At 38.4% G+C, this 72,089-nt stretch overlaps 2 protein-coding genes across 2 annotated transcripts; one reads left to right on the forward strand and one right to left on the reverse strand.

Annotated features, from left to right (window-relative positions):
• Positions 1–27,874: 27,874 nt before the first annotated feature.
• Positions 27,875–29,679, forward strand: LOC107767075 (alkane hydroxylase MAH1-like). The gene has a single exon (XM_016585988.2). The coding sequence runs from the start codon at positions 27,909–27,911 to the stop codon at positions 29,433–29,435; it is 1,527 nt and encodes a 508-aa protein (XP_016441474.2). The 5' UTR covers positions 27,875–27,908; the 3' UTR covers positions 29,436–29,679.
• A 26,801-nt stretch (positions 29,680–56,480) lies between these two features.
• LOC107825312 (putative 20S rRNA accumulation protein 4) lies at positions 56,481–62,960 on the reverse strand. The gene is made up of 9 exons (XM_016652165.2): positions 62,842–62,960; positions 62,406–62,508; positions 61,328–61,428; positions 61,151–61,234; positions 60,950–61,047; positions 60,538–60,845; positions 59,784–60,012; positions 57,620–57,824; positions 56,481–56,804 (listed from the first exon to the last, which is right to left on the reverse strand). The coding sequence occupies exons 2-9, from the start codon at positions 62,410–62,412 to the stop codon at positions 56,721–56,723; spliced, it is 1,116 nt and encodes a 371-aa protein (XP_016507651.1). The 5' UTR covers positions 62,413–62,508; positions 62,842–62,960; the 3' UTR covers positions 56,481–56,720.
• Positions 62,961–72,089: the final 9,129 nt, after the last annotated feature.

Raw genomic sequence — 72,089 nt, forward strand, 5'->3', positions numbered from 1 at the left:
CAGAGTGGAAGTGGGAGTGGATCAACATGAATTTTGTAATTGGACTCCCACGGACTTTGAAGAAGTTCGATGCTATTTGGGTGATTGTGGATCAACTGACCAAGTTCGCACACTTCATCCCTGTGTGTACTACCTATTCTTTAGAGCGGTTGGCAAAGATTTATATCCGAGAGATTGTCTGCTTGCATGATGTGTGGTTTCTATCATTTTGGATAGAGGTACTCAATTTACTTCGCAGTTTTAGAGGGCCGTGTAGAGAGAGTTGGGTACTCAGATTGAGTTGAGCATAACTTTTCACCCTCAGACGGACGGGCAGTCCGAGCGCACTATTCAGATATTGGAGGACATGTTGCGCGCTTGTGTCATTGATTTTGCTGGTTCATGGGATCAGTTTCTACCACTCGCGGAGTTTGCATATAACAACAGTTATCAGTCGAGTATTCAGATGGCTCCATATGAGGCTTTATATGGGAGACGGTGTAGATCCCTAGTTGGTTGGTTTGAGCCGGGCGAAGCTAGGCTTTTGGGTACAGACTTGGTACAAAATGCTTTAGACAAGGTGAAAGTGATTCAGGAGCGGCTTCGTACAGCGCAGTCAAGACAAAAGAGTTATGCTGACGGGAAAGTTCGTGATGTGTCCTACATGGTTGGGGAGAAGGTTCTATTGAAGGTTTTACCCATGAAGGACGTTATGATGTTTAGGAAGAAGGGTAAATTGAGTCCTCGGTTCATTGGGCCTTTTGAGGTGCTTCGGAGGATTGGGGAGGTGGCTTATGAGATGGCCTTGCCACCTAGCTTGTCGAGTGATCATCTGGTATTTCATGTTTCTATGATCCGGAAGTATATTGGCGATTCGTCTCATGTTTTGGATTTCACCATGGTTCAGTTAGATAGTGATTTGACTTATGATGTGGAGCCAGTGGCTATTTTGGAGCGGTAGGTCCGAAAGTTGAGGTCAAAGATATAGCTTCAGTGAAGGTGTAGTGGAGAGGTCGGCCCATGGAGGAGGCTACCTAGGATACCGAGCCGGAGATGCAAAGCAGATATCCTCACCTATTTGAGGTTCCAGATATGTTTCTTGACTCGTTCGAGGACGAACGTTTATTTACGAGGGGGAGGATGTAACGACCCAGCCGGTCGTTTCATGAGTTACCACTCCGTTTCCCCCATTTCTGCTTCTTTATGTGTTGTTCAGTTGTATTATGTGGTATTGGGTTAGTTGGTTCGGGTTCGGAATGGTATTGGAGAGGAATGAGACACTTAGTCTCTTTTGAGTAAGCTTAAATTGGAAAAGTCAACCGGATGTTGACTTATGTGTAGAAGGTCTCAAATGTGAATTCTGATGGTTCGGATAGCTTCGTTAGGTGATTTGAGACTTAGGAGCATGATCTGAATGTATTTTGGAGGTCTGGTAGATTTAGGCTTTAATTGGCGAAATTGGAAATTTGACATTTTTCGGTCGATAGTGAAAATCTTGATATAGAGGTCGGAATGGAATTACGGAAATTGGAGTAGGTCCGTTGTGTCATTTGGGACATGTGTGCAAAATTTCAGGTCATTCGGAGGTGATTTGATAGGTTTCGAAGTCGTTTGTGGAATTTGAAAGTTTATAAGTTCTTATGCTTGAATCCGAGGTTGATTCGGTATTTTGGTGTTGTTTTGAGTGATTCGAAGGCTCTACTAAGTTTGAATGATGTTATGGGAAGTGTTGGCATGTTTGGTTGAGGTCCCAAGGGCTTCGGCTGTGTTTCGGATGCCCAACGGGACATTTTTGGACTTGAGGAGTTAGCAGTTTTTCTGGTATTCTGTTGCAGACGTTGTGTTCTTCACGATCGGGTAGAAGAATCAGCGATCATGTAGGCTTAGTTGGGCAGAGGTGAAATTTGTTCTATGCGATCGCAAAGGTTAGGACGCGATCACGATTGGCTGTGATGTTGTGTTTCACGAACGCGTGGCCAGGGTCGCATTCGCGTAGAAGAGAGTGAGCTGGCGAGAAGTGGAAAGGATTGTTCTATGCGATCGCGTGGGAGAGGTCGCGATCACGTGAGTTGGCAAAGCAGTGCTTCACGATCGCGTGGAGGTTTACATGATCACGTAAGGTTGATATGAGGGCAGTTAATTTTGTGATTTGCGATCGCGAGGCAGTTTCCGCGATCGCAATGAAAGGGAGCACCTGGGCAGAATGTATAAAAAGCCATCTTCGCGATTTTTAGCTCATTTCTCACCATTTTTGAACGGCTTTGAAGCTTTTTGAGAGGGATTCGAGGGGTAACACTTGGAGGTAAGGTTTTTGAATTCAATACTCATTTCTATGGTAATTTCTAACTAATTAGACATGAAATTAGTGGGATTTAAGGGCTAAAATTGGAGAATTAGGACTTGTAATTGGAGAGCTTTGATTGGGGATTTGAGGGGCCATTTGAGGTCCGATTTTGATGTCCTTGGTATGTATAGACTCGTGGGAGAATAAGGATTCTTGTGATATGATTTTGATCAAATTCCGAGACGTGAGCCTGGGGTCGGGTTTGGCCAATTTCGGGATTTTTGAGTTAGTTTGATTATTTTCGCTTAGGCTTTGTTCCTTTAGCATGTATTAATGATATGAAATTGATTTTGGTTAGATTCGGACCATTTGGAGCCCGATTCAAGAGGCAAAGGCATCGTGGGTTAGAGTTTGGATCGGTTTGAGGTAAGTAATGATTGTAAATGTTGTCCTGAGGGTATGAAACCCCGGATTTCACATCGTGATGCTACTTTGAGGTGACGCACACGCTAGATGACGAGCGTGGGGTCATGAACCCTTGGGGATTGTGACTTGGTCCGTCCCGTATGACTATTAAGTCACGTATTTGATTGAAAACTATTTGATACTATTGTGTTTTGGAAAGTATTATTATTTTTTGGCCTAAATGCCATATTTGGGGCCTCATGCCAACTGTTTGGACCCTTAGGGGCTTTTTACTACTGTTCCTCACTGTTTTGACTTAACATCTGTACTCAGTCATGCTATGTTTTACTGAATTCATAACTCAGTCGTATTTACTCCATTTTGACACTTTAAATGATATTTTGAGCTGAGCATCATATTTACTGTTGCTCGAGTGGCTTGAGAGGTTTCTGACTAAGTGAGGCCGAGGGCCTGTGTTGTGAGGATATCATGGGATCGGGCTGTGCACCACAGCATGTTATACTGATTTTTGATATATAAGAGCCGGGAGACCTGATTTATTATGCCACGAGATGGCTTGTGATAGCGCTTGGGTTGTAGGATCCCATCCGGAGTCTGAACACCCCCAGTGAGCGTGGGTACCCAGTGTGAGTGATGTGATGTAGCCCGAGGGGCTATTGTTGATTCATATTGTTGCTCGAGGGGCTGATTACGAGTGATTGTGAGGTAGTCCGAGCGGCTGATTCTGTCGATATTTTGCCTGATGGGCGGTTTATGGTACATGTTTTTGCCCGAGTGGTTGTTTACCTTTCTATCATTTTTACTCATTGTTCTCATCACTCGTTTGAAACTATTGAAAGAGGTTTTAAAATGAAAGGTTTTACTGAAACTGAGTTTGTTTTACGAGACAAATGATTTCTGTACTGTTTTGGGTAATGTACTGTATTTGTTGTAGTGTTATGACGTGAAATTATGTGTTTTCTTACTGCTCAACTTTCATTTACTTTTATTACTTACTGAGTATGCGTACTCACATTACTCCATGCACATTGTGTGCAGATCCAGGAGTTTCGGGTCGCGATAGTGAGCATTGATTTTCCATTCAGCAGGATTTCGGAGTCGACAAGGTACCTGGCATTCGCAGCCCTGTTCTTCTCCCTCATATCTTCCTTAGATTTATTTAGTATTGCCTTCCAGACTTTGTTAGACTTTATTGTATTGAGACAGAGTTGTAGCTTCTCGTGACTTATGACACTCCGATGTCGGGCTTGTGTATTTATTCCTCAATGTTTATTTAGACTTATATTATGAGATTTCCTGTTAATTAATGGCTTAAAAATGATTTTATAGAATAATGGTTTGATTGGAATTGTGTCGGCTAGCCTAGTTTCACGATAGGCGCCATCACGACCGGATCGGTTTTAGGATCTTGACAGCCTTCATCCTAAGAACCTCCGTGGTAGTGTAATACTCTTTAACACTTTTGTAGGCTTGCACTAAGCTGTGCAACTTCTTAATGATCTCTCAATGGCAATGTGAAGGTAAAAATCTACCCCTCGTTGCTCTCTTCAAGTCTTCCCGAGTCTTAATTGGTATATCACCAAGCCTTCTATGATCAAGCTCAGTTCTTTCAAGCCAAGCAGAGGCATTTCCCTCAAATTCAGTCACCACAATTTAAACTTTTTTCTCTTTAGAGTAGTTATGAACTCTGTAAATCCTTTCCACTTTTTCTTCCCACTCCAAGTATGCATTTGCATCAATTGTTCCAGGAAGGAATCTTCATCTTAATGCTACCCAAGTTTCTATTAACTCCTTCATCTCGGTTGTGTTGATTCCAGTGTCGCATCCCAAATCTTTTGCCATGCCTAGCTCCTCTCATACCCCCTCTCAATTCTTGATGACCATAATCAACATAGTCATCAAATTCTTCATAAGGGACATATTATGGAGGTACCCTAACTTGTGGTGGATCCCTCCTTACATTTTGAGGTGGACCTTAACGTACTGCGGGAGCAGGAGCTACTGGTACTGTGTGATTAGCCCTCTGCAAGTTTTCTACCTATAAAGTCAGATGTTGTATCTTTGCAACATAGTTTGCAGCATCTCATTAGTTCCTTTAGCCTAAGCTGGTGCTTCAGTGCCATTTGTATTATCCTCAACGCCAGACATTCTCTCACAATTATGAATTCTCACGTTTCACTCTTATATATTCGCTACCTCACTCCTTGGAAATCCTCAAAGTTCGAGCTCAACTCACAAATCACCTATCCAAGAATGAGTTTTCTTGAAAGTAATTTAAGAGTGGAGTTTATGTAATCAAAAACGGACTTTTAAAAACTAAGGATGGGAGCCAAGAAATTTCTACGAAAATAATGAGAAAAGCACGAACAAATTGGCACAAAAGAAATAGTCAGTTTCAAATATTAAGAATGATTTAATTCAAACTAGCACTAGTTTATTCTTAACAAGAATCCCCAATGAATATTTCTTACCCAAAAGTAATCTTTCCCCAACAATCAAGAACAATTCAATAATAAGTATTTTTCTATTTTTTTTGAAACTCAAGAACAATTTTGTTTTTTGGTTTTTATTTTTTTTTGTTTTGTTTGTGTAAGCAATTCGACTAGGGTTTAGTCAGAAATAAGAACTATACTTTTTTTACTAATTCAGATCTTGATTTCAAGAATGGGGAACGTGGGTTTATTAGGACAACACCTGTGTCTTCGCTCTGATACCAACTGATACGATCCAAGATAAACAAAATAGGAGGAATATGAAAATAACAATAATTAAAGCAAAACTAATGATAGGTTTGATTAAGATAATAAAAAATAATACGAATAATAAATATAAAAGAAAATCTAGAACCCTAAGCGAACGTCTCAAGCAACAATTGAAAAACTATTTGATCGCCTCCCAAGAACAACAAATTAGAACCTTAGATATAAAGAAAGGAGAAGAACATTACTCTCAAGAACCCAAGTCTTGAAAACAGGTAATCCAAAGTCGAACTCGAACCAAGAGGTTCCAAATCTCTGTCAAGAGTTTTCTTATGTCAAAATATGCTAAGTTCCTAATGAAATAACCTAGGCTGTTATAAATATCCAACGGGTAAACTAGGAAAAGTTTCAAAGTTAATGATCCAAAAAAGCTCGTCAGGCCAAACCATAGCCTCAATTGTAACCCCAACCGTGACGCACAGCTGAACCATGATGATTCCAGAAACTTATTTTCTTCAGCTCTTCGGGCCCTTCTTGAACCGTGGCCAACAGTTGGTGAAACTGTGTCACATGGCTTGACTTGGGGTCTTGATTGTTCAATTCTCAAGACTCCAACCATAGTATCATTTGCATGAATCATCCAAGTGACTTTTCAAATATCTTCTAGTCAATTGTTGAAGACCACGCATCTTCTCAGCGTGCATCCCTCGGGCGTTCTTGGACTTGGAGCAAGTCAAAGGTCCAATAGAAAATTCGAGGTCATCTTCAATATTCTCCGCTTTGCCCGGGCTATCTAGAATCATATCAAATGATATCAAAGGAACAAAAAGAGGAGAAAATAAAACTAGCTTAAAAATAAATAATAATACTGTATACGGCTAAAATCGGAGAGTCCGATTTTATGGTCATTATGACATTCTATAGCCATCTTCAGAGGGCCTGAGGTTCAACCCCGAGGGTTCCCTATGCACAACCTCAGGGCAGTGCAGATCGGTAGCTATTATGGATAAGCGAGAAGTTCCCAAGGCGCGTGATTAGGATTGACCAGGTCTGCAAGAATAGTACAAGTCCGTACCGTGACATTAAATAGTTGTACCAGCTATAAATCTTTGTAATAAATGTATATGTACTATATTGAGATTCCCCCTCCTATATAAAGGGGACCCTTGTTATTTTTTGCACACATGATATTCAATACAAGAACAAGAACATTCTCTGCTCTCTAACTTAAACAATCTCCATTGTCTCTCCTTTGATTTATTGCTTACATTTATTGTGTTTTATTGATTGTTCTTCATTTATACTCACCATTGATCATAAAGAGCCATCATCAAGGCCCTTAAAACTGTTAGTTCTTCATTGACCAGCCCCAGCCCAATGTTTTTAGCTTGACCTCGAGGCCCCGCTTAGGCCAATCTGAGGCCCCGATTCACAGTTGTTTGGTTTGGATAATAACGCTGCTCCTTACTCTTACTTTATTTTCTTAGCTCACACTTAGAATCTATTGCCTAACAACTAGAATTAAAATAAATCACGTATTTTTAGAACTACAAAATCAAATCTAATTGTAATTACCATTTTCAAGGTAAACAGTTTGGCGCCCACCGTGGGGCTAAAAATAATAGTGATTGTTTTCGTGCTGGTTCATTGAAAATGCAACTTATTCTTCACGCTTTTTCTTGTCCAAGAATCTTTGATACATGTCAAAATGTACAACTCAGTGAATATACATGAAAACAACGGTCTTGAGGACCATGGAGAGAATGGCGTAGCTATTCCAAGCGTCGGTGTACCACCGCAAAACCCTGAGGATGCACCAGAGCCAATCCCCGTAGATGTGGTCTCACGCAATGCCTAGCACGTCGATATAAGATCCCACACTAACAAGAGTATATGCCAAGAAGACCAACAAGAAGCTCAGAGAACCCCAGCTCGGGAGGAGCGAGAGGTTAGCCTTCACGTCATTTTTGAAATGTTGCAGGCACAACAGCTGGCGATTTCTCAACTACAAAGCTACCAAAAAACTCCAAGCACAGCAGCACCGGAAACGGTTCCTTGAGCCGAACAGGTACCAGAAAGATCGAGCAACAACGGGTCAGCAGCCGACCCCGCTGTTATGAAGCTGCTCGAGGACCTCACGAAGAGGATTAAATCAGGCAAAAAGAATATAGAATCTAATGACAAAAAGGCGGAGACCTACAATTCAAGGGTCGATCAGATCGCGCACCCCCAATTCTGAAGGGTGTAGATTCAAAGAAATTCGTACAAAAGCCATTCCCATCGAGTGCTACTCCAAAGCCCATCCCGAAGAAATTCAGAATGTCCGATCTCCCGAAGTACAATGGAACCTCAGACCCCAACGAGCACATTACTGCTTACACCTGTGCTGTAAAGGGAAATGACTTGAAGGATGACAAGATTGAATCCGTCCTGTTGAAAAAATTCGGAGAAACACTTTCAAAAGGGGCCATGATGTGGTATCACAACCTATCCATGAATTCGATAGACTCATTTGCCATGCTGGCAGATTCTTTTATAAAGGCACATGTCGGTGCCATCAAGGTTGCTACAAGGAAATCATACATCTTCAAAATCAAATAGAGGGAAAATGATATGCTGCAGGAGTTTGTATCTCGCTTTCAAATAGAGCGAATGGAATTACCGCCAGTCTCTGATGACTGGGCAGTGCAGGCCTTCACCCAAGGTTTGAACGAACGAAGTTCGATAGCTTCGAAGCAGCTGAAGCAGAACTTGGTTGAAAATCTTGTCGTGACTTGGGCGGATGTCCACAATCGATATCAATCAAATATTAGGGTCGAGGATGACCAACTAGGAGCCCCCTCGAGCTCAGTATATCCTAGCAGGCTCCTGGAAAAGGAGCCTAAGCCAAATAAGGAAAGGTACCAACCATACACTGAAAATCGAAGAAATGCCCCAAGGCGTAACATACCCCGAAGTGACTAAAGGGCAAATCGAAGTCAGAATCCTCGGGACTCGTAAGCAGAGCTAGATTTGACAGACACACAAGACCAACAGAGTACCCTGATTATCTGAGTACAACTTCAACATTGATGTCTCAGACATCGTATCAGTCATAGGTAAAATCAAAGACACCAGGTGGCCAAGACCCTTACTCTCAGATCCGTCGCAAAGGAACCCTAACCTGGTGTGCGAATTTCATGGCACACATGGTCATAGGACAGAAGATTGTAGATAGCTCCGAGAAGAAGTAGCCCGACTAATCAACAAAGGGCACCTCCGAGAGTTCCTCAGTGACCGAGACAAAAAACAATTTCTGGAAAGAGAGGAGAACAGGAAAAATGAAATAGAAAAGCCACAACATGTCATCCACATGATCGTTGGAGGAATCGACATCCCACAGGAACCCATTGTCCAAAGAACAAAAATATCCATTACTAGGGAAAAATGAACTCGAAGTAATGTACCCGAGGACGCCCTCACATTCAGGAAAGAGGACATCGAGGCCCTGTCTTAGCCTCATAACGATGCATTGGTAATATCTTTTCTTGTAAATACATTTCAAATTAAACGTGTGCATGTGGATCCAGGTAGCTCGGCCAATATCAGGTCGAGGGTGGTGGAGCAGCTCGGACTGCTCGACTAGATCGTGCCCGCCTCTCGAGTCCTCAACGGATTCAATATGGCGAGAGAGACAACGAAAGGGGAAATTACCCTCCCGGTCAACGTGGCTGGTACGACCCAAAATGTCAAGTTCCATGTCATCGAAGGAGACATGAGATACAATGCCTTGCTCGGAAGGCCATAGATACACTGCACGAGAGAAGTACCATAAGCCCTTCATTAAATGATGAAGTTCCCAATGAAGGACAGAATAAAAATGGTATACGGGGAGCAACACGCAGGAGAGAGATGTTCGCGGTGCATGATGTAGCACCATCATCGACACCTTCAACATCGAAGGAGCCAAAGGATAAGCAAACAACAAAGTAGCAATCACAACCTACATCCTCAGATACACCCGAGTCAATGAGCAAAGGACCGTACTGTGTCCCCGGAGCAAGCAGTTGAAGAATATCAAGGCTCAAAACGCCATCACTACTAAGCTATAACCGTCTCCTTTTTATTTACATCTTACACTAACTTATGTGCAGTTGTCTAGTTAGAAAAATCGAAGCACCTTCCAGCTTGAAGACCTTAGGTTTTAAAGCAAGCGTTGCACTCTTTTCCTTCGATCGGATTTTATCCCAAGAAGGGTTTTACCGGCAAGGTTTTTAACGAGGCAACATCGATATGCTACCTAAGGAGAACTTAACAAGTATTCAACGCTTCTCTTCAAACAACCTCGAATACTGAGGGGCATCCCCCGGGAGACCACCTCCCCGGAGAAATCAAGATGAGCCAAAGAGGGTCTCGATAGGAAGATAATGTATCGGGCCAAACAGTCAAATAAACCGTGTCCGCGTAGAATATTCGAACCCTCGACGGCGAAAACTATATATAAGTACCAAGTAATCAAGGAATATTTTTCCGTCAAAATACTTTGCGTTTCAAAGAAGTTTGCTATTTTCACAAGAAACGGCCCCAAGGCTAGAAATTTCCCGAACACTCGGAAATGAAATCTAAAACTCTAAGTCGTAAGACCTCCAGGACAAAAACTTCGTGCTCGTAAGCCCTCAATGAGTAAACATCAAGCTTACAAATAACGGATCCAGAGCCAAAAACTTTCGATGTCTCAGGGACTGTCGTCGGCTGTCACCCCATCAAGCTATTAAAAACCCGAGGCCATAAGACATCGCGCGGGCAACCTCGAGCCCGAAAAGCCCTCCATGTGGCAATACTAATGTAAGACCTCTATGAGGCATTATCAACAGTGTAACACCTCCATAAGGCAACACCAAATCTGTAAGACCTCAAGCAAGGCATGAATTATACTTGTGCCAACTAACCTATCTGTAAGCCCTCAAGAAAGGCGTGTTCAAATTTATAACACCTTACAAAAGGCATAATCCCGATCTTAAAGTCAAGGCTATATATTCGAAATTGTAAGACCCCTAAAAAGGTATACCCTCGATATAGACGTCGAGGCTACCTCACTCGGGGACTAAAAAGTTGTAGCCAAACACAATGACCACAGTCATAAGGCTTCAGCCAAACTAACGTGACTCGGGGATGCCCAACCATCGCCATAAAATCACAGGCCTTCAATTACTTCGAAAATACTTCAAAAAGAACCGGTTAATCAGGCTATCCTCGACATAAGCAAAAGAGCTTCGATCATATCAGCTCCAAACAATAAAAAGGCTTCGAAACAATTTAGCCATCGAGCACTCCTGAGGTGCTCATCTATTATCATATAACGGCTCACAATCGAGGTTCTTATCGAACCGTCAAAGAGTCGGACGAACACAAAACTTCAATGAGGGAAAAATAAAGCCTATATTAGAGGTCGTACCGACCCAACGCGTAAGAGCCATTATCGCTAGCTTAAATTAAAGGTCGTACTGACCCAATACGTAAGAGCCAACTTAAAGTTCAAAAACTTAAGGGTCGATGAGCTCGAGTCGAAACCTGACTCGAAGAGTGAGGCCAAAACGGTTAACTAAAAAGCGCCTAAGGGCAAATGCATAAGAGCCTACGGGCCAGCCCAACAAGCCTCATGGCCGATTTGTAAACCTAAGGGTTTTTACTCGAAGGCCAATTCATCTGGCTAATCATTGACAAACATCAAAATTCAAGACAAAGAAAGACATACACAAGCAAAGAGAAATTCATGAAAGGAAAAATCGAAAGGCTTCATCTACAATGTTCTCTAAAAGCATTACACATAGAATCAAAAGCCTAGTCTACTTTCCCCTCGGGGACTACGGCCCCATCGGCCTCCCCCTCATTATCTTCGACATCAGATACGAGGAACTTGGTATCGTATTCATCCGCCTTAGCCTGCTCTATCTCTTCTGAGAGATCGAAGCCCCTAGCGTGGATTTCCTTGAGAGTTTCCCTCCGGGATTTGCACCGGGCATATTCATTGCTTCTGCTCTCCCGATCGGAAGCCCCTCTCAACACTGCTCGAGCGTCAGCAGCATCTTTTAAATAGACGACCACTTTTTTATTAGCCTTAGCTCGAATCTCTTCAGCTTCAGCCCGGGCGTCCACGACCTCGGCCTTCATCTTCAAAAGGTCAGACTTGAGCCTTGCAGTCCTGCTCGTCTGGACCGAGCTATTTTCACAAGCATTCCAGAGTTGCACCTCGAGGGCAGAAGCCTTGGCCAAAGCATTCTTCTTGGCCACAATTTGGGCATCTATCTGAGCCCTTAGCTCATTACACTCATACTTGGCCTGACCAACTTCTCCCCAAAGGCATTCCAGGTCCTCCGTCTTGCTCTACAACTGAAGTATCAAAATATTAATCTCCGAGGGTAGAAGAAGAAACATGCATCCTCTCGAAACAAAGGTTATTTGTCTCTCGAGGCGGCCTTCATAATTCAGGCATCGATTCATCTCATACCGAAGGTGTATCAATTCCTTTGCCCTTTTATCACAAAGAAGCCTAAAGGATTTCTCCCCGTCCAAGGACTTCCACAACCTAGCTTCACAGCGGAGCAGCTCGGACTTGAGCTTGTCAAAATCCTATGAAAAGAAACTCAGTAAGAAAATGAAAATGCAAAACCGAAAGACAAACAAAGTCAACCAAAACTCACCATAGAACAGAGCCGCTGAGCCTCCTCAAAGGTTGAACATACGTCTACTGTCCTGGTCCCATCGGCCCCGGTTGAACCGCTCTTGATAGGGATATGATTGCTTGAGATCCCACTTAATTTAGGCGGCCCCTGGCCTCGAACATCCCTCGAAGTACCTTCGACGGGAGAAGAAGACGACGGCAAAAAATCTGTATCCCTTGAAGTACCTTCGATGGGCGAAGAAGATGGCGGCAAAAAATCTTTATCCCTCGAAGTACCTTCGATGGGAAAAGAAGACGGCGGCAAAGGAGGAACCATTTTTCTGAGGCTAGAAGCCTCGGGTGCTGCAGGCTCAGCTAATAGATCTTCTTTGAGCCTCCAAGCAAGGGTTGCCTCACTATGAGCACATTCGCCCTTCAAGGATTCCTTCCATTTTGTTATTATTCCTCGACCCCGAAGCCGACGATCCTTCCTCCTCTCCGAGGGGGCACGATCTCATCTCAGGAAATTCTCCAATGTCTGCGATGATGGAGTTAATACACATAAAAGAAAGTACCTTTCAAAGAAAATAAACCACACAGCACATACCGTGGTGTTTTGCCTCCCATCTATCCTTTGACAGGTCTTGCCACTTACGCTCATCGTAGGTCGAGCAAGCCAGCTTCCAAGTCCAATCCACCAGGTTAGGGACCTCATATGGCATCCACGGTACTGCTATAAAAAAGAAAAGCAAAACATCTATACGGAGTACGCCTCCACCATGAACAAAAATGATAAAAACACAAGTGTGCCACTTACGCGTGAAATTCCATTGCTTAGGAAATGGCAGGAACTCCACGAGGATAATATCAACAGTCCGCACTCGGACAAATTGACTCATCCACCCTCGGTCCCCATCTTATTCATCATCGGCAACAAAGGGCCTGGTGGATCGACATTGTAAAGTTATCAGGCCTCGATAATAAAAGGGCTGATACAATCTGATGAGATGGCTAAGGGTGAACTCGAGCCCGGCTTCCTCCGCAAAGAACCTTATCGTCAATACTATCCTCCAGAACGACGGGTGAACCTGTGCCAGAGTAACTCGATATCTTCGACAGAAGTCGAGCACGACTCTATCGATTGGGCCCAACATAAGAGGGGTACGTGTATACGTTCAAAAACCCCTCTACATGAGCCATGATGTTCTCTTCCAAGGAAGGTGCCTGCAGTACCACCTTTTTTCCCCATTTGCAGTCTCTCCTCACTGCCTCGATGTGTTCCCCTCCTATTGATGAAACGAACCTCGATGCGTGCTCCCAATGGCCCTAAACATTGGGAGGTCTCTCTAATGTAAAGTCCCTCCTCGAAGCGAAGCATCTCGAGGTTAGCTCATCGAATACCGGCGGTGTACCACTGATCGAGCAGGTAGAAGAGGCGGAACTATCCTTTTCTTGGTGAACAAATTTTGGCATAGCAGCCATAACTATGGTGAAACAAGAAGAAGGAGGTGAAATTTAAACGAAAGATTTGAATTAAAATGATGGAAGCGCTAATGCAAGGAAGAAAAGCTCCACAAGAAGGATAGTTGATCAAAATAGAAAAGTCCTCAAATGAGAGGAAAGTAGACTTATATATAGAGCAAGCGGCGATTGTCCGCCTACTCTAAAGGCCAGTTAATTCTGACTAGGCCATTATCACTTTTAGGGAAGTGTACCGGCGGGACCACCTCGGTCACTTCATGGTCGTGTCATACGAATGACATTGTTATACAACGTTCGAGGGGTCGAAGATTCCCATATCAACTTGGCCTTGAGATGGTGCCCGATCTCGAGGATCTCTGCTATTACAAGTATGGGTCATTCACCCGATTCTCTGGCCCCCGGGCTACCCGAGTCCGAGTCAGTTCTCACTCAAGGGTTATTAATAAAGCCTCAGGGCTATCTTCGCCTTCAATTCAATTTAAATGCTCCCTCGATTACTTTAGCCCAAGGGCCACCCGAGTTCGAGTGTATCCTCGCTCGGGTACTATCTATAACGCCTTAGGGCTATCTTCATTTTAAGTTCAAGCAAGTTTTCGAGGCTGCCCGAGTTCAAGCAAACTCTCACTCAGGGACTATTTGTAAAGGTCTAAGGGCTATCTCTATTTTCTGTTGATCGAGCAAACTCTCACTCGAGGACTAGAAACAAGGCCTAAAAGGGCTAAGCTTTATTTCGAAGAAAATTGGGACATTAAAATCACTCAATTCGAACACAGAAGTCCCGATGACCTAAGTTTGTACCAGATCGATCCAGACTTAGTCCGAGGGATGACAAAGAATCTTAAGAAATATCATATTAATCAATCGAGAACCGAAGAGATTACGATGGCCGGGTCCAGTATTCGGACCAATCAAAAAGTAAAATGGAAGTTCAGCACAAGCCAAAGGCAAATCAAAGAAACTTTTATATTGATAAAATACGATTACAAAAGCACACAAGGGGTCCTTACACAGAAACAAAGAAGCAAAAAACAACAGCCAAAAATCCTAATCTACTTTTGGAGGTACATCCTCGGGAGCGACATATGCGAGAACCATTTCCTCGGGGATCCCATTTCGATCTTCAGAACGACGTCTTCGAGAATCTCCTCCAAATCAGCAATAGATGAGGAAGAGGCTATAGCCTATCGAAGAGCAAAAACTTTTAACATGCAGGGAAAATTGTGGCTTGGTGAAAAATTTAATCAATCGAGAACCGAAGAGATTACGATGGCCGGGTCCAGTATTCGGACCAATCAAAAAGTAAAATGGAAGTTCAGCACAAGCCAAAGGCAAATCAAAGAAACTTTTATATTGATAAAATACGATTACAAAAGCCCACAAGGGGTCCTTACACAGAAACAAAGAAGCAAAAAACAACAGCCAAAAATCCTAATCTACTTTTGGAGGTACATCCTCGGGAGCGACATCTGCGAGAACCATTTCCTCGGGGATCCCATTTCGATCTTCAGAACGACGTCTTCGAGAATCTCCTCCAAATCAGCAATAGATGAGGAAGAGGCTATAGCCTATCGAAGAGCAAAAACTTTTAACATGCAGGGAAAATTGTGGCTTGGTGAAAAATTTGGCGATTATGGGTCTCGCCAACACTACTATTGAGAAGCCACTTCTTGAGACATTACACTGGTGTGGGATGCAAAAGTTAGTAGATGACGCCACCTCACTCCATGGAAAGCAAAAGGAGTGAAGCGCCACACCAGGTTGAAGTTAAGAGAGATGAACAACAGTTCATGGTCCACATATCCTCTGATACGAAAATTATTTGAAGCCCCTCTCTCATTATTTTGGGCCAACAACAACAACAACAAAAAACCAGTATGATCCCACTCGGTGGGGAGAAGCTCTGAAAAAGAGTCATGGAATAACTAGCAAAATTGTTGTCGTGTGACCTTACGGTCATGGGCTTGAACCATGAAAATTAGAGTTTGGATGAGGATGAAGAGAAGAAAAGGGTTAAAGGCAATAGAAAAATGACTGGGTGAAATTTTGGTTCAAGTAACCTCCCATTTATAGAAAGGCGGTAACGTAACTGACGCCGCAATAAATGCCACTGGGAAATGTATCAACCGGCGCAATCAATGTTCAAGTAAACTACCATTACTAAACCTGAGTTTGTTTTACGAGACAAATAATTTCTGTACTATTTTGGGCAATGTACTATATTTGTTGTAGTGTTATGACGTGAAATTATGTATTTTCTTACTGCTCAGCTTTCATTTACTTTTGTTACTTACTGAGTTGGGGTACTCACATTACTCCCTGTACCTTGTGTGCAGATCCAGGAGTTGCGGGTCGCGATAGTGAGCATTGATTGTCCATTCAGCAGGATTTCGGAATCGACAAGGTAGTTGCATGGCGTTCGTAGCCTGTTCTTCTCCCTCATATCTTCCTTAGATTTATTTAGTATTGCCTTCCAGACTTTGTTAGACTTTATTATATTGAGACAGAGTTATAGTTACTCGTCCCATTTATAGAAAGGCGGTAACGTAACTGACGCCGCAATAAATGCCACTGGGAAATGTATCAACCGGCGCAATCAATGTTCAAGTAAACTACCATTACTAAACCTGAGTTTGTTTTACGAGACAAATAATTTCTGTACTATTTTGGGCAATGTACTATATTTGTTGTAGTGTTATGACGTGAAATTATGTATTTTCTTACTGCTCAGCTTTCATTTACTTTTGTTACTTACTGAAGTTGGGGTACTCACATTACTCCCTGTACCTTGTGTGCAGATCCAGGAGTTGCGGGTCGCGATAGTGAGCATTGATTGTCCATTCAGCAGGATTTCGGAATCGACAAGGTAGTTGCATGGCATTCGTAGCCTGTTCTTCTCCCTCATATCTTCCTTAGATTTATTTAGTATTGCCTTCCAGACTTTTTTAGACTTTATTATATTGAGACAGAGTTATAGTTACTCGTAACTTGTGACACCCCAATATCGGGCTTGTGTATTTATTCCGCACTGTTTATTTAGACTTATATTATGAGATTTCCTGTTAATTAATGGCTTAAAATGACTTTTATAGAACAATGGTTTGATTTGGGAATTGGGTTGGCTGGCCTAGTTTCACGATAGGCGTCATCACGATCAGGTCAATTTTAGGGTCGTGACAGCCTTCATCCTAAGAACCTCCATGGTAGTGTAATACTCTTTAATACTTTTGTGGGCTTGCACCAAGCTGTGCAACTTCTTAATGATCTCTCAATGGCAATGTGAAGGTAAAAATCTACCTCTCGTTGCTCTCTTCAAGTCTTCGCGAGTCTCAATTGGTCTATCACCAAGCTTTCTACGTCCCGTACGACTATTAAATTGCGTATTTAATTGAAAACTATTTGGTACTATTGTGTTTTGGAAAGTATTATTATTTTTTGGGCTGAATGCCATATTTGGGGCCTCATGCCAACTGTTTGGACCCTTAGGGGCTTTTTACTACTGTTCCTCACAGTTATGACTTAACATTTGTACTCAATCATGCTATGTTTTACTGAATTCATAACTCAGCCGTATTTACTCCATTTTGACACTTTAAATGATATTTTGAGATGAGCATCATGTTTTACTGTTGCCCGAGTGGCTTGAAAGGTTTCTAACTAAGTGAGGCTGAGAGTCTGTGTTGTGAGGATATCATGGGATCGGGCTGCGCACTGCAGCATGTTATACTGATTTGTGATATATGAGAGCCCGAAGACCTGATTTATTATGCCACGATATGGCTTGTGATAGCGCTTGGGTTGTAGGAGCCCATCCGGAGTCTGAACACCCCCAGTGAGCGTGGGTACCCAGTGTGAGTGATACAATGTAGCCCGAGGGGCTATTGTTGATTCATATTGTTGCTCGAGGGGCTGATTACGAGTGATTGTAAGGTAGCCCGAGGGGCTGGTTCTGTTGATATTTTTTCCGATGGGCGGTTTATGGTACATGCTTTTGCCCCAGTGGCTATTTACATTTCTATCATTTTTACTCATTGTTTTCATCACTCATTTGAAACTATTGAAAGATGTTTTAAAATGAAAGGTTTTACTGAAACTGAGTTTGTTTTACGAGACAAATGATTTTTGTACTGTTTTGGGCAATGTACTGTATTTGTTGTAGTGTTATGACGTGAAATTATGTGTTTTCTTACTGCTCAGCTTTCATTTACTTTTATTACTTACTGATTATGCGTACTCACATTAGTCCATGCACCTTGTGTGCTGATACAGGAGTTGCGGGTCGCGATAGTGAGCATTGATTGTCCATTCAGCAGGATTTCGGAGTCGACAAGGTAGCTGCATGGCGTTCACAGCGCTGTTCTTCTCCTCATATCTTCCTTAGATTTATTTAGTATTGCCTTCCAAACTTTGTTAGACTTTATTGTATTGAGATAGAGTTTTAGTTGCTTGTGACTTGTGACACTCCGATGTTGGGCTTGTGTATTTATTCCACACTGTTTATTTAGACTTATATTATGAGATTTCCTGTTAATTAATGTATTAAAAATGATTTTATAGAATAATGGTTTGATTTGGAAATTGTGTCGGCTGGCCTAGTTTCACGATAGGCGTCATCACGATCGGGTCAGTTTTAGGGTCGTGACAGCCTTCATCCTAAGAACCTCCGTGGTAGTGTAATACTCTTTAACACTTTTGTGGAATTGCACCAAGCTGTGCAACTTCTTAATGATCTCTCAATGGCAATGTGAAGGTAAAAATCTACTCCTCGTTGCTCTCTTCAAGTCTTCCCGAGTCTCAATTGGTATATCACCAAGCTTTCTACGATCAAGCTCAGTTCTTTCAAGCCAAGCAGGGGCATATCCCTCAAATTCAGTCACCAAAATTTAAACTTTTTTCTCCTTAGAGTAGTTATGAACTCTATAAATCCTTTCCACTCCAAGTATGCACCTGCATCAGTTGTTCCCTCAAAGGAAGGAATCTTCATCTTAATGCTACCCAAGTTTCTATCAACTCTTTCATCTCGGTTGTGTTGATTCCATTGTCACAACCCAAATCTTCTGCCATACCTAGCTCCTCTCCTACCCCTCTCAATCCTTTATGACCATAATCGATATAGTCATTAAACTTCATCTTCAAATTCTTCATATGGGACATATTGTGGAGGTACCCTAACTTGTGGTGGATCCCTCCTTACATATTGAGGTGGACCTTGACGTATTGCGGGTGCAGGAGCTACTGGTAGTGTCTGATTAGACCTCTACAAGTTTTCTACCTATAAAGTCAGATGTTGTGTCTGTTGCAACATAGTTTGCAACATCTCATTAGTTCCTTTAGCCTAAGCTGGTGCTTCAGTGCCATTTGTACTATCCTCAACACCAGACATTCTCTCACAATTATGAATTCTCACGTTTCACTCTTACATATTCGCTGCCTCGCTCCTTGGAAATCCTTAAAGTTCGAGCTCAACTCACAAATCACCTATCCAAGAATGAGTTTTCCTTAAAGTAATTTAAGAGTGGAGTTTATGTAATCAAGAACGAACTTTTAAAAACTAAGGACGGGATCCAAGAAATTTCTACGAAAATAATGAGAAAAGCACGAACAAATTGGCACAAAAGAAATAGTCAGTTTCAAATATTGAGAATGATTTACTAGTTCGTTCTTAACAAGAATTCCCAATGAATTTTTCTTACCCAAAAGTAATCTTTCCCCAATAATCAACAAGATCACTTCAATAATAGTTTTTTTTTCTATTTTATTTTTTTGAAACTCAAGAGCAATTTTTTTTTTTGATTTTTATTTTTTGTTTTGTTTTTGTGAGCAATTCGACTAGGGTTTAGTCAGAAATAAGAACTATACTTTTTTTACTAATTCAGATCTTGATTTCAAGATTGGGGAACGTGGGTTTATTAGAACAATACCCGAGCCTTCACTCCGATACCAACTGATATGGTCCGAGATAAACAAAATAGCAGAATATGAAAATAAAAATAATTAAAGCAAAACTAATGATATGTTTGATTAAGATAATAAAAAATAATACGAATAATAAAATATAAAAGAAATCTAGAACCCTAAGTGAACGTATCAAGCAACAATCGAAAACTATCTGATCGCCTCCCAAGAACGACAAATTAGAACCTTAGATATAAAGAAAGGAGAAGAAGATTACCCTCAAGAACCCAAGTCTTGAAAATAGGTAATCCAAAGTCGAACTCGAACCAAGAGGTTCCAAATCTCTCTCAAGAGTTTTCTTATGTCAAAATATGCTAAGTTCCTAATGAAATAACCTAGGTTGTTATAAATATCCAATGGGTAAACTAGGAAAAGTTTCAAAGTTAATATCCCAAAAAAGCTCGTCAGGCCAAACCATAGCCTCAATTGTAACCCCAACCGTGACGCACAGCTGAACCGTGTTGAATTCCAAAAGCTTATTTTCTTCAGCTCTTCAGGCCCCTCTTGAACCGTAGTCAACGATTGGTGAAACTATGTCACACGATTTGACTTGGGGTCTTAATTCTTCAATTCTCAAAACTCAAAATATGGTATTCATTTGCATGAATCCTCCAAGTGACTTTTCAAACATCTTCTAGTCAATTGTTGAAGACCACGCAGCTCCTCAGCGTGCATCCCTCGGACATTCTTGGACTTGGAGCGAGTCAAAGGTCCACTAGAAATTTCAGGGTCATCTTCAATATTCTCCGCTTTGCCCGGGCTATCTAGGATCATATCAAATGACATCCAAGGAACAAATAGGAGTAATAATAAAACTAGCTTAAAAATAAATAATAATACTGTATACGGCTAAAATCGGAGAGTCCAATTTTATGGTCATTATGACATTCCATATCACGTCTTCAGAGGGCCCGAGGTTCGACCCGAGGGTTCCCTATGCCCGATCTCGGGGCAGTGCAGATCGACAATTATCATGGATAAGTATAAAGTTCCCAAAGCGCGTGATTAGGATTGACCAGGTCTGCAAGAATAGTACAAGTCCGTACTATGACACTAAACAGTTGTACCAGCTATAAATCTTTGTAATAAATGCATATGTACTATATTGGGACTCCCCCTTCTATATAAAGGGGACCCTTGTTATTTTTTGCATACATGATATTCAATACAAGAATAAGAACATTCTCTGCTCTCTAACTTAAACATTCTCCATTGTCTCTCCTTTGATTTATTGCTTACATTTATTGTGTTTTATTGATTGTTCTTCATCTATTACTCATCATTGATCATAAAGAGCCATCATCAAGGCCCTTAGAACTGTTAGTTCTTCATTGACCGGCCCCAGCCCAACGTTTTTAGCTCGACCTCGAGGCACCTCTTAGGCCAGTCCGAGGCCCCAATTCACAGCTGTTTGGTTTGGATAATAACGCTGCTCCTTATTCTTACTTTATTTTTCTAGCTCGCACTTAGCATCTATTGCCAAACAACTAGCATTAAAATAAATTACGTATTTTTAGAACCACAAAATCAAATCTAATTGTAATTACCATTTTCAAGGTAAACAAATACTTATTTAAATTTGACACGAGAAGATTGTTTGAATTATGAGAAAAGTTCAAACGAAGAAATTCAAAGCAAACTCATTTAAATTTCATAAATGTAATAAATTTCTAATAAATATCATTTTATTAATAATTAAAATTAAAACACAAAATATTATGTTAAAAATAACACATAAAAAGAAAATCTAATTAATAATTGTACATACTACTAAAATAGTAATTATTAAAAATAATACTAACATAAATTCATGAAACGCTTCAACCATGATAATTACTGAAACAGAATATTACAAAAATTATTAATTTTAAGTTCTGGATCTCTACAGCTATAAAGGTAGGAACTATTAGTTTATTATGTAAAAAAAATATTGAAGGAAAGTATAGCAACCCGACCGGTCGTTTTTCTTTCTGGATTCTCATTCCCTTAATTAAGACTCCCCATATGTGATTTTACTATTTTATGACTTGCGGGGATGATTTGTTAGGTTTGGAAGGGTTCGGGTTGAAATCGGAATACTTAGTTCCTTAATAGTGGCCTAAGGTGGCCAAGTTCGACTTGAGTCAATATTTTGAGTAAACGACCTCGGTATCGGGATTTGAAGATTCCAATAGGTTCGTATGATGATTTTGGACTTGGGAGCATGTCCGGATGTTGATTCGGAGGTCTGTAGATCGTTTCGGCTGAATTGGCGAAAGTTAGAAAGTTGAAGGTTTGGAAGGTTGAGAAGTTTGAATGGGAGTTGACTTTATTGATATTGGGATCGGATTTCAATTTCGGAAGTTAGAATAGGTCCATTATTCCATTTATAACTTGTACGTAAAATTTGGTGTCTTTCCTAGTTGATTTAATCAGAATCGGACGCGCAGATGTGTTTATAGAAGTTCTTGAGTCTTATGATTAAATTTATACGTTTTGGCATCCGATTCGTGATTCTAGAGGTTACTTTTAGTGTTTTGATTGCACTAGCAAGTTCGCGTTATATTTTTAGACTGGTTTGTGTGATTGGACAGAGTCTCGGGGACCTCGGGTGTATTTCGGATATATTTGGATTGTGTCACGCTCTTATTTGATGGTTCGACGTTGTTTTCTTGGGTATAAAGGATACTATATTGAGCAAATGACCTTTGATTTGTGATTTGATTGGGCCATTAGATCCTATCATAATTACGGAGTCATAGCCACAAGAATCATCGAATTCCGATGTCGTATGAGAGAAATGCCCATTTTCGTGTCGGAAAAGATTGTTGGTGTTGCTGGTGCTCAGGTATTGCAATTGCGAAATTCCCTTCGCAATTGTGAAGATTGTAGATTTTTGCCTTGGTTCACAATTGCGAATATTTGTTCGCAATTGCGAAGCCTGTAGTTTGTGCCTTGGTTTGCAATTGCGAACATTTGTTTGCAAAATTTGTAGATTTTGTTTTGGTTCGCAAATGCGATATCTGCACCTGGTAAAAGGGCTGGGAGACGGGATTTTGGAGATATTTTCTCATTTTTGGAACCCTAGGCTCGGTAGGGGTGATTTTGAAGAGGGATTTTTATATACAACCTTTGGGTAAGTGATTTTGTTCAATTTCCAACTATTTTACATGATTATACATAGGATTTAACATCAAAATTGTGAGAATCAAAGTGAAATTTTAAGAAACTTTAGCTATGTTTTGAGAAATGAGAATTTGAACTCAGACATTTAAACAAAATGCATGTATAAACTCGTGAGTTTATGGGTAATATTTATTCACAAAAATTTTCGGAATCGGGCACGTGAGTCCAGGGGAGAGTTTTAGGAATCTTCCAAATTTTTATGAACTTTTGAGCATATATTTATTAGTTTATACGACTTTTGCTTAGTTTCGGAGTCCTAGGCGTCGTTTGTGGAGTTCTAGTGAGATTGAAGATCTGAATTGAGGACTTGGAACTGAGGTAAGTCTCTTGCCTAACCTTATAAGAGGGAACTTATCCCCTTAGCTGTATTATTGTTGTGTGCTACTTGTTTTAGGGAGCTATATACACATGAGGTGACGAGAGTCTGTACGTAGCTATATTTCATGATATGTTTGGTTAGATTTAGATTCACATTATGCCTATAATTGTACTATTTATGTTTATTATGTGTATTATTTCTCTTGATTAGGACTGAGACTGAGATTTAAATTGGAGATATCGGCTTAGTTTCTTACTTTAGAAAATTTGGGAAATACTTGATAAACTATGAATCTATGTCTTCTCGTCTCGCAACTGCTTCTGCGAGCGAGATACATTCTCTACTCTTATAGGATCGGGTCGTTCGCCTCGGCAGAGACATAAAATATTCTTATGGGATCGGACCGTTCACCTCGGCATGATTGTAACACTACTCTTATGGGATCGGTCTGTTCGCCTCGGCAGGTTGGTAATACTATTCTTATAGGATCGGGTCATTCGCCTCGGCAGTACTGAGTATCACTATTCCTATGGGATCGGGTCGTTCGCCTCGACAACTTCGTGCTTAATAATTGAAACTGGAATTAGCTTGGTAATTATTGAGTAGCGCCTTCAAGGCCGGATATGACGTGTTTAGTGATTTGATATAGCCTCATGTTTGGACTTACTATAGTAACTTTTATTTGCTTTGCTGCTATTTGTTGTACCCTCGCCATGTCTACTTTCTGTATTTATATTGTTATTTGACCTCTAGTAAGTGTCCAGTCGACCCCTCATCACTACTTCTTCTAAGTTAGACTAGATATTTACTGGGTAGGTGTTGTTTTCCGTACTCACGTTACACTTCGACATTGATGTGCAGGTACTGAGACAAGTATAGTGGTCACACGGGCACGTAGCCGATCATCTACCGAGACTTAGTGGTGAGATTCTTGCCTTGCTACGATCTGTAGCACCGGAGTCTCCCTCTACTTTGTTTATTATTTCTGTCTATCACTTTCAGACAGTAGTTGCAGTAGTTTTGCACATTCTCTAGATTGCTCATGTATTTATGGCGTCGGGTTTTGGGGACTTTTAACATTCATGCATTGTTGTACTTATCATTTCTATCACTACAATGTATGTACTTATTATGCTGGTATTTTGTTAAGAAAGGAGCAGTCACGGTTGCATGAGATCATACTTGTTTTGTTCTCTTAAAAAGGGAAACTTTTGTTTTAAATTTTAAAAGTGGGTGAATAAATAGTAATTTCACTTGCGGGCTTACCTAACAGTAGCATTAGATGTCATCGCGGCCTATTATGAGCGTTCGATCGTGACAGAAAAAAAAGGATAAACAAAGATGTAAAAAAATATAAGTCATTTGAAAATAATAAAATGAACAGATGATATAATATTCTACTAAATAAGACCTGATTTTTATTTTTTTTAAAATAAGTTTATGCTTAAGTCTAAAATATAGTACTTGGTAATGACACGATGTTAATCATTTTCAGACTTATAAATCAAGTTACTGTCGCTAAAATTTTATTAGAAAATATGTTGGAGAAAAATTGATCATCCCAATAATAATATTGACTCATCCGAGTCAAAATATCTTCTAAATCCAAGCAAATATAATTATTTATCGCATTATTCTTTTGTCATTATTAAAAGTCAAGACGAATCACTATCTCATATGAGCCTATTTTTAAATACACATGGGTTTATAAATGCACATTTTTATAATCTTCATCACGAGTTACAAGTGGGAAGTATTAAAGATTTTAATGATAATGATGAATAAATAACAAATGAAGTTAGAAAAATAGTAAACAAAGAAATTTTTACATTCATTTTGAATCATGTTATAGTTTCAATTGTTTGTAGTCCAAATTATATAATTATGATATTTGAGTTTCATCCAAAAATTATTCGATGATTATATGATTTTTTTTTAATTTAATACATAAAAAATTATTATTAGGTAGTTGCAGTAGATAAGAAGTTTAATTTTGTTAAATCATATGATATAGTTTGCTCAACAAATTATATCATATTTTGATATGATTAATAATCTTTAATAATATTCGCACATTGTACGAGTACTCTACTAATTTCTTTTAAAAAGCCTGGACTCTTAGGGTGTGTTTGGTATAACGGAAAATGTTTTTCGTGGAAAATATTTTCCAAGAAAATATTTTCTTAGAAAATAAGTAGTAATCTTATTCATTTTCCGGTGTTTGGTACGCAAATTAAGGAAAATGACTTCTCAAGAGTATTCATAAATAATTTAGATATAATAAACATGAAGCCATAAACATTCAAACCAACAACCTTCCGAACCCACAAATTTCATAAACTTTCGAACCGCTAAAATTTTAAAACCGCGGAATTCCGAACCCGTAAACTTTAAAATTTCTAAACCCGTAAACTTCCAAACACATAAATTTCTGAACTCATAATTTTGGAACTTGTAAAATTTTGAACTTTTAAACCGATAAATAAAAAAATTAAACAGAGGGAATGTTGAAAAAGAGTTTTGGAAAATATTTTTCCTTCTCTTGATAGGGAAAACATTTTCCTCCAATTAGAGAAAAATGAGTTCATGAGAAAAATATTTTTCAAAATATTTAAGCAAACCAAATATGAGAAAATTGAGAAACATTTTCGAAAAATATTTTTCTTCGTACCAAACACACCCTTAATGTTCTACCTTTAGGGTGCATTTGATATGGACGTTTTTAGCGGGAAATGTTTTTTGGAATCATTTTCCAGAAGGGGACCAGACCGGAATTGGGGCCCAGGCTTGCTAGTCAAAATAGTACGGTATAGCCAGTTTTCATAGCCACCGTTTACGAAGTCAATGAAAAATAGTCACTATTTTGCTGCAACAGAGACCGGTCTCGCATAATATACGGGAGTTTGGTACATCTGTGTACGAACTCCAGCATATTATGCTGGACCGGTATACTTTGCCGACTCCTGTATAATATACGGGAGACTGGAGCACCGGTGCTCCAAACTCCAGTATATTATACTGGACATTTATACTTGCTGGAACTCCTGTATATTATGCTGGAGTTCTAGTGTACTTATGCTGGAACTCCAACATAGTTATCCTGGAACTCCCGTATAATATGCTGGAGTTCAAACATACTTATGCTGGAACTCCAGTATAATATGCGAGCGTATTTTTCGGGTTTTGAACAGTGTTTTCGCTCAGATTTATCTTTAAATGAAAAGTGGCTAAATTTCGATTACTTTTGAAACTGTGGCTATTTTTGAATGACTAATTATAAATCTGGCTATTTTTAAATTTCTCCCTACTTGCTAGCCTAAGTAAAAGTAGATTGGTACTGGGCTGATCATGCGCGCTTATCAGGTTTACTTATCTGATCATGCTCACTTATCAACTCAACTTACTAATTAACTAGAATTAATTCATATTTTATTTATTAGCATCACATAACCAATAAATGTATACATAATAATAATGTATGTCAAAATATATATCTCAACTTTATCTTCCTTATTTGTATATATCAAAACTTTATTTTCATTCTTTGTATATCTAAAATATGAAATTGTAAATATAATTAGTTATAATTTATTATTGTCTCTATCCAAGTGCATAAATAAGTGTACTTTCTGTATATTGTAGTGTATAACATATCATATAATGTATATACTAAAATTGTAAATCATAACTTTATTTTGTTCTTTATATATATCAAATGTATATATATATATATATATATATATATATATATATATATATATATATATTAAAATATACATATATATTTGTACATTCAATCGTTTAAATTAAAAATAATTGTAGATAATATGTATTTAATTTATATATAATATATGTATAATCGAGTACAACTTATATATACCAACTTGAAAAAAAGTAACGAGTGAACTCCGCTTAGTGTCAATTGAACACTTGTAAGTTTTGTACTTGCAATATGAATAAGAATAGATTAATATATTTGTCTAATAATACGATCTTAGTTAAGATTTTTTAATTAGATATCTTCCATTAGGATATATAAGAAATTGAATAGAAATCGCTGGAACTGCTGAAATTGAGCTTCACTGGCCACGTGTAATCTCACTTTCTCTTTGAGAAAGGGACACAAGAACTAAGAGTATGTATACAAATGAAGATATTAGACACAAGAAAAGCTCTAAAAGAATTCTTATTTTCTGTAAACTGAAATACATTAACGTCAAGATTATGCACTAAGGTAAGTAATATCCATTTCAACTCTAAAATCCTACATTTTGAAATGATTTACTGAAATGGGAAAACCATTGTCTAATTCCACAAGAAACTCTATTCTATTAAAAGATAAACATTCAAGTCACTTGTAAGACAAAATTGTTGTCATATATAGCTATAGTTTACTAAAATTTCATAGTTAATTTGTAGCGTGAAATACGTGATGTTATGCCATAGATAAGGGCAGAGCTAGTGTATTGGTTATCAGTTCATCTAAACTCAATATATCTTAATAAATTTATTTAATATTTATAAATTATTTATTTAGAACTTAACAGCTTAAAACAACTAAAATCTTGAATCCATAAGCTTCGAATTGAAGAGGACCCTTGGCGTAAATGGTAAAGTTGCTGCCACGTAGCCAGGAGGTCATGGGTTCGAGCAGTAAAAACAACCTCTCACAAAAATGCAGGGTAAGACTGCGTACAATAGATCATTGTGATCCGGCTTTTCCCCGGATCCCGCGCATTGCGAGAATTTAATACACCGAAATGCCTTTTCATAAGCTTCAAATTATGGCTGCCCCTCTAACTTTTATGAACGTATGCCTAAAGATTTGACTATACTCAATACACACGTCAAGGTGGCAGGATTAGGTATCAAAATAATTCAACTGAGCCTACAATTAGACTAAATATAATTATCTATATAACATGAAGTAACCTTCCAAAAAATAGCAACACTAAGCAAGAAATGGCTCTCATTTCTATAATGGCCTCAATAGGTTACTTTGAGATATTTGTTGCAATCTTTTGCTTTTTTGTGTTTTGTGCTTTAGGGGATAGAAGTGGCCTACCATGTAATTGGCCATTTCTTGGAATGTTTCCTGGCCTTCTTTTCCATGTAAATAGAATTCATGAAAGGTGTTTTGAAGTTTTTTCAAGAACTGGAGGTACTTATTTACTAAAAGGCCCTTGGTTTGCAAATATGGACATTCTTGGCACAGTTGATCCTGCAAATGTGCACTATATCATGAGTGCAAAATTTGAGAATTTTCCAAAAGGGGAAGAGTTCAAGAAGATTTTTGATGTTTTAGGAGATGGAATTTTCAATTCTGACTTGGATTTATGGAAGACTCAGAGGAAAATTACTAGGACTTTGATCACTCATCAAAGGTTCCATAATTGTTTGGTGAAAACTAGTTGGGACAAAATTGAAAATGGACTTATTTCTGTCCTTGAATTTGTGGCTAGAGAAAGTAAAATTGTGGATTTGCAAGATGTTTTTCAAAGGTTCACTTTTGATACAACATGTCAATTGGTCACAGGCTATGATCCTGGTTGTTTATCTTTAGAATTCCCAGATAATCCCTTTTCAAAAGCAATGGATGAGGCTGAAGAAGTATTATTTATTCGCCATTTATTGCCAGAAAGTGTTTGGAAATTGCAAAAATGGCTAGGTTTTGGACATGAGAAGAAATTAAGCAAAGCATGGCAAGTTCTTGATCAAGTTATAGGCAAGTATATATCGATGAAACGTGACGAATTGAGCAATGGAACAAAGCTAAAGGAAGACAATGAAGAGGGTTTTGATCTCTTAACATCATACATATTAGATGATGGGCTAAATTTTGATGACAAGTCCCTAAGGGACACTATACTAAACCTCATGATCGCGGGACGTGACACGACTAGCTCAGGTCTTACTTGGTTCATTTGGCTTGTTTCAACACATCCTGAGGTGGAAAAAAAGATAAGGGAAGAACTTATGGCAATCATTTCGGTGACAGAATCCCAAAAATGGAGGCTTTTTAGGGCAAATGAGTTGAAAAATGCGATTTATTTGCATGCAGCATTGTGTGAATCGTTAAGGCTATATCCACCAGTTCCATTTCAGCACAAGACTCCACGAGAGCCGTGTATTCTCCCAAGTGGACACCATGTTCATCCTAATATGAGAGTGATGTTTTCTTTGTATGCTATGGGGAGGATAGAATCAATATGGGGGAAGGATGCCTCGGAATTCAAGCCAGAGAGATGGATTTCGGATCGTGGCACGGTAAAACATGAACCATCTTATAAGTTCTTGGCTTTCAATGCAGGGCCAAGGACTTGCTTAGGAAAAGAAGTGGCTTTCACTCAGATGAAAGCTGTGGCTGCTGCTATTATCCATAATTACCAAGTTGAAGTTATCAAGGGACACAAAGTTTACCCTAATGTATCCATCATTCTCTACATGCAACATGGTTTCAAAGCTAGAATTAAGAAGAGATGGACTTAGTTTTAGGTTTTACTATTCGATCTATATTTTTATTTGGGGTCTGTTTTTCTATGGAATTAATTAATGCCATCTTCTTGACTACGCAATGTATATTCAAGTTCCCTGTCATGTAATTCACTTGTGTTTCAGGTTCAAGTTGTACTAAAACCAAAATAAAAAAGAGAAGTTAAAGTAATTAGCTTGCACATGTGGTGATGTAAAGTTGTTGTATATGTTGGAGGAAAGAAATGATTTTAAATACAAGTCTTAGCCTCTTTTAGTGCAGTTTGCCTTTTATTTGTTTTACTAAAGACTTGGTAAATTCCTGACCATGACAAACTTTATCTAACACATTATTATCACAACAACAAATTCAGTAAAATCCCACAAATAAAATCTGGGGAGGATAGTATATACGTAAACCTTGGGAAGATAAATATTAAAATTTTATCAACACATTACCTTAATATAAAATTTAAAAGGAAAAAAATAGTTGCAAATTCTGTTAGGAAATCGATTTTCTATGTTATTGATGGGTTTCAACGTCCACCTCAACTCAGAAGGCAAGGAGCTCACCAAGTGAGCTAGCACCTAATGTAATACAAAAAGTTTTAAAAAAAATACCGACCTTCTACATCCGCCATTGAATACAAGAAATTACTATTGGAAGAATTGCAAATTAAGTGAAGTAGTTTCTAACTTTAAAAAAAATTGTAAATTTAAAGAAAATGATGGTCCTCAATCCATTGATTAGCCTACTATCACGACTTCATGTTTAATTAGTTGGAAATTTACTTCCAAACTAATTGGTTGTTTTAAGATATAAGTAGGGGTGGCAAAATGGTTAAAAGAAAACAGTCAACGACTTATATTATCCATTAAAAATGGGTTGAATAACGAACTTTTTAAAAACGGGTCAAATATGGATAAGAACCATATTATCCATTCAGAAAATGGATAATCAATGGATAACTAATAGGTTTAACTTTTACATTTGTAAAGCTTCAAATTGGGGGTTCCTCAAGTTTGGGGGACTAGAAATTCTCTCAATAGTGATCATATTCAAGAAGTCGTGGATAATATGGTTACCCATATTATCCGCCTTTTTATCCGTATTAAATATGTTGGTAAACCTGTATTTGTAAATAATGATTCTGGAAATTAGAACGTTAGCTTATAAACGTAAATATAAATGATATAAATGAAACAGAAATTAATTCGAGCCAACTGAATTCACAGTGTTTCCTTAAGGAATTTAATCATCTCCTAGTACCCAAGGTTATAGATTATTTCCTCCCAGGATAGAATGAATTACACACTGGTGTAGCGGTACTTCAAACCCCAGTGTTTCAGCGAACACAAAGTTCGGCAGCAAATCACACTTACGATTGCTTTGTTTGTAGTTTAAAACAATGCAGAACAAGGGAGGAGAACTCAGAAGTCGAATGGAAATTCTGAGAGGAAGGAATGCAAATTATAGCCAACGTTGAGTTTTCGGTGAAGAGAAGATCAATAGCTCTCAATTATGTTTTTGGTGTGTCATTCTCCAACTGCTGCTGCTCATATTTATAGTAGTCAGTTGTGAGACCCGCCCCCTCTCCATGGTGGAGCATGCACTAGCTTGTTATGGAGCAAGCACTTAGCCATGGTGGGAGGAGCACTAGGCGGCTGCTATTGCAACTGGTGGTACAATACACGGATTGGAACATATCTGTTACAAATACGGATAATATTACGTTAATATCTACTATTAACAAATAAATTTGGTCCAAAATATTAATCAATCAATCAATCATTTGACCAAATCCGAAGCCGAAAAGCCGAAGCCGAAGCCGAAACCGTAGCCGAAACCGAGCTGAGCGAGCGAGCGACGACGACGGCGCGAGGCTTGCCTTCTTCCTAACTCTTTAAGAGCTACATGAAGTGCATTTGTATATAAATCCATCAAACTCCTTTTCCTCTACCAATGAGGGACAATGTCTCATTAAAAAGAGAGGGAAACTTAAAATTTTACTCAAAATTTTCATTTCCCTCCATTTCCTATTCACCCTCTTTTTAATACCTTTCTATATTAAAAAGAAACTCAACAATCCCCCACATGAATAGGGAATGGCTATATCACGGAAGTATGCATAAAAAACTTGTGTGATTTGCAAGCAAGGATTAATTGCATCTGGATAAGTAGGTTTCCCTTTGAACTTTCCATAGTGAACTTATGTCGGATATACTCGGTCAATCGGTAGATTTGATATCTTTGAACCGTCGAACTTTAGTGTATACCTAGACAACCATAAGTCACACAATCAACCCTTAACCGTCTTTGGTTCTCATTGTTGTGTTCGTTTCAGCCATGAACGTTGCCTGGTTTCATAAGTGTATAGAGAATTGGCCTTGCAAAATTCTCCTTGAAGCGGCTAACACTTCACACTTATATAGGTGATTCCTAAACGTGTCATCTCGTAGATACACTATTTAATATACCCCGTATCAAATTTAGAAATCATTAAAAAGCCTTAATGTTTTATCCTTGGTACTGAACATTGTCTCATCATGAGAATGGACCAAAATTTTGTTGACAATGTTGAACCGTCATTAATGACTTTGTTTGATCTCCTTGAACCTAGATCTTGGGATCTCCAGTCTTCTAGGTAGAGTTACTGCCATAATGACTTGTTCTCGGCCATAGTCCCATTCCCCTTGATGATTTCTCAACTACCTCTTTAGTTAGGCCTTTTGTAAGTGGATCCGACACATTATCACTTGACCTTACATAATCAATCGTGATAATTCCTCTAAAGAGTAGTTGCCTAACGGTTTTATGTCTTCGTCGTATATGACGAGATTTACCATTATACATAACGCTCCCAGCCCTTCCAATTGCTGCTTGACTATCACAATGTATGCATATTGGTGCCAACGGTTTGGGCCAAAATGGAATGTCTTCCAAGAAATTCCGGAGCCATTCAGCTTCTTCACCGGCTTTATCTAAGGCTATGAATTCAGCCTCCATTGTAGAGCGGGCAATACATGTTTGTTTGGACGACTTCCAAGATACCGCTCCTCCACCAATAGTGAATACATATCCACTCGTGGACTTAGAATCAGCTGAACCGGTGATCTAATTTGCATCACAGTATCCCTCAATCACCGTAGGGAATTTACTGTAGTGCAAATCAAAGTTCTAGGTATGTTCTAAATATCCCAAAACTTGTTTCATTGTCATCCAATGAGATTGGCCTGGATTGCTCGTATATCGGCTCAGTTTACTTATAGCACAAGCTATATCTGGTCGTGTACAATTCATGATATACATTAAGCATCTCAACACACAAGCATAATCCAATTGTGATATGCTTTGGCCTTTATTCTTTACTAGTGCAAGATTCACGTCAATTGGAGTCTTTGCAACTTTAAAGCCCAAGTGCTTGAATTTTTCAAGTACTGTCTTAATATAATGAGATTGTGACAATGCCAGACCTTGAGGAGTCTTATGGATCTTAATTCCTAGAATTAAATCAGCAACTCCCAAGGTTTTCATATCAAACTTGCTAGTGAGCATACGCTTAGTAGCATTTATGTTGGCAATGTTATTACTCATTATCAGCATATCATCCACATATAGGCAAACAATGACTATGTGATTTGGAATATTTTTAATGTACACACATTTATCACATTCATTTATCTTAAAACCATTTGACAACATTGTTTGGCCAAATTTCGCATACCATTATTTGGGTGCTTGTTTTAGTCCGTAAAGGGACTTAACAAGTCTACATACCTTCTTTTCTTTACCTGGAACCACAAACCCTTCAAGTTGTTCCATGTAAATTTCTTCCTCCAAATCTCCATTTAAGAAGGCTGTCTTTACGTCCATTTGATGAATTTCAAGACCATAAACTGCAGCTAAAGCTACTAGCATTCGTATGGACGTAATTCTCGTCACTGGAGAATATGTATCAAAGTAGTCAAGACCTTCTCGTTGTCTATACCCTTTGACAACAAGTCTTGCCTTAAATTTATCAATAGTGCCATCATCTTTCATTTTTCTTTTAAAAATCCATTTACAACCCAAAGGTTTTGTAACGACCCGACCGGTCGTTTTGAGCTTTTGTACTTTGATCGCCAGCTTTCGGGCATCACTTGCCCCGTGTAATGTATTATGACTGATGTAGATCATTGGTTTTGGTTTTCAGGAAAAATTGGAATGGATTTGAAGAAACAGTCTCAGTTAAAAGCTTTGAATTTGAAAGGTTGACTAAGAGTTGACTTATTTGTATATGAGCTCGGATCGAAAATTTTATGATTTGTATAGTTTTGTTGGGTGATGTATGACTTAGAAGCGCGATCGGAATGTGGCTTGAATTGGCAAAGTTAATATTTTGGCGAATTCCGGTTGATAGGTGAGATTTTGATCCGAGGGTCGGAATGGAATTCAAAGAGTTGTTGTAGCTTCGTTATGTCATTTGTGATGTGTGTGCAAAATTTCAGGTCATTTGGACGTCGTTTGGTCGGCTTTTTGATCGAAAGTGTATTTCGAAAGTTTTTGAAAACTTAGGCTTGAATTCGATGAGTTTTGGGTAATTTGATATTGTTTGAGGTGTTTTGATGATTGGAACAGGTTTGAATGATGTTATGAATTATATTGGCATGTTTGTTCGGGGTCCCATGAGGCTCGGATATGTTTTGGAAGAGTTTTTGGAAGATTTTGCCGTTTTGAGCATAAGCATGTAATGATCCAAAGGTCAATTTTTAGTTCTAGAGATCGAAATTTGATTTCGAGACTTCCGAAATTTTGATAATGAATTATAGGACTGATCTGAAAAGTTTGGTCTAATTTCATCAAGTCGCGATTGGGTTTTTGACACGAAACATGAGTTAATTATTTAACGAGTGAAATGGGTATTGAACTGAGCACATGAGCTCCGAATTGAATTTCAATTGAAGGGCTATGTTTATATTATTATTTGTGACTCATAGGAACAAGAATCATCGAATTCCGAGTTCGTATGATGGAGTTAGAGACTTTTTAGTGAAAAGAAAAGCTGCTGCAATTTTCTGGGCAGTTTCTGCATTTTTCGCACGTGTGAACAGTAGTCGCACCTGCGTGAACAGTATCCGTGTACAGTACCATGTACAGTAAAAATGAACAGTACCCGTGTACAGTACATATGAACAGTATCCCCGTATACATTACCCAGGAACAGTACCGTGAACAGTAATCACGAAAATTTCTGGACAGTGTATGATTCGGGCAGTCCGAGAGTTTTATCATTTTTGGAGCTATGGAGCTCGGATTGAAGCGATTTTTACCATATGGATTGGGGTAAGTGTTCTATATCCAAAAGTGATTATTTAATGATTCCATGGTTATTTTCATCATGAATTAGTGAATCAAATGGAAGAAATTGGAGAAAATTTGTAAACTTTTCAAAAACGAAAATTCTAGATTTGGAGGCCGAATTGTTATCGGAATTTAGTAATTTTGGAATGGTTGGACTCGTGGTTGAATGGGTGTCACACCTCCTTTTTACCGGCCCCGCGAGGGGCGTAGGAGTTTTTTCCAATTAAAGGACAATCGAAACGGGATTTATTTATTTATTTCAGAGTCACCACTTGGGAGATTTAGGGTGTCCCAAGTCACCAATTTAATCCCGAATCGAGGAAAAGAATGACTCCATATTACAGTCTGCGCACCAGAAATCTGGATAAGGAATTCTGTTAGCCCGGGAGAAGGTGTTAGGCATTCCCGAGTTCCGTGGTTCTAGCACGGTCGCTCAACTGTCATATTTGGCTTGATTATTTGATTTAATACATGTTGAACCTATGTGCAAAATTTAACTTTTAACCGCTTTTATCATTTACTGTTATTTTTATCAAGAATTGCAACATCGTGGAAACACATCTCGAACCACGTCACAATCAATGTACCCGTGGTTAGAGCCACATTTCAACTCTGTTGAGATTGGGATTTGGGTCACATAAATGTGCACCCGAGTTTAGGAAGATAACATTATTAAATACGCGCCTAAAGTGACTAGCGTATCATTTACTTTGTGTAGGGCCGTGGGATTTTACTAAACGGTCCATCCCGAAGTCTAAGCAATTTTAAAGCAAATATTTACTGAAGGCCCCGCAATTTTGGTATTTTTGTTCGGCGAGGCTCATCTCATTCTTATTTTTTGTTAAAAGGAATTTGCAACGTCATGGACACGCATCTCGAACCACGTCACATCAATGTACCCGTGATTAGAGACACATTTCGACTCCGTTGAGATTTGGATTTGGGTCACATAAATGCACACCCGTATTTAAGAAGGTAAGATTAATTAAGACGCGTCCTAAAGAAACTATGTATTGTTGTTTTAGAAAAAGGCCGTGAAAAATTCACTAAACGGCCAAATCCAAAGTCTAGTAATGGTTATGTATTTATTGAGGGCCCCAGCGATGTGCGATTTATTTGGCGAGGCTCGTCTCATTTTTTATTTTAAAGGATAAACCTACAGTGACTACATTTGTTCTATTAAGTTTGTCTCTAAAATAAAATAAAATCTCCCAATTAATTACATGCTGAAAAATGTAACTTATTAGTTATTAGTTTACGGCTAATACGAATGGAAAATTGCGATCGAGTTTGTACAAAGAAAGACTGCTTTCATTCTATATTCTATTATTTAATAATACTAGAACATGAGATTGACACACCATAATATCAAAACAAATTAACTAGTCTTTGATTAATTTAAACTAACATTATTAGATGAAGAAGTTATACATGTGCAACCCCATTACTCATTAATCAGTCAACTACATCTTTATACAAAGAAGGGAAAATTCTATTCAAACACAAATCTAAACAGGAGGAATTCAACCGGAACAGAGCCGGATTAATATTTCATTTCACTTCAAGCCAAGAGTGTACAAATGTGTACCTGGAAATGGCAGTACAAGAAGAAAAGAAGGAGGAGTCAGCAGCAGTAATAACACATCAACAGCAGATTCAGCAACACCGCAAAACCAGTAACGACCAGTAGAATAACCCAGTAACAGATTGAAAACTCAGCAATACCAAAGTGCAATCGCAATCAAAGCAGAAGAGAGACGGATACAAGATGCAGTAGTTTACTGATTTTGAATAACACTCGAGGAAAGGCAAACGGAAATTATTCAAGTGAAAGTTCAAATTGTCTTTCTCTTTTCAAAACTCTACCACACTTCTTCAGATTTTCAGAATGTATTACTCTCAAAAAATATTCTCCCCAAAAATCTCTCTAGAAAAAAAATCATCCCCTGATCCTCCTCTCATACCCCCTTATATACAAAGCAAGACCCCCTTTTACCTCTTTCCCCTTTAACTTTTATTATTACCCACACTTTTACTTTAGTAAAAGTAGTCAACATGGGCCCCCCGTGTTCCCTCTTTTTGAAAAGTAGTCAAAGTGGCCCCCCATGTTCCATCTTTTTGAAAAGTAGTCAAAGTGGGCCCCCTTGTTCCCTCTTTTTGAAAAGAAGACATCATTATCCACCTTTTCCTTTTTGCTTTTATCATTACGTCTTGTCCCCCACCATAATTAAATAATCTGCAATTGGTTAATTCCCGTATTACCCTTAAAACTACTGTTACTGCCCTGATTCAAAATCTGTTATAACTTCAAAAATCTGTCCAAATAACAATTATCGCACATTTAAATAGCAATTAACTATAAAAATCACACAATTTAGACGTTAAATGCTAAAAATGCAACGTACATTATTTTTATGATTTTGTAAAACAAACTTAAATAAATACTAAATGCAAATGCGACATATTTTTGTAATTTTTTATTAATTTAACCAATAAACACGCACAGACAGAAATACAAATAATTATCAAAAATGTCACAAAAATTCTCAAAATTGCACCCCAAGGAAAATCATTTTATTTTGAATTTTTTGGGAGTAATTCTCATATAGGGCAAAAATCACGTGCTTACAGCTGCCCCTCTTTGCTCGAAGACACGAAGGGTTTTCGTGCAAAGATAAAGTGAGTGATTTTTGCCCATCCGAGTACTCCGTGTGAAGCATTTTTTTTTGTATATAAAAAGATTTGACCGAACCTTTGCTTCAGAGGTTTCCTACATATCCTGGGCTAAACAGGAATCAGGTCAATGTAGTTCGGGAACTTTTGGTAGCTGGGACTACCGCGGGATTGCAAGGTTACTGTTGTTGCATGCTATTACCACTGCTTACCGATCTCCTTGTTACACCGTGCTTAAAAGAAAACAAGAAGCTAGGCTAGACTGCAACTTGTTCTTGTTGCCTTACTTTCTTGTCTGCTTGCATTTCTTCCGGTGATTTTCTTCCGTGAATTTGGGGATGACACTGGCCTTTTGCTTTTCTGAATACCAGTTTTTATCATTTGTTCGGTCCGCTGGGGACATGGCTTCCTTCATTAAGCTTTTCGGTGGTTCCTCTGGGGATACAGCTTTCTTCATCAGATCTGTTATGCTGGGCATAATTTAATATTCACAAGCCGCTTCTTTCAAGACACGTATTTTCTTCCTTTTGACTCAGGCGCTTGAATTTGTGCTGGGCCCTCTTGTTGCAACCTTCTGCTTCCCAGTGCTGGGGATTTTTATTGTTTCCTGCTGGGGATTCCTGTTGTAACCTTCTGCCTTTCGGTGGGTTACTGATTTCAAGATCTGTAGTATAAGACTCAAAAGTATTCCTCTCGTTATACAGGTGGGCGCGTGAACGCAAAAATATGAAATGTATGCCCGCATTATACTGGTGGGCGACCTAGAACAGAAATAAAAAGACAGAAATGTATTCCCGCATTATACTGGTGGGCGACCTAGAACATGAACCGAAAAGACAGAAATGTATTCCCGCATTATACTGGTGGGCGACCTAGAACAGAAATGAAAAGACAGAAATGTATTCCCGCATTATACTGGTGGGCGACCTAGAACAGAAATGAAAAGACAGAAATGTATTCCCGCATTATACTGGTGGGCGACCGAGAACAGAAATGAAAAGACAGAAATGTATTCCCGCATTATACTGGTGGGCGACCTAGAACAGAAACGTATTCCCGCATTATACTGGTGGGCGACCTAGAACATGAAATGGAAAGATAGAAATGTATTCCCGCATTATACTGGTGGGCGACCTAGAACAGAAATGTATTCCCGCATTATACTGGTGGGCGACCTAGAACATGAAATGAAAAGATATAAATGTATTCCCGCATTATACTGGTGGGCGACCTAGAACATAGAAATGTATTCTCGCATTATACTGGTGGGCGACCTAGAACATGAAATGAAAAGACAGAAATGTATTCCCGCATTATACTGGTGGGCGACCTAGGACATGAAATGAAAAGACAGAAATGTATTCCCGCATTATTCTGGTGGGCGACCTAGAACAAAATGAAAAGACAAAAATGTATTCCCGCATTATACTGGTGGGCGACCTAGGACATGAAATGAAAAGATAGAAATGTATTCCCGCATTATACTGGTGGGCGACCTAGAACAAAATGAAAAGACAAAAATGTATTCCCGCATTATACTGGTGGGCGACCTAGAACATGACATGAAAAATGATATGCCCGCATTATACTAGTGGGCGACCTAGAATATGAAATGAACACACAAATAAGTATTCCTCTCGTTATTCAGGTGGGCGCCTGTCGTCAACAACAACTTTGAAAATAAAATCCTATTTGAGGGCGGATGAACCCGACATATCCTATTCGAGGGAGGATGAACCCGACATATCCTATTCGAGGGCGGATGAACCCGACATATCCTATTCGAGGGCGGATGAACCCGACATATCCTATTCGAGGGCGGATGAACCCGACATATCCTATTCGAGGGCGGATGAACCCGACATATCCTATTTGAGGGCGGATGAACCCGACATATCCTATTCGAGGGCGGATGAACCCGACATATCCTATTCGAGGGCGGATGAACCCGACATATCCTATTCGAGGGCGGATGAACCCGACATATCCTATTCGAGGGCGGATGAACCCGACATATCCTATTCGAGGGCGGATGAACCCGACATGTCCTATTCGAGGGCGGATGAACCCGACATGTCCTATTCGAGGGCGGATGAACCCGACATGTCCTATTCGAGGGCGGATGAACCCGACATGTCCTATTCGAGGGCGGATGAACCCGACATGTCCTATTCGAGGGCGGATGAACCCGACATGTCCTATTCGAGGGCGGATGAACCCGACATGTCCTATTCGAGGGCGGATGAACCCGACATGTCCTATTCGAGGGCGGACGAACCCGACATATCCTATTCGAGGGCGGACGAACCCGACATATCCTATTCGAGGGCGGACGAACCCGACATATCCTATTCGAGGGCGGACGAACCCGACATATCCTATTCGAGGGCGGATGAACCTGACATATCCTATTCGAGGGCGGATGAACCCGACATATCCTATTCGAGGGTAGATGAACCCGACATATCCTATTCGAGGGCGGATGAACCCGACATATCCTTCTTCCTGAATTATTTACTTACCTACGTTGTCTTCCCTCGTAACTGCTGGGGATTATTTTGCTGGGGATGAATTTTACTTTTCTTCCTTACCCACTCTGGGTTGTCCGACCCTCTTGAAACTTGGTCGAAACTCTGTCGAAACTCTGTCGAGGATGCTTCTACATCTCGATGATCCGCTGGGGATAACTCTGCTGAGTAAATATGTTATCTTACTCCTTCCAAAACTACTTCCTTTTAAGTAGGATGTTTCATTCCTCTGCAAACTACTTCCCCCTTTTTCTTTTTTTTTTCTTTTTTTTGTTGCTAGTTTCTTCCTTCGAAGACTACCTCCCTTAAGACTCGTTTTGCCTTTCCCCGAAAGGAACCGCTGAGGATACCGATTTTCACCAAACTTGTGTCGGACTCCTCGAAGCTGCTGGGGATAACATTGTTGGGGAATTATTTACTTACCTATTGGGGGATAAAATGTTATCAGCTGGGGATAACGCTGTCGAGGATAATACTGCTGGGGGATTCTGATTCCTTCAGAACTAGTGCTTCACTCTTCGGAAGGCTGTTGGGAATGATGCTGGCCTCTGCTTTTTCTGAGCTCAAGTTTCATCCCTTTATTCTGTCTGCTGGGGAACAACTTCCTCCATTGAAACTTATTGTGTTGGGGGCAACACTGGTTCAAAGACCACTTCCCTTGAGACTGGTGTTATCTTTATCCTTCCTCGACTGGGTACCTGACTTCCAGAAAATTTTCTAAATGAAAGAAAAAATTTCTGCCCCAGTTTGACAGTCTCCCTTATGGCATGCATTTCTGTCATCAATGCCATTTCCTTTACCTGTTTCAAATCAAACAAAATTTGTTAGTTTAAAACGCGGTGGTTGGTTGTGGTACTCCTACTGGGATGGTTTTTCCCTTTCTCCTTCCCTGCTCTGCGTTCCAAACTTGTTGGGGATGATATTAATTGCTGGGGATAATTCCTTTCTGTTGGGGATATCCCTCTTCTTTTGTGACATAGCCTGGAAACTTGCACTTCACCGATCTTTTAGTATCGTATGAATTTCCCAAATCATGCTCACTGCTCTCCTTGCTTTGTCCACGGGCCTCGGCCTTGAGGTTTATAACCTTTGATTTTGGCAAGGATATCCCTCTTGACTTCGTCAATCCTTTTGTCAATTCCCTTTTTCTGGGGATATCTTTCTTAACACTGGCCTCGCGCTTGTTCCTTGCTGACTACACCACTTGGATGTACTAGCCAGATCTCATCTTGCATGATTGGAAAGCTGATGGCAGATTTCGAAGTCATTTTTCACTTGTTTTGACCAAACAGACTCTACTGGGGAATTTTTCTATGAAAGGAGAAAGATAAAAAGGAACAGAATAAAAGACAAAGCAAAAATATGACTCTTTGACAAAAAAAAACTATAAATAAAAACCTATCAAATGCAGATATCGACTCTAATGGTCATGACATGCACATGTGGCCTATCCTCCGCCGTCAATCATCTTTCAAGATCTTCCCTTGACGATTCCCCATCTGATTCTCAATCTTATTCGACTTGTAGTGCCCGAAGGGTTTTCACTATCAAGCCTCTCTCATTTTGGTTTTTCTCTTAGCTTTCATCGCCTTATGGTGTCCGTGAAGATTTTCACCGATAAGACTCTCTCATTTGTATCACTTTCCAGCTGGGGATTTGGAGTGTTGCCGATATGACTCTCTCTACTAGGGAATAGAGTCCTTTCTGTTGTGGATCATAGTGTTATGTTCATCGGTAAGACTCTCATTTGTCTAACTTGGCATCTTTCGAAGACTGATCAGAAGGTCTTTCTTTGGACCGTAATGTGGGTTTTTGGATAGGTTAGAAAGAAAGGGTATTAAAGGCTCAAAAAACAAATCAGTTTGGGGTTCAAAATTACAACCTTCGGAACCATATTTGTTTACAACAAACGCAACCCTTGCCCCAGTTTCTTGCTTGGGGATTATTTACTTATTTTTTTTTCAATTTTTATTACACCATGACCGAGCCGTGAGGCGCCTACGTATCCTCTTTGAGGAATCAGGTCGAACGTAGATCCCAATTCCTCTGTATTCTTCTGACTTTTTTTTTTGTTATCATTTTCCTTTTCTTTTCTTTTCTTTTTCTTTTCTCTTTTTCGTTTTGTTGTTTTTTTTTCTTTTTTTTTCTTTTGTTTACCTGCCATGCTTGCGTTTTCTAGTCGTTGCTAATGATTCCGAACGAGGGGTATGAAAGAAAAGTAAACAAGGCTCAAAAGGGGTAACGAAGGATAAAGTGTTTCGGTAGCAGAACAAAATGCCTTCGTCATTCCAGTCTTCAAAACATGCCAAGTGCAAACAACACAATTTAAACAAAGATTTGTAGCCTCTTCTGATGGTGCTGGACTTGACAATTATATTCAACATTTGCTTTTTCATTTGTCATTTCTAAAGCACCGTTGGGCGACACTCTCACTCTCATTATCATGAACGACCCTCATGCCAATTTGGCAAACCTTGCATTTCACGGTTTTCTTTATGTTTTACTTGCCCCAGTTCCACATGACTCGGGTTCCAAATAATCTCTAAAGCACCGTTGGACAACACTCTCACTCGCATTATCATGAACGACCCTCATGTCAATTTGGCAAACCTTGCATTTAACGGTTTTCTTTATGTTTTACTTGTCCCAGTTCCACATGACTCGGGCTCCAAATAATCTCAAATCGTTCTTATTTCCTTTAAATGCTTTGATCACCTTCCCAGGGTTTTATGATTAACTTTTAAGATTAGACCCAAACTGTGTGCGCATGTCATGTCACTAGAATAGGCGTTGAATAAAAATGATAAAAAGACTAAACAAAAGAAAACTGAAAATAATAAAAGACCGGATTTTGCATTAGATTACCGGTGAAATGGTTTGAATAACAAGACAAACAAAATAAACCAGAATAAAATCCTAAAACAAACTGGACAAAACTTAAACAGACCGCTATGACGAATGGAAAGATAAGAAGGTTTGACACAACCCTAAGAATAATCCGGTCAACAGAAATGACAACAAAATAAGCCATCAAAAACTTCTCTTTTGATAACCAAGGAACGAAGCCCCCTCCCAATTATCAAACCTGGCATCTTAGCCACTGAGCTTTGCATCGATACTGCCAAAACCATTACCAGCTTCAACATCATCAACCTTGGTCAGCGAGTTCGTGTGCTTCATGTCACTGTCATTGATCACAATTGACCCTCCCTGAATCATCCTTTCTATTTCCTTTTTCAAGGAATGACAGTCTTCAATGCTATGTCCTCTGACATTGGAGTGGTATGCGCATCGTGCTGCCGGATCAAAGTTCCTTGCACGTAGATTTGGAGTACATGCGGGGAGTGGCTCAATCAAGCCAACATGCCTTAGCCTTTCAAACAGACTGGCATAAGATACTCCGATAGGGGTGAGAGCCTTTCCTCGTTTCAGCAACCTCTTCATTCTTGCATGTTGACAGGGGCGGAAACCTGATCCAGATGGTTTTTGGTAGGCTTGTGTGTGTGGGTAGGCATTTCGTGGAGCCGGGTACCTGGAAAGTGAAGTATGGATTTTAAGGTCACGGGGAGAGAAGTGGTGTTGGGGAGCGGAGAAGCATTGAGGAGTGATGGAGCTACTCGGGTAGCTGGGAAAGCTGCCATAAGTGGATTGGGATGGAGAGTATGGGGGATCTTCCATTATGGTGTTGGGTGCTTGGGTAATGACAGAGTTCAAGAGGCTTGGCGGTGGAGGGGGCGGTGTTTTCCCCGTTATCCATGCCTGATACATGTCTGCCATATGCTACCTCAGCATCTTCACTTCTTCTACCAACCCGTTGTTCCGTTCGACCAATTGTTGTCGGTCATTGGTACCGACCCACTCTGTTCTGAGGTTCTGTGTCATTTGCTTTGCAGGGAGGAGTTACCACAACCAACCACTTTTCTATATATGAACACAGCAAAGGGAAGCCATTACGTTAGTGTTAGGGCATTTGACAGATAATCATATATCAGAGATGGAATGCACCTAAGCAGTTAAGCCGTTCTATCAGAAATGCGATACACTCGCGCTTTCCTTTATTTTTCTTTCTCTTTTTTTTTCATTCAGTGGTGGTCGAATCTTATGGAGATTGCCTACGTATCATGACCCCGCATGAATCAGACCTTGCGTAGTTCGGACCAATAAAAGATAAACAATAATAAACATTCTTATCAATTTTCATAATAAAACAAACTGGGTTTCAAAGGTTTAAAGATGACCTACAAACTCGAAAATCAAACAACCCATATATTCTAATCAAGAGATTTATAAACTCAAAAACAAAAGGCTAGCTCCCTTTCTCTGTTCGACAAATGCAACCAAATGGTTATTTTTGCAAATGTGGCCCCTTCCAAATTTCACATGAATTTTGAGGTCGGGGAGGATTATTTTATGACACTTTATAAACTTGTCCGTTCTTTTACGAAAATAGCCTTTCGACAACTGAAAGATACTCTAAGGCTATTTCGGCAAGAACGGTTTAAGACGCGGCCGAAGCTGACTTGGCTTATTTTTGACAAAACCCAAAGGTATTCACCTGACCGCTGACTCTTTTTTTTTCAAATTACAATAAAAACGTGGTGTTGCAAACACGGCCCTTCAGCGCCTCGAGGACGAAGATTTTTTAAGGCTGTGTGGGTCAACTGGACCAAAATCCTAAACATGACCCAAAAAGTGGCTGTTTATGCAAAGTCAGCCTTCCGGCGTCCCTTTCGGGAACATTCGGCTATTTTTGACAAAAACAGTATCACCCGACTTATTTATGACTCTTTTTATATCATTTTTCAAAAATAGAAAACTCAACATTGCAAACACGGCCTTTCAACGCCTCAGGGATGAAGATTTTTAAGGCTGTGTGGGTCAACTGGACCAAATCTTAAAAAATGACCCCAAAGGTGGTTGTTTATGCAAAGTCAGTCTTCCGGCGTACCTTTCGGGAACATTCGGCTATTTATGACAAAACAGCATCACCCGACCTCTTTATGACAGAATTGAAATTTGACATGTTTTTTTTTATTATTATTTATTTATTTGCTTTTGGCTATTTTAGCAAAAGGTGGGGTTGGACATCACCCGACTTATTTATGACATGTTTTTTTATTTTTTATATTTTTTTTTATTTATTTATTTGTTTTTGGCTTTTTTATCAAAAAGGGGGGGTTGGACCCGATGAGGGTTGCCTACGTATCTCACATCCGGTGAGAATCAAACCCGCGTAGTTCGGGTAGGTCATGAATAAGTAAATGAACTAACATTTTTTTTTAATTGGAATTTGTGAAAGAACTGCTTCAAAAGAAGAAAGGAAGTATTTTTTTGGTTGATTTTCTTTTTGAAAGAAAGACTTGTAAGAATTCCTTTTCTTTTGATTTGAACTTTGAGAATTGCAAAAGTAAAAGGAAGATATTTTTTGTCTGAATTTTCATTTGTTTTCTCTTATTCTAAAGAAGAAAGAAAATATTTTTTTTTGGAATTTTACCTCTAATAAAAGAAATACTTCTAAAAAAAATATTTTTTGAATTTTGATTTTTCTTTTCAATTTTGAAAGAAGAATCAAAATATTTTCGGATTTTTTTCTTTTTATAAAACATTTTTATTATTTTTTGTTTTATCAACAATGTTAAAGATATTTATATTATTTTTGCAAGACATATCTTTTTGGAATTTTACTTTGAATTTTCTTGGCAAGACAAATACTCTTTGCAACAAATAAAGATATATATATCTTTTGGAAATAAAAAAAACTTTTCGGATTTATTTATATATATATATTTGCGACAAATAATGAAAGACTCTTTTTCATTTTCATTTTCATGGCAAGACAAACTATTTTCCTTTTCTATTTTTTTTTTGAAAAACAAGACAGAACAACGACTCTTTTTTTCTATTTTTCCTTTGCTTTTAATAAAACAAACTAATAAGACATTCTTTTTCTCATTTTTTCAAAATTTCGGCAGAGTTTTGACAGTATTTGGGTATTGGTTTTTTCAAAAATAAACAATCAATTCCCTAACCGCTATTTCTTTTTTTTCAATTTCAAAATATTATTCCTAATATTCACAAGTCAGTCAACACACAAGTCCGAATCAAATAAATGTGCAAGTAGTAGCAAGTAAGATGCATCAGGATGGTCATTTTCATTTTTTGGTACACCTGTCCTAGACAGACCCAACTCCTGTGTTGAGCCTCCAAAGTCAAATGCACGTGATGCAAACAAACGTTCCTACTAGGGATCCAGCATGAAGCTGAGTTATTCTAAGTTCATAACCTGGGTATTTGTTCTAGACTGTGTACCCGAGCGGACAACTCGAGTCGAGGAGGGGGCAACTTACCGGGAACCAAAAGGTCGTCCGGCTTCGTAACTTATCCGTCCTCTTTCTTATTTCGGGTATTGACGCTAACAGAATAGGGAGCCTCGACCAGCGAGCTTCTCCCCGGAGGTAAGAAGAGAAAGGTTTCGACACAGTTTATATACAGTTCAAATAATATCAAAGCGGTAAAAGCATCATTTAGCACATTAGGCATGTATCATGTAACGAAATCAGATAAAAACCAAATATAACAATTCATCTAAAGTTCGAATTTCTAACCCTGAACCAGTGGTTCTGGGCCATTAATCCCCAGCAGAGTCGCCAGAGCTGTCACACCTCCTTTTTACCGGCCCCGCGAGGGGCGTAGGAGTTTTTTCCAATTAAAGGACAATCGAAAAGGGATTTATTTATTTATTTCAGAGTCGCCACTTGGGAGATTTAGGGTGTCCCAAGTCACCAATTTAATCCCAAATCGAGGAAAAGAATGACTCCATATTACAATCTGCGCACCAGAAATCTGGATAAGGAATTCTGTTAGCCCGGGATAAGGTGTTAGGCATTCCCGAGTTCCGTGATTCTAGCACGGTCGCTCAACTGTCATATTTGGCTTGATTATTTGATTTAATACATGTTGAACCTATGTGCAAAATTTAACTTTTAACCGCTTTTATCATTTACTGTTATTTTTATCAAGAATTGCAACATCGTGGAAACACATCTCGAACCACGTCACAATCAATGTACCCGTGGTTAGAGCCACATTTCAACTCTATTGAGATTGGGATTTGGGTCACATAAATGTGCACCCGAGTTTAGGAAGATAACATTATTAAATACGCGCCTAAAGTGACTAGCGTATCATTTACTTTGGGTAGGGCCGTGGGATTTTACTAAACGGTCCATCCCGAAGTCTAAGCAATTTTAAAGCAAATATTTACTGAGGGCCCTGCAATTTTTGTATTTTTGTTCGGCGAGGCTCATCTCATTCTTATTTTTTTTAAAAGGAATTTGCAACGTCATGGACACACATCTCGAACCACGTCACAATCAATGTACCCGTGATTAGAGACACATTTCGACTCCGTTGAGATTTGGATTTGGGTCACATAAATGCACACTCGTATTTAAGAAGGTAAGATTAATTAAGACGCGTCCTAAAGAAACTACGTATTGTTGTTTTAGAAAAAGGCCGTGAAAAATTCACTAAACGGCCAAATCCAAAGTCTAGTAATGGTTATGTATTTATTGAGGGCCCCAGCGATGTGCGATTTATTTGGCGAGGCTCGTCTCATTTTTTATTTTAAAGGACAAACCTACAGTGACTACATTTGTTCTATTAAGTTTGTCTCTAAAATAAAATAAAATCTCCCAATTAATTACATGCTGAAAAACGTAACTTATTAGTTATTAGTTTACGGCTAATACGAATGGAAAATTGCGATCGAGTTTGTACAAAGAAAGACTGCTTTCATTCTATATTCTATTATTTAATAATACTAGAACATGAGATTGACACACCATAATATCAAAACAAATTAACTAGTCTTTGATTAATTTAAACTAACATTATTAGATGAAGAAGTTATACATGTGCAACCCCATTACTCATTAATCAGTCAACTACATCTTTATACAAAGAAGGGAAAATTCTATTCAAACACAAATCTAAACAGGAGGAATTCAACCGGAACAGAGCCGGATTAATATTTCATTTCACTTCAAGCCAAGAGTGTACAAATGTGTACCTGGAAATGGCAGTACAAGAAGAAAAGAAGGAGGAGTCAGCAGCAGTAATAACACATCAACAGCAGATTCAGCAACACCGCAAAACCAGTAACGACCAGTAGAATAACCCAGTAACAGATTGAAAACTCAGCAATACCAAAGTGCAATCGCAATCAAAGCAGAAGAGAGACGGATACAAGATGCAGTAGTTTACTGATTTTGAATAACACTCGAGGAAAGGCAAACGGAAATTATTCAAGTGAAAGTTCAAATTGTCTTTCTCGTTTCAAAACTCTACCACACTTCTTCAGATTTTCAGAATGTATTACTCTCAAAAAATATTCTCCCCAAAAATCTCTCTAGAAAAAAAATCATCCCCTGATCCTCCTCTCATCCCCCCTTATATACAAAGCAAGACCCCTTTTACCTCTTTCCCCTTTAACTTTTATTATTACCCACACTTTTACTTTAGTAAAAGTAGTCAACATGGGCCCCCCGTGTTCCCTCTTTTTGAAAAGTAGTCAAAGTGGCCCCCCATGTTCCATCTTTTTGAAAAGTAGTCAAAGTGGGCCCCCTTGTTCCCTCTTTTTGAAAAGAAGACATCATTATCCACATTTTCCTTTTTGCTTTTATCATTACGTCTTGTCCCCCACCATAATTAAATAATCTGCAATTGGTTAATTCCCATATTACCCTTAAAACTACTGTTACTGCCCTGATTCAAAATCTGTTATAACTTCAAAAATCTGTCCAAATAACAATTATCGCACATTTAAATAGCAATTAACTATAAAAATCACACAATTTAGACGTTAAATGCTAAAAATGCAACGTACATTATTTTTATGATTTTGTAAAACAAACTTAAAATAAATACTAAATGCAAATGCGACATATTTTTGTAATTTTTTATTAATTTAACCAATAAACACGCACAAACAGAAATACAAATAATTATCAAAAATGTCACAAAAATTCTCAAAATTGCACCCCAAGGAAAATCATTTTATTTTGAATTTTTTGGGAGTAATTCTCATATAGGGCAAAAATCACGTGCTTACAATGGGTCGTCGGATTTTGTGAGTTTCATCGAATTTCGAAGCGTGGGCTCGGGGGCTGGGTTTGAGCAATTTCGAGATTTTGATGTTAAATTGGATATTTTCGAGTGGGCTTCGCTCCCTTAGCATATTTTAATGATTATGTACTGATTGTGGCTAGATTTGGAGCATTCGGAGGTCGATTCGTGCGGGCGAGGCATCGCGGGCTAGATTTTGGACCGGATCGAGGTAAGTAATGATTGTAAATACTGTCCTGAGGGTTTGAAACCCCGGATTATATGTCGTTGTGTTACTTTGAGGTGACTTGCACACTGGATGACGAGCGTGGGGTAGAGCACCGCTGGGCTTTGTGACCTAGTCCATCCCGAACGAAAAGTTTAATGCGTATTTGATAGTTAATTGTTTGACATTATTATATTTTTGGGTTGTATGCCATGTTTGGGGCCTTGTGCCGACTTGTTGAGACCCTTAGGGGCATTTTTACTATCTTTCCTCACTCTATCTGTTTGAAAGCATATTCTCGGTCATGTTTTACCTGTTTACTGCTCAAATCTGGCTTTATCACTGTGTTCTTAAAATGTGGAAATTGTTTTGGGCTAAGTTCCCTGTTTTACTGAGATAGACCGAGGGTCTGATTGTGAGATTGATGACTAAGATAGACTGAGATTCTGATGGTGAGGTTAATGACTGAGAGAGGCTGAGGGCCTAGTTGTGAGGATTATATATATCTATGGATCGGGTTGCACGCCGCAGCAATGTATATATATATATATATGGATCAGGTTGCACGCCGCAAATCTATGGATCGGGCTGCACGCTGCAGCGATACTTATATGGGTTGGGCTGCACACCGCAGCAATATAGCGCTTGGGCTATAGGAGCCCCTCCGGAGTCTGCACACCCCCAGTGAGTGCAGTTGACTATTTATATGGATCAGGCTGTGCACCACAGTGATGCATGGATCGGGCTGCATGCCGCAGCGGTTACTTTGATTTCAGTTATTATGAGAGATATACAGATCGGCTGCACGCCGCAGCGGTTACTATATGGTACCAATTGAGCGTGAATGCTGAGTGCGAGTACTGATTGGTAAGAGTTGAGTCACGAGTGACAGAGAGGCTAGCCCGAGGGGCGATAGATATATACATGCATATGAGTGATGTTTTTGCCTGAGAGGCCTGTTTATGGACTTATTGATTCCACTCCTCTTTAAAGTGAATTTCTATCGAATATGTTGATTTATCGACTGTTTTCACTCATCTTTATATTGAGCCTCTGTCGGAAAGTTGAACAGATGTTTTAAAACAACTTTTATTTAAACTGGGGTTTATGAGATGTTCAGAAATTAATCACTGATTTAGCATTGGTTATTTCCACTAAGATTATTAAGTTATGAAGTGTTTATGATTACTGTTTTGCTGGAGGGGCTGTTTTACAAACTATGTTTTGTCCGAGGGGCCGATTATGGCTTTAATCTCTATTATTATCTTAAATGGTATTGAACCCCTACCGAAACTGCTGGAAAGTATTTCAAAATGATTTTTACTAAAAGCTGGATTTTAAAAGGGAAGATTGACTCGTATTATGATTTGAAGGCCTGTTGTGTTTATTGAGCCTAACGTGAATGTGGATTCATTGTTTCCTGCTGCTCAGCCTTTATTTACTCTTATTACTTAGTGGGTTGGAATACTCACATTACTCCCTGCACCTCGTGTGCAGATTCAGGTATATCGAAACCCGGTAGCGGGTGTTGATAGCTCAGCCGCGGAGTCATCAAAGTTAGCAAGGTGGCTGCATGACGTTCGCAGCACCGCTTCCTTCCCCTCATTGTTGTTACTGTATTTAGTACATTTTTAGACTTTTGTTGTATTCAGACCTTGATAGTTGCTCATGACTAGTGACACCCCGATGTCGGGCTGGTATTTTATTCCGCACTGTTATTCCAGGATTTTATTATAAAATATTGTTTAATTTAACGACTTAAAAATGACTCTTAATGCTTAAAGGGTTAAGGTGAGTGTTGTGTCGGTTGGACTTGTCTTCACGAGAGGCGCCATCACGACCGGGCCGGTTTGGGATCGTGACAGGTTTATTTCCAGGAGGAAGATCAACCAATTCTCATGTATGGTTGTTCAATATGGATTCTATTTCACTATTGACTGCCTCTTTCCAGAACAATAATTCCGAAGAAGACATAGCTTCTTTAAATGTTCGAGGCTCATTTTCCAATAAGAAAGTCAAAAAATCTGGTCCAAACGAAGTAGACGTTCTTTGACGTTTACTACGTCTTGGATCCCCCTGATTAAATGTACTTTCTTTTGTTTCTTCCCGAGGTCGTTTAGATCCTTCACCAATCGACTCGCATTCCTTTTTATACGGATATATGTTTTCAAAGAACTCAGCATTATCTGATTCTATAACCGTATTATTATGAATGTCGAGATTTTCTGATATATGAACCAGAAATCGATATGCTTTACTATTGGTCGCATATCCTATGAAAACACAATCAACTGTTTTTGGTCCTATTTTTACCCTTTTGGGTTTAGGAACTTGCACTTTTTCCAAACACCCCCACACTTTAAAATAATTCAAGTTGGGCTTCCTTCCTTTCCATTTTTCATATGGAATGGATTGTGTTTTGCTATGGGGTACTCAATTTAGTATTCGGCTAGCCGTAAGAACGAATTCCCCCCACAAGTTCTGTGGCAAACCAGAACTTATCAACAATGCGTTCATCATTTCCTTTAATGAATGATTCTTTCTTTCCGCAATCCCATTGGATTGGGGCGTGTAAGGGGCTGTTGTTTGATGAATAATTTCATATTCTAAACATATTTGTTCAAAAGGAGATTCATATTCACCACCCCTATCACTTCTTATCATTTTGATTTTCTTGTTAAGTTGCGTTTCAACTTCATTTTTGTATTGTTTGAATGCGTCTATTGCTTTATCTTTACTATTAAGTAAGTAAACATAGCAATATCGAGTACTGTCATCAATAAAAATTATGAAATACTTCTTTCCACCGCGAGATGGTATTGACTTCATGTCACAAATATCTGTGTGAATTAAGTCTAAAGGATTTGAATTCCTTTCAACCGACTTATAAGGATGTTTAACATACTTAGATTCCACACATATTTGACATTTTGATTTTTCGCATTCAAACTTAGTCAATACTTCCAAGTTAATCATTTTTCGCAAGGTTTTATAATTTACATGACCCAAACGTACATGCCATAAATTATTTGACTCAAGTAAGTAAGAAGAAGCTGAAGTTTTATTATTAGTTTCGACAACTATTACATTCAGCTTGAAAAGGCCCTCAGTAAGGTAACATTTTCCTACAAACATTTCATTCTTACTTATCACTCCCTTGTCAGATACAAAAACGCACTTGAAACTGTGTTTTACAAGAAGTCCAGTAGAGACTAAGTTCTTCCTAATTTCGGGAACATGAAGGACGTTGTTCAAAGTCATGACCTTGCCAGAAGTCATCTTGAGAAATATCTTACCATATCCTTCAATTTTTGTTGTAGCAGCATTTTCTATACAAAGTGTCTTTTCGGGTACAGCAGAAGCATATGTAGAAAATGCTTCCATCACAGCACAAACATGGCGAGTGGCTACAGAATCAATCCACCAATCCTTAAGGTTTCCTACCAGGTTGCATTCAGAAAGCATGGCAACAAGTCATCAACATTATCATGCTTTTCTACCATGTTTGCTTGACCCATTTTCTTGTCTTTCTTCCGAGCACGACACTCTGTAGATTTGTGTCCGATTTTCCCACAGTTGTAGCGGTTTCCACTGAACCGCTTCTTGCTTGGGTTGTATTTCGGACCAGAAGCCTTCTTTCTCTTTTTGTTATCTTCAACAATATTTGCTCCCATTATTGTTGAATTTCCACGACCTTTCCTTTCAGCTGCTTTATTGTCCTCTTCGATTCTCAATCGAACAATGAGATCTTCAAGGGACATCTCCTTTCGTTTGTGTTTCAAGTAATTTTTGAAGTCCTTCCACAGTGGAGGCAACTTCTCAATTATTGCTGCTACTTAGAATGCTTCATTGATGATAAGACCTTCAGCAAGTATATCATGAATAATCACTTGCAATTCCTGGACTTGGGTAATAACAGACTTGCTATCTACCATTTTGTAGTCCAAAATTTTTGCAACGACGAATTTCTTCATCCCGACATCTTCAGTTTTGTATTTCTTTTCAAGCGCATTCCACAATTCTTCTGACGTCTCCACGCCACTGTATACATTATACAGATTATCATCCAGTCCGCTAAGAATATAATTCTTGCACAAAAAGTCAGAATGCTTTCACGCCTCAATCATGAGAAAGCGTTCATTCTCTGGAGTTTCATCGGGCAGATCAGGAACATCTTCCTTGATGAACTTCTGTAGACATAATGTAGTCAAGTAGAAGAACATCTTCTGCTGCCAATGCCTGAAATCAATCCCGAAAAAATTTTCGGGTTTTTCTGCCGGTGCCAAAGCCGGTGTTCGGCTTGTCGATGCGTTGGCAGTCACCATCGGAACAGCTTGATTTCCGTTGTCATTCGCCATTTTTTCTGTAAAAAATGACACAAACAAACGTTTAAAACTGGAGTAAAAAATCACGTAGATTTTAATCTCCAACAAAACGCCACGAAGGTTTTACTCTCCAAACGAGAGTACACAAAAACCACAAAGGTTTTAGTTTCCAGAATAATAAGAATAACACAAATACAGAAATTAAAATTATTAAATTCCTTAAGCTTGTTGGTAAACCTGTATTTGTAAATAATGATTCTGGAAATTAGAACGTTAGCTTATAAACGTAAATATAAATGATATAAATGAAACAGAAATTAATTCGAGCTCACTGAATTCACAGTATTTTCTTAAGGAATTTAATCCCCTCCTAGTAGGAAGAAATGCAAATTATAGCCAACGTTGAGTTTTCGGTGAAGAGAAGATCAATAGCTCTCAATTCTGTTTTTGGTATGTCTTTGCACTAGCTTTTTATGGAGCAAGCACTTAGCCATGGTGGGAGGAGCACTAGACGGCTGCTATTGCAACTGGTGGTACAATACACGGATTGGAACATATCCATTACAAACACGGATAATATTACGTTAATATCTACTATTAACAAATAAATTTGGTCCAAAAAATTAATCAATCAATCATTTGACCGAAGCCGAAGCCGAAGACGAGCGAGCAACGACGACGGCGCGAGGCTTGCCTTCTTCCTAACTCTTTAAGAGCTACATGAAGTGCATTTGTACATAAACCCACCAAACTCCTTTTCCTCTACCAATGAGGGACAATGTCTCATTAAAAAGAGAGGAAAACTTAAAATTTTACTCAAAATTTTCATTTCCCTCCATTTCTCATTCATCCTCTTTTTAATATCTTTCTATATTAAAAAGAAACTCAACAAAATATGGGTCGGGTCGGATAATTTATCCTTTTTTCCATTACCTATTGTGACCTGTCTCATATCCAACCTAACCCGCACGTTTGTCACCCATATATATAAGCAACTTCTAAAATAGACTTCAGTCCCATTATCGTTTAGCATCGTGAGAGTTTAAAATGTATAGCATTATATATTGTTACTGCTACAAGAAATCTCCTATTCTAGTGAAATGTTAATTATATTATCACCTAACAATCTAACTTAATTATGGTTGAGAAATTAATTGCCAACAGATGCACAGAACGATTTCGACTTTTCATCTGTCAATGAATGGTCTTAATTATTTGTGAATCATTAGTAGTTGATTCCTGCAAATTATGGTTTTGATCCAACTGCCAGAGATTAGATTAAATGGAGTAAAACTAGAAATGTGTATACCAAAACTAGAAATGGAGTAAAACACAAAGTATCAAACATCACGTAAAAACAAGTAAATGTTGATATTACTTCCCTTACAACTTGTTTGGATGGTTGTTACACATCGTTTCATAATGTATCGTATTGTATTATATTGTATTGTATTGTATCGTTTGCAGACGAATATAATGTTTAGATTGATTGTATCGTTTGCCGTTGTTTCATGATATTATGCACCAGCAATATGAAGAATAAATCTGCAATATTATAAAGAAAAATTATAATACTGGGTAACTTATTATATAAAAAGGTAGGATAAATAATAAAATAAAATTAATTTAATAATAGTGAAGGGAGAGATGAGAGGAAAAGACAAGATAACGACGCAACCACACCAAATCGGTCGTTACATAAAGTAGCATATTTCGTCGTTATATAACAATGGATTTAACGATACGATACAATAAAATTTAAGTAATAACTAAAAAAAATATCGTATTTAAAGTAACAATGCGATACGATACAATAGGTAATGACCATCCAAACAAGCTGTTAATGTACAAGGTTATATGCATGCAAATATTTAAGGTAATTACAGGCAAATTTCTATAATAAACATCAATTGGTAACATTAAAAAAAAATATTAATCTATTATGATACGTTAAACTATATTGAACATGTAAAAAAGAATTAACACTTTCATTATATGTAATTTACATCCATATAATTATAGTACTTGGCCGTTTTATCCTTTTTCTAAGTATGACCTACTATGTTTTATTTTCATCGTTCAATTGATATTCTCTCTCCCAGTGGCGCCACCTATATTTATTACATAATTAAGCTATTTTTTTTTTTCTGAAAAAAAAAATTAGGAAAGAATATTACTTTCTTCATAGCCCACAAGCAATTGAAACTGGTCAAATGAGTGAATTGGTCATAACTAAGTACTCTAAAGCTTACCATTGTGAGTGCACGTGCTTTTGAAAACAACAAATTAAAGAAAATCGACTATCAGCTGTATCCAGACAGTATTCACTTAATTTGTGCTTTTTTAAAGGTATTATCACTTTTAGCACGCGCCAGAAACTATTTATATTTGGTAGCCGAAAAAGTATATAAAATTTGCATAGTTTTTGTACATAACATACAGAATGTATATGTATATATACAAAAAATATACAATTTTTCGGTTATTATTTTAAAAGTGACAATACAGTGTCATTTTTCCTTTTTTTATAGTCGCATGCTTTCAATAATGTATAGTTAGTACTTCATTATCCTTTATCAGATGTCTCGAGCTGAATCCTGATACGGAATCAGCGCATTACCCACGAGAGCGGAACTTCTCAACACGAATCCAGAGTAGTTAGACATGGATGAATCGTGTTTATTTACTGAACGTATTACCGCGGTGGTCATTCTCTCTATTTCTTATTCAATTTGAGGATGATACAGTGTTTATTATTTACTGTATATATTGAACGAACGAAATGGGATGGCCTCAACTTAGGAAAAATCACACAAAATTTTGGAGATTGTTACAAATAAAGAATCCACGCAGAATCGAGCATTGTTTATAACAACAGATATAATTGTATTGCCTACCCAATATATTGGGGCCATTTGACAATTTACATCTCAAGTACACGAAACTCGTACCAGGTACCAGCGAACTCAAAAAAATAATATAAGCAAAAAGAAAGCCGCCCTTGGCTCTAATGACTGACAGCCATGCTAGCATACACTAAGTAAGACGAAAATATACTAAAAGATCACAAAACCTTAAGCAATCGTTAGGTTTATCTAAGCGATGCTATTCATATTGTACGACAACAGCTTCCTCAGCCACAATCCAGCCATCCTCACTAGAGTTATCCAGACGGTACTCTGAACAATTCTGAAAATGACACAGACCATGAGGTTACAACAAGAACTCGGAGAAATAGAGAGCATAAACTATCGTCCACAATTAACAACAAAAACGAATAGTTCAGGTATATTAGGAGAAAAACAGCAAACGACAAAAATAGATTACAAGTTAAATTTAGTCAAATATCAGCATTCACTTGCAGAAAGAAAAGAATTAAGAGGAAATGAGTTAATTCAAACTGCAGAAAACAGTTCCATGGTAGATACATTTCAAGAAGTGAAAAAGCTGAAGTAGAAAGTCAGAAGCTATTAAAGTTTTCCTTCAATTCAACTTCTTACTTTCTAACCTCTTAATTTTATTGCTGTAGGTTTTGTTTTGCTCTATCAATGTCACATTTCATTCCTCTTACATGATACATCGACCAAACAAAAGGGCAGCCCGACGCGCATAGGGGGACATTCCTCTCTTACATGATACATCGACCAAAAAAATGGCAGCCCTATGCACTAAGCTCCCGCTATGCTCGGGGTCCAGGGAAGGGCCGGACCACACGGGTCTGTTGTACGCAGCCTTACCATGTATTTCTACAAGAGGCTTTTTCCACGGCTCGAATCCGTAACCTCCTCCTGGTCACATGGCAGCAACTTTATCAGTTACGCTAAGGCTCCCCTTCATGATACATCGACCAAGAATCTAGAATTTGTTGTCTATCTTTATTTTTACTCCACACATAGTAACGATTGATTTGTTTTTCCAGAACTAAAGAGGGAAGTGTAGAATAAAATGTGCGGGAGTTTTCTTTGAAAAGAACATGTATCCAACATGCCAAGTTAAAGGCTGACCTGTGAGCAAGTATAGACTACTAAAGTCATCCAATTCCAATTATCCAAAACAGGTCTCTCTTTCTCGCTGACTGCTTCCTGCAGAAAATATAGCAACGGAGGCATCAGTTGCATCTCATAATGACGTAACGCACCACAGAGCCTGCACGTCCCCGGATCAACAGCATGTCCAGAAGCTAGAAGCGGCTTTCCACCATATGAGTATCTACGTGTAAAGACAGTAAAAGAGTCTTTTAGTAAGGATGAAAGTCACTGATAATGAAATTGGTGATAATTTAATTATTAACTGATGTAAGGAGGTAAAAATAAAAGAAACCTTGTTCTGTAGAAACGAAAAGGACCCCTAAACCAACAGAGAACTATATGACACACTCTGTATTTACTCTGTTTTATATATTTACCTTTTTCAGCATAAAGTATGATACTCTCCATAAAATGAAGTAGAAAATGGGGGAATAGGGCTACAACTCTCGAAATGAACGACCGGGTCGTTATAGGGATCTTCTTAGCATAATATAAATTATGAAATATGACATTTCGTGGATGATGAATTCCAAGTTGAGGCAGCGTATATTTTGCCGAGTTACTTTTCGTGAAGCTTGCAAACATTGATAGCAACTAGGAGTTTATTGTGACTATGGTATATTCCAGCACAAATGGAAAAACAAGGATTGAATTTTGGGACGTTCATTATGTAAAAGCTGCCCATATAAAGTCTCCTAGGTTAGTTAGAGGGGATTTCAATGTCATAGTTTATTAAATTAAAAATTTTGGTGGACTTGCAGTGTATTTTCAGGAGGTAAAATATTTTGTTCATTGTATAAGGACTTGTCTATTAACTGGCTTAGGGTTCAAAGGCAGAATATATACTTGGTGGAATGGAAGGTTTGATCAACAATGCATCTTCAAAAGTCTTGACATGTGCCTTGGTAATAAAGCCTTGCAAGATCTTGTTCAAAACTTTGTAGCGGAGCATCTGATAAAACAAGGGTTAGACTTGTTACACCCCGTACTTTGAAGTTGGAATTCATCTTAAGTGAATCAATATATCTTGGGGAGTTTAAGGATTTTTACCAAGATAATGATGAGTTAAAACATGTGTTAAGGAGTATTGTGAGGTTTGCAGACCGATAAGGCATGATGTTACACCCCATATTTTCGTATGCGAAAGCATGTCGCAAGTCAACTGATGTAAGCTTGGAAATGAGATCATCTTTGAAAGTATATAAAGTAAGTTACTCATGTGACTTGGAGGTTTTAAAATTTTTAAAATCATGAATAACAAGTACCAAGAAGGTTGGAAGTCTTAGAAGCTTAAAGAATTGAAGAAAATAAGTTTCGTCGAAAGTCGACAAGTTAGGAATATTATAACATGCACTTTGGAGTGAGACTAGAGTGATTAGTATGATAAGAAGGTTGTATTATGATTGATTTATGTCATGTTTTATGTTTTGAAGTTAGACGAGTAGTGAAACAATAGTTGGCAAATGTCATCACAAGTTACATTTATAAATGTGCTGAAAATTAGGTCAAATATAACAGAGCTATTCTCTAAACATAGTAAGAATTAAATGTAAGTTCCACCTCTAAATTGAAGAGATACGAGCTAGTTTCTAACGCATTAAACCATTTATCAACAAGACATCGAAATAGAGAGTGGACTAACAAAAAGTGCCCAGTAGATCGATCACAGTATGCCAGGCAACAACTTCCGGAACAATATCTAATTAATAGAGAGAAAATCTTGGCAGGATAAAGTGCAGTGGACGATGCAAATAAATAAGAGGAAAGATGTTATATCGTCGCTGCCCGAAATAACCTTTTCAGTAATGTACACATGATACAGCAAGAAATAACATGAGAAGATTTGAACATGTAATTTAAGTTGTACAAATAGTAATACACTACAATTGGAGATGAATAAGGTAATCAAAGCCGAAAGCTAGAAGAGCTGCAGGAAAGGCAGAAAGCTTACTACATACTTCAAGAAATCAAAAGTACATTAAACTTGGACTTTGCTTACTGCTTTGGAGGAAATAAAAAGGTAAATAAAACTGAGATTTTGCGTCTCAAAGTCTACTCCAGCAAGCAAAACTTTAAGTTCCTGGAGGCAATACTTAAAAGTAAATTCAGTAGTACGATGGCTAGCTTTTTAGAGTTTTACCTGAAACATTGCTCTGGATACGCATCTAATCGCTTTTTGAACTTAAGGTAAATCCGGTCAGCATTCAATGCCCTATCATACTCGTAATCTTCCACCTCCCATGTTTCTTCTGGAGTATCAGGATCATCTTCTTTGTCCTTGATTGGAGATAAGATGCTTTTTGAACTGACAGAAGCATCCTTTTTGGAAAGTTTCTCTTCCTCAGCATATATATAGAAGCACGGAATCACTGCGACCAAAGAATCATTTCAGAGTACACAGAAAGATAAAGTAATCATACAAATGATACTCCCAGTGATAATCGCATATCTCATATGTCATTGAAAACACTTGATAATAGCCTATGAAGACCTAAATTTTTGACAGCTGTCAACTCCTCAGCAATTCAACGACTTTTTTGTACATAAAGTAAATACACGCATTGGGCCCTTGATCGATCTATTTAGCTCTTCTATCAAGAAACAGCACCAACTGCCTCCCCCGAAAGAAAAGCAATGAGCAAATTACATATTGTTTTACCAATAAGACATGCCATTTTCATTATCCATGAAAAACATCTTTCAATTTTAGTGTTCTCTATCATAGTGCTAAATTTATGAGAAAAAAAATTTGACTCCACAAAGTAAACAGTTTGATCTCATCTTCTATCATGCAAAGTTAAATAAAGACACCTTACACACATCATACAGAAGGGGCTCTAGCAAAAGATTCTATCAAGTGCAATTAACGTCGAGCAAAACAGAACAGAAGTTACCTGGTGTTTTTTCATCAAGTTCTCTAATCGCGAGGTCAGGGGTTGAAGTTTCTGCCGTTACTTCATGACCACGGATTTGTTTCTTGGAGTGAGAAGCCACGGATGCAGCTTCAGAAATTGCCCTAGCCAACTCAGCAAGATCAATGTCATCATCATCATCCTCTTCCGAAGAGTCAAATGTCCATATATCCTTCTTCCGGTCTTTCTTTGAATCTGATACAGAAGATACAGGTGAAGCGACATCCTTATAAGACTGGCTCTTTAAACCTTCACTGCTTAGAGACTTTTGGATTCTAATAGCTCTCCAGCTGTCACGGAAATGTAATAGATAGACCACAGAAGTTAAATCCAAATGATTACAAAGCTCCCAAGCATTTTACAAAAGACAATAAGTTTGAATACTAAAAAAGACCTTACAGGAGCACTCCCACATTCTGGCGCCAAACAACCAAAAACATAGATTGCACGCTCTTCAATGTTCAAATTTTTCTTTGAAATTGGAGCATAAACCTAAGGAAAAACGCTAGGAGAAAAGTACTTAAAAATTCTAGAGCTTTAAAATACAAGTACTCAAGTAATTCAAAAATTAGCCAAATGGTTTCCGAGTACCAACCTGTGCAAGAAGACATAAATCGTTTTTGCAAGCACTGCATTTGAGCAAATCAACACATGTGGTAGGAAGAGGAATAGGCCAATCCTGTTCAAGAAAAAAAATAGAATTATAATTATTTTTTAAAAAGAAAGCATCATCTAACAATAAACTATGCCGTATCCAGAAGGATTCTCTTACAGGAAGTCCACCGATTTTTGTTGTATAATGATCAGCAGCTTCGTGTATATGACCTGCCCATGATCCTGGCATGCCTAAAAATGCTCCCCCCATCTTGTTTTCTAATCCAAACAAAACAAGGTCAATAACAAATGCAGTTCAAATGAGACCCCCTTTGTATTTCTTAGTACATGCCTCATATAACACCGAGCCAAGAGTTTATGAACAAAGTTCAAATCTTAAATCGCTGCATTTTTTGCAGAATAAAGGGAACGTCTAGGCAGAGACAAACTATAATATGAAAATGTTACTCCCTCCATCCCAAAAAGGATTATACTTTTCGGATTTCGAGAGTTAAACATCTTAATTTTGAACGCAAATTCAGACATAGAATCTTGAAGTTTCTTGAAATAAAGTTTGACCACATACTATAAATCACAATAATTAACAATTCAAAATATTTAAAAGGCATATGAAAAAGTTGCGATCAAAGAACAATTTGTCCGAGTCTTGAAATCCGAAAAGTATCATCCTTTTTGGGGTGGCACGAGTAATTAAAACTGTACAGTATACTCGATTCCACTGATGAAGAACCATTACTAAGTTACATAGATGAATTTGTATAAGCACAAATAAGCTAGTTACCAAATTTTTTCCCTAAAACTTCTTGCAAGAACTAATCCATTTCAGATATCAAAGAGAAAATAAACAATTTACATAATCACAGAGCTACTAAAAATAAAACAAGTTTACAACCAAAAAAAGCTAGTTTATTTTTTTTATAGGAAGGAATTAACAAAGCTAGTAACAATAAAATTCTGTCCTTGTACCTCAAGTTTAAGTTTCAACTAGTACCACAAAAATGCCACAGTAAAACAATCACTATACCCAAAACACCTTTTTTTCCTTTAATATGAGAAATCATTATGAATATGCCACCAATTCATGGGTTTTTTCCCCTCATGTTTGCATCAAAATTACAAAAAGGAAGCAGCAAAGACAAGCATTTGAATACCAAAAAAAAAAAATACGTATTCTTCTTTTTTAAGTAAATATCCAAATAAAAATCAGTTCTTGATTGGTTGAAGTTTTCACTTACTGAACATTTGAAAAACCTCAAATTCAACGACCTTATGCTACTTCTTCACGGAGATTCTTGAAACGGCGTGCAGACCGGAAGTAGCAGCTCCAGAACTTTGAGGCTGTGAGACACGTTTTGATTTTTCAGGTTTTTCCCAAAATATAGTGCTAAATTTACCCTTTTCATAAAAAGGTACGAGAAATGACAAAAATGGTCCCTTAACTTTAGGGGTAGGTTTATAATGGTCTTTTAAATATACACCTATCAATTTTAGTCCATTAAGTATTCAAAACCTAAACAATTTTAGTCTCCATCCATATTTTAAACTAACGGTGTTAGTTTCTTTAGAACTCAATAAGAGCTCCACAAATGGAGTGAAGGCCATCTTTGCGATGTCTCCTGACCGCTTCATCTTCCTCCAGTTTGGAAAAATAAATACAAGGCAAAGACTCACAATTTTTTGTGAAATGTAGGCAACAACCGAATGGCTATTTTTGCCTTCTGATTTTACAATACAGCTCTAGGACATGAAGGGTTTCAGAGACTGAAAAAAGGGAAATTTTCTCTCTTCTTAGTTGAGAGTAGATCATTTTTGGCCGAACTACCTCGCCGGAGAACGAAGCACCGACAGCACCTAGGCAATTACCGGATTCTTGTTTGGTCTTATCTTTGCAAAATAAACTGCATGATATTTAAAACTAGACTATAAGTGCTCCCTCATGGTCACAGTTTATGTCCGGATTTTTGTTGAATTTTGTGCAGTTTGGTGGGATTTTTTGCAGTTTGATGTAATGACTACTTATTGACATGGAATGGAAAGAAAAAAAAAACGGTGTTAGTTAAAAAATGGATGGAGACCAAAATTTTCTAGTTTGTGAATAATACTATAGAGGATTGAAACTAAAAGGTCTATATTTAAAGGACCATCATAAACCTACTCCCAAAGTTAAGGGACTATTTTTGTCATTTCTCAAAAAGGTACTACACCCTCGGTCCCAATTTATGTATTGTATATAAGGATTAAAATACTTATTTTATGCGAATTGAGGTATAAAAAATTGAACTATGTTAAGAAATGAGAGCAAAATAGAATAATATAGTTATAAAGACAAGATATATAGGAGGAGAATGTATAAGTTATCTTATTCAAGTGTGTTTCTTGTGTATTCTTTCATATAGGCAAAGAATATCCTATTTATACTATACAAGATACACCCAAAACTCACTAGATACATCCTAGGAATTAATAGGTGCATCTATCCAAGTAGTACATTGTATAGAATGTATGGATGGATTAAATGAGCATACATATACATTCACTTTATTTATAATACTCCCCCTTGGATGTTCATTTGAAAGATAATGTGCCTCGTTAAAACCTTACTAGAAAAAACCCAGTGGGAAAAAGCCCAGTGAAAAAAAAAGAGTACACACATCTTGTAATACGCATTGAGTGCTGCCTCATTAAAAACCTTACCAGGAAAACTCACTTGGGACAAAACCTTGGTTAAGGGAAAAAGAGTACGGCGCGTATTATACTCCCCCTCATGAAAGCTTTATTTGATATCTTGGAGGCGACGCATTCCAATCTTATGTCTTAGCTTCTCAAATGTTGATGTTGGCAATGCCTTAGTGAATAAATCTGCTAGATTGTCACTTGAACAGATTTGCTGAACATCTATCTCACCATTTTGTTGATCGTGTGTGAAAAAGAACTTTGGTGAAATGTGCTTTGTTTGGTCTCCTTTGATATATCCTCATTTAAGTTGAGCTATGCAAGCAGCTGTCACGACCCAAATTCCACTAAGGGTCGCGATGGCGCCGGACGCCGCTGTCAGGCAAGGCAATCATAAATACTTAATTTAGGCCTTGTTTTAATAATGTTGAAAACTATGGTTTTTCCTTCAATTGTACTAGTAAAAGATAACTGTTTCAAATTAAATAAAAATGTTTGGAATTAATACAAATAACCCATAATTATCCCAGAACCCGCTATCACAAGTGCATGAGCATTAATTAGGGAATGAAATAAAATACAGTAATTGTCCGGAATACAAAGTGGACAGAAATGAAATAATACAATACGATATTCTGAAGGAGACTCTACCGGCAGCGGGTCGTCTCGATAAATACAACTCACCTAAGTCTCTGTATCAACCATGCCGCTATGCCACTAAGCCACTAACCACACATGAACATGTGCAGCAAAAATGCACAGCAAGTGTAGTATGAGTATGAAAACAATGTGTACCCAGTGAGTATCTCGTTTAATCTCGAAGAAGTAGAGACAAGAGGTCGACTTCGACACTTACTAGTGGTCCAATAGTAATATATTATTAATACGAATAATCATGGATCTATTAAAACGGCAGTAAATTCAAATAAGTCACGAAGTAGGTAAACGTTCCTTTTTATATTAAAAGTCTCCGAATTCATAATCTATTAATTATCAATTTATCTCAAGTCAGGGAGAACAAATATCAATTTCCATAAATCTCAAGGCAAGCAATACAAGCATGCGCAAATCATGTCGAGGTCGTACGACCCGATCCAACAATATTAAAATTGTGCACTGCCAGAGGGTCGAATGGCGCGAACCATAGCTGCATCTATTTAATCTACCGAGGCATTCGGCCCATTCCGAAATTAAACACATACAGACAGTCAATCAAGAAGTCAACAGGGACAATTATCCAAAGAAAAGTCAATTCTCTTTTTACAATTTAAGAAAATGAAGTTTAATCCTTTCAGAAATTCATTTACTAATTCGATGTGATTTAAGCAATTCAAACTGTCAATAATTACAAATATTCCAAGTATAGCATGTTTTGAGTCCTAGACTACCCAGACTTAAAAATAATAGTAGCTATGCACGGACTCTCGTCACCTCATGTGTATGTAGCCCCCAAAAATAGAAGCACAAATCCAGTTAATTCACCTATGGGAACAATTCCCTCTTACAAGGTTAGAAAGGAGATTCACCTTGCTCCGAAGTTCCATAACCGACATTCCATGCCCTTCCGAAGACTCAATTCGATGCAAAAATGCTCCAAAACTAGTCAATAATTATGCAAACTCATTAATATATGTACAATTACTCATTATAATCCAATTTATAACAATTCCTAACCCCGATCGAAAAGTTGACAAAATTTTCCTTGGGCCCACGTGCCCGGATTCCAAAAATTTTAGAAGATAAAGTTTACCCATAATCTCACGAACTCAAATATATGATTTGCTCTCAATTTCATGCCCAAAATCGTGATCAAAATTCAAGAATATCAAATTCCTAGGTCTTCCTCAAAACCCTAAATTTCTACAAATTTCCTTGACCATATCCATATACAAACCTTGTATTTAGCTTGTAATGAGTAGGAACAACTTACCTTGACATAGATGACGAAAATACCCACTTGAAGCTCTACAAAAATCTACCCCCATGAAAGATTTGAGATAAAAATGAGCCAAAACCGTTTTAAAACACTTCACTGCCCAGGAGACCCTTCTATGCGATCGCATTCCTCCAACCGCGATCGCATAAGCCAAATCCCAGCGGCCTCCAAAATGCACTATGTGATCGCACAATCTTCCCCGCGATCGCATAAGCCAAAAATCCAGCAGCCCCTAAAATGCACTATGCAATCGCACTTCTCTCCATGCGTTCGCATAAGCCAAAACAGCAGCCTCCAAATTTTGCACTATGCGATCGCACTCCTCTCCATGTGATCGCATAGAGTAAAAATCTGCTGCACTAACACCAGAAAATCAGCAATCACCCACAAGGCTAAAAATGCCCGTTGAGCATCCGAAACACACCCGAGGCCCCTCGGGACCTCAACCAAACCTACCGACCAGTCCCATGACTTAACACGGATCTACTCGAGGCCTCAAATTACATCAAACAACATCGAAATCATGAATCACCCTCCAATTCAAGTTTAATGAACTTTAAAATTTCAAACTTCTACATTCGATGTTGAAACCTATCAAATCACGTCCGATTGACCTCAAATTTTGCGCACAAGTCATATTTGACATTACGGACCTACTCTAATTTCTGAAATCATATTCCGACCCCGATATCAAAAAGTCCACTTCCGGTCAAACTTCTCAAAAACCTTCAAATTTCTATCTTTAGCCAAATGACTTCAAAATGACTCACAGACCGCCGAATCCACTTTCGATCGCGCTCCCAACACCAGAATCACCATACGGAGCTATTCCCAGACTCAGAATGCCAAACAGACATTGATAACACTGAAATGCACTTCAACCCAAACTTATGAAATTCTTCTAAAAATTCTAACTTTCACAATAGGTGCCGAAATGTTCCCGGGTCTTCCAAAACCTGATCCGGATGTATGTCCAAGTCCGAAATCATCATACGAACCTGCTGGAACCTTCGAATCCCAATTTCCGAGGTCGTTTACTCAAAAATCCACTCTTAGTTAATTCTTTCAACTTAAAACTCCCGAAATGAGAATTCTCTTTCCAAATCAACTCCAAATTTCCCGAAATTCAATTCCGACCATGTGTACAAGTCATAATACCTGAAGTGAAGCTACTCATGGCCTCAAACTGCTGAACGACGCGATAGAGCTCAAAACGACCGATCGGGTCGTTACAGCAGCATTATCTTCATACAATATCGTTGGAATCTTCGTTTTGAAAGAAAGACCACACAATTGTTGAATATATTGAGTCACTGATCTCAACCATACACACTCTCGACTAGCTTCATGAATATCTATTATCTCTGCATGATTAGAAGATGTAGCAGCTAAAGTTTGTTTTGTTGAACGCCATGAAATAGTTGTACCCCCACAACTAAATAGATAGCCTATTTGAGATCGGGCTTTATGTGGGTTAGACAAATAACTTGCATCTGCATAACCAATCAGTTGTGAATCGGATTCATAAGAATAAAATAATCCCATATCAATAGTCCCTCGGAGGTATCTAAAAATATGCTTAACACCATTCCAGTGTCTTGTTATTGGAAAGGAACTAAATCTTGCTAATAAACTTACTGCAAAAGTTATATCTGGTCGAGTATTATTTACAAGATACATTAGTGCCCCAATTGCACTAAGATATGGAGTTTCATCACCAAGAAGCTCTCCATCATTTTCATGAGGTCGGAATGGATCTTTATTTATTTCAAGTGATCTCACAACCATCCGGATACTCAATGGATGTGCTTTATCCATATAAAAACGCTTTAGGATCTTTTCGGTATAAGTTGATTGATGGACAAAAATTCCATCTTTCATATGCTCAATTCGTAGACCAAGACAAAATTTTATCTTTCCAAGATCTTTCATTTCAAACTCTTTCTTCAAATAATCTACTGCTTTTGGAAGTTCCCCAGGAGTTCCAATGATATTTAGATCATCAACATACATAGCGATTATAACAAATTCAGATCCAGACCTTCTTATAAATATACAAGGATAAATTGGATCATTCTTATATCCTTCTTTCAGTAAATACTCACTCAGGCGATTATACCACATTCGCCCTAATTGTTTCAATCCGTATAAGGATTTTTGAAGCTTTATTGAACAAGTTTCTCGAAAACTTTTATTAGTTTCGGGAACTTTAGGCCTTCGGGGATTTTCATATAAATTTCGTTATCTAATGTGCCATATAAATAGGCTGTAACAACATCCATTAGATGCATATCAAGTTTTTCATGGACTACCAAATTTATAAGATACCTGAAAGTGATTGCATCCACCACAGGAGAATATGTCTCCATATAATCAATGACAGGTCTTTGTGAAAATCCTTGTGCCACAAGTCGTGCTTTATATCTAACGATTTCATTTTTGTAATTTTGTTTTCGCACAAAAACCCATGTGTATCCCACTGGCTTTATTCCTTCAGGTGTTCGAACTATACGTCTGAATACTTCACGTTTTTCAGGTGAAGTTAATTCTTCCGGGATAGCGTCTTTCCATTTTGGCCAATCATTTCTCTGTCTACATTCAACGATAGATCTTGGTTCAAGATCCTCATCTTGTTGCATTATTTCAATAGTAGCACTATAAGGAAAAATGTTGTCGACAATAATATTATTTCGGTCCACCTTTTGTCGTGGAGACATAACTTATTGAGATCTTTTCATTCTTATTATTTTCAGGTACCTAGACCTCCTCTGAGGTCTTATCAATTGTTATGTCACGGGGCTCTTTTTGAGAAATTGCCTCCATATTATGATCTCCTAGATCATTTTCTCCTTTTTGCTTTCGAGGATTTTTATCTTTGGAACCAATTGGTCTACCACGTTTCAAGCGTGGATTAGACTCATTTGCATTTATAGATTGTCCAACCGGGATATCAATTTGAATAGGAGCATTAGCAGCTAGAATATGTGACTTAGTCACCCTTGGTAGGTTAGTGAATGCATCTGGCAGTTGATTTGCAATGTTTTGCAAATAAATTATCTTTTGAACCTTGTATTCGCATTGATTTGTTCGAGGATCTAAATGAGATAGCGATAATGCATTCCAATCTATCTCTTTTTGCAACTGCTTATTTTCTCTCCCTAATATTGGCTATATTGATTCATCAAAATGCCAATCAGCAAATCTTGTCGTAAATAAATCTCCAGTCATAGGTTTCAAATATTTTATAATAGAAGGAGATTTGTACCCAACATATATCCCCAACCTTCTTTGGGGTCCCATCTTTGTGCGTTGTGGTGGAGCAATTGGAACATATACTGCACATCCAAATATTCTAAGATAGGAAATATTTGGCTCCTGACCAAAAGCCAATTATATTGGGGAGACTTTATGATAACTTGTGGGTCTGATCTGCACAAGAGCTGCTGCATGCAAAATAGCATGGCTCCATGCCGAAATGAAAAGTTTTGTTCTCATAAGCATTGGTATAGCAATTAATTGGAGGCGTTTGATCAACGATTCCGCTAGACCATTTTGAGTATAAACATGAGCAACTGGATGCTCAATTGTTATCCCAGTTGATATGTAGTAATCATTAAAGGCCTGGGACGTAAATTCACTAGCATTATCAAGACGAATTGTCTTAATTACATAATCTGGAAATTGTGCTCTTAATCTTATTAATTGAGCTAGTAACCTCGCAAAGGCCAATTGCGGGTTGATAACAAGCACACATGTGACCATCTTGTAGATGCATCTATCAAAATCATATAATATCTGAATGGTCCACATGGAGGGTGTATGGACCCACATATATCACCCTGTATACGTTTCAAAAATGAGGAGATTCAACTCCAACTTTAATTATTGATGGTCTAATAATCAGTTTTCCTTGAGAACATGCAACACAAGAGAATTCTTTAGTTTGAAGAATCTTTTGGTTCTTCAATGAATGACCATGTGAATTCTCAATTATTTTGCGCATCATATTATAATCGGGATGGGCCAACCGGTCATGCCAAATAATAAAATCGTTAGTAAACTCCTTGTTTACTATGGCATGTGATTCAACTACACTAATATTAGAGTAGTATAATCCGGAGGAAAATTCGGGAAGCTTTTCAAGCACATACTTCTTTTCCACTTTTATTGTAGTAATATAAAGGTATTCAACCTTTTCTTCATTAGTGGTCTCAATATGTGTGACAACCCGGCCGGTCGTGTTAAGAATTTATGCCTCGATCCCCTATTAACTGCTTTCCCCGAGTTTATTTCTGCTATTTTGATTTGCCGGGATGTTCGGTTTTGAGTTTCGGGGAGTTATGGGACACTTAGTCCCCAAATGAGAGCTAAAGTATTGGAAAGTTGACCGTAGTCGGAACAGTATGAAGACGGCCTTGGAATGGAAATATGATGGTTCTGCTAGCTCCGTTAGGTGATTTTGGGCTTAGGGGCTTGTTCGGATTGTGTTTTGGAGGTTCGTAGCTAATTTAGGTTTGAAATGCCGGAAGTTGAAATTTTGAAGTTTCCGGTCTGATAGTAAGATTTTGATCCGAGGGTCGGAATGGAATTCTGGAAGTTGGAGTAGCTCCGTAGTGTTGAATGTGATGTGTGTGCAAAATTTCAAGTTATTCGGACAAGGTTTGATTGATTTTTTGATCGAAAGCGTATTTTGAGAAATTTAGAGTTCTTAGGCTTAAATCCATTGTTAATTCGAGGTTTCGATGTTGTTTTAGGTATTTTAAGGATTGGTACAAGTTTGGATAGTGGTTTGTGACTTGTTGGTGCCTTTGGTTGAGGTCCCGGGGGACTTGGTATGAATTCGGATGGTTGACGGAAGGATTTGGAGTTTGAAGGTTGCTGCAACAGCTGGTTTACTGTCATAACCGCACCTGTGGTTTGGGTCCCACAGGTGCGGAGCTACAGAAGCGGCGGGGCAAGCGCAGATGCGGAATTGGGAAGGATCAACAGGTTCCGCAGATGCGGGTAATTCACCGCAGAAGCGGTATCGCACCTGCGGAAGGGTAACCGCAGATGCGGAAATTGGCCTTTAAGTGAAAATCGCAGATGCAACGAAGTCCTTGCAGAAGCGGTCCCAGGGCTGCAAATGCGAAAATCGCTGGGCAGAACATATAAATTCTTGTCTTCGCAAAATTTAGCCATTTTTCATCTTTTCAAAACGGGAAGAAGCTTGGGGAGCACTTTTCAAGAGGGATTTTCAGAGGAGTTCATTGGGGTAAGGTCTTTGGTCCCTAAACTCGTTATAAGAGTGATTTTTATCAATTTAAGCATAAAAAATTAAGAAAAATCAGTGGTAATTAGGGGGTTAGGGCTTGTCTAATTGGAGACCTTTGAGTGATAATTTGAGAGACAAATTAAGGTCCGATTTTGGTACTTTGATATGACTGAACTCGTGAGAGTGCGAGATTTCTAGAAATATAAATTTTACTCAATTCCGAGACGTGGGCCCAAGGGGCGTTTTGGTCACACATAATTTCGCGTATTAGCTTAGAATTTAATTGTAGACTCAGTTACTTGAAGTATTATTTACATTATGCAACTGAATTGAATAGATTTGAACCATTTGGAGTCGAGTACTCGTGGCAAGAACGTGGTCCCGGGTTGATTTTGAGTCGGTTCGAGGTAAGTGGCTTGTCTAACCTTGTGTGGGAGACCTTCCCCTTAGGATTGGTATATTTGGTAATTGAAATGCCGTGTACGTGAGGTGACGAGTGTGTACTTGTGCTAATTGTTGGAAATTCGGTTTTCTTTAAGTATTTACTAGTATGTTTCTTTTCCTGTTCATATTACTTGCACTATTAAGCATGTTTTTAGCTTAGGAAAGCATGTCTAAGTGACTTAATTGCCTTATTTGCTCAACTTGCCTTACCTGAATTCTGTGCAGCATGCTAGGCTAGAGTCACTTGTTGCTTTAATATGAAATTTTGCCATTTCTATATATCTTCCTATTGTTGTTGTGTATTTATTTCGGGACTACGGATGTGGGATTCCGGTAGCTCCCCCTTGTCTGTTTATTTTGGGACTACGGATGTGGGATTCCGGTAGACCCCCCTGCACAATTATATGTAACTACGAGAATGCACCCGGTAGATTTTCCTAGTACTAAGTATTTACATTTGAGACTACGGAATGGAATTTTAGTAGATCCTCACGCAATATGAGTTGGACTACGGGACGGGATCCCGGGAGATCCATTGGATATGTATATATGGGACTACAGTACGGTATCCTGGGAGATCCCCGATTGTTATTATTGGTTCTGAGCTGTATT

Source organism: Nicotiana tabacum, chromosome 11 (genome assembly GCF_000715075.1).
Source record: "Nicotiana tabacum cultivar K326 chromosome 11, ASM71507v2, whole genome shotgun sequence".
NCBI lineage: Eukaryota > Viridiplantae > Streptophyta > Magnoliopsida > Solanales > Solanaceae > Nicotiana > Nicotiana tabacum.

What these genes read in the sequence shown, in the direction of transcription:
- LOC107767075 (XM_016585988.2), top strand. Translation starts at nt 27,909, where the DNA reads ATGGCTCTCATTTCTATAATGGCCTCAATAGGTTACTTTGAGATATTT.
- LOC107825312 (XM_016652165.2), bottom strand. An exon ending in CAAAAATCGGTGGACTTCCT is followed by an intron (nt 61,235 to 61,327) that starts GTAAGAGAATCC and finishes TTTCTTGAACAG; the next exon opens with GATTGGCCTATTCCTCTTCC. An exon ending in TAGTCTATACTTGCTCACAG is followed by an intron (nt 56,805 to 57,619) that starts GTCAGCCTTTAA and finishes TGTCATTTTCAG; the next exon opens with AATTGTTCAGAGTACCGTCT.